This window comes from Rattus rattus, chromosome 9 (genome assembly GCF_011064425.1).
Source record: "Rattus rattus isolate New Zealand chromosome 9, Rrattus_CSIRO_v1, whole genome shotgun sequence".
NCBI classification, from domain to species: Eukaryota; Metazoa; Chordata; class Mammalia; order Rodentia; family Muridae; genus Rattus; species Rattus rattus.
Genome location: NC_046162.1, coordinates 50862719 through 50927510, shown reverse-complemented (window position 1 = coordinate 50927510; position 64792 = coordinate 50862719). Strand labels below are relative to the sequence as shown.

At 48.9% G+C, this 64792-nt stretch overlaps 4 protein-coding genes across 4 annotated transcripts; 2 read left to right on the top strand and 2 right to left on the bottom strand.

Annotated features, from left to right (window-relative positions):
• Nucleotides 1-9006: 9006 nt before the first annotated feature.
• Lrrc59 (leucine rich repeat containing 59) lies at nucleotides 9007-23448 on the top strand. The gene is made up of 7 exons (XM_032912251.1): nucleotides 9007-9376; nucleotides 11145-11204; nucleotides 13566-13724; nucleotides 13944-14048; nucleotides 16910-16982; nucleotides 19878-20051; nucleotides 21525-23448. The coding sequence occupies exons 1-7, from the start codon at nucleotides 9272-9274 to the stop codon at nucleotides 21770-21772; spliced, it is 924 nt and encodes a 307-aa protein (XP_032768142.1). The 5' UTR covers nucleotides 9007-9271; the 3' UTR covers nucleotides 21773-23448.
• Eme1 (essential meiotic structure-specific endonuclease 1) lies at nucleotides 23162-29675 on the bottom strand. Its single transcript, XM_032912253.1, has 8 exons — nucleotides 28856-29675; nucleotides 28646-28773; nucleotides 26495-26581; nucleotides 26296-26414; nucleotides 25976-26096; nucleotides 25650-25765; nucleotides 24094-24283; nucleotides 23162-23858 (listed from the first exon to the last, which is right to left on the bottom strand). The coding sequence occupies exons 1-8, from the start codon at nucleotides 29625-29627 to the stop codon at nucleotides 23682-23684; spliced, it is 1710 nt and encodes a 569-aa protein (XP_032768144.1). The 5' UTR covers nucleotides 29628-29675; the 3' UTR covers nucleotides 23162-23681.
• Nucleotides 29676-32183: 2508 nt separating this feature from the next.
• Nucleotides 32184-37968, top strand: Mrpl27 (mitochondrial ribosomal protein L27). The gene is made up of 4 exons (XM_032913623.1): nucleotides 32184-32263; nucleotides 34838-34963; nucleotides 35322-35389; nucleotides 37536-37968. Exons 1-4 carry the CDS (start codon nucleotides 32221-32223, stop codon nucleotides 37740-37742), a joined length of 444 nt encoding a protein of 147 aa, XP_032769514.1. The 5' UTR covers nucleotides 32184-32220; the 3' UTR covers nucleotides 37743-37968.
• Nucleotides 37969-42726: 4758 nt separating this feature from the next.
• Xylt2 (xylosyltransferase 2) lies at nucleotides 42727-56449 on the bottom strand. The gene is made up of 11 exons (XM_032912734.1): nucleotides 56235-56449; nucleotides 49393-49885; nucleotides 48992-49167; nucleotides 48517-48719; nucleotides 47655-47735; nucleotides 47249-47465; nucleotides 46985-47161; nucleotides 46496-46758; nucleotides 46020-46215; nucleotides 45148-45481; nucleotides 42727-43813 (listed from the first exon to the last, which is right to left on the bottom strand). Exons 1-11 carry the CDS (start codon nucleotides 56367-56369, stop codon nucleotides 43491-43493), a joined length of 2598 nt encoding a protein of 865 aa, XP_032768625.1. The 5' UTR covers nucleotides 56370-56449; the 3' UTR covers nucleotides 42727-43490.
• Nucleotides 56450-64792: the final 8343 nt, after the last annotated feature.

The window sequence follows — 64792 nt, the reverse complement described above, 5'->3', positions numbered from 1 at the left end:
GAGCTGATTCCTCGATGGCCCAGGTACTCTCTGGTCACTTGGCTCTAGCTGCCTTTTCCATTTCAGTTTTCCATACCCAACTTCCCTAGGCCTCTCTTAGAAGGACATGAGGCTATATGGAGAGGTCCCCATATAATTAAAGATATTGTCTGCCTCTCAGGATCCTTACTTAACTTTATTACTATCATTTTGGTATTTTGAAACAGGATCTAGCGATGTGCTTTTTAAAATTTTAGGACAGGGCAGAGCCTCATGTAACCCAGATTGGCTTTGAGTTCACCACGTATCTGCCTACCAAGTGCAAAGATTACAGACATGTGCTCTTATGCCCAGCTTCCTTTACATGTTGTTTAAAATTAAATTAATTCGGGCTGGAGAGATGAATCCCCGCTTAAGCACTGACTGCTCTTCCAGTTCAAATCCCAGCAACCACATGGTGGCTCTCAACCATCTGTAATGAGATCTGATGCCCTCTTCTGAGGAAAGTGACAGTGTATTTATATATAATAAAAATAAATAAATCCTTATAAAAAATTAAGTAGGGGTTTGGGATTTAGCTCAGTGGTAGAGCGCTTGCCTAGGAAGCGCAAGGCCCTGGGTTCGGTCCCCAGCTCCGGAAAAAAAAAGAACCAAAAAAAAAAATTAAGTAATTCATTTTTGTGTGCATTGGTGTGTTGCCTGCATGTGTGTCTGTGAGAGGCTGTCAGGTCCCTTGGAACTAGAGTTACAGAGAGTTGTGAGCCACCAGAGCTCTTAGCCACTGAGCCATCTCTCCAGCTCTTCTTGATGATTAGTTCTCGTGAAATTCAAACCAACAACTCATGAAGTAATTTTAAAAATACTTCTAAGAAGCTGGGCAGTGAGGGGTCACACCTTTAATCCTGGCACTTGGGAGTCAGGAGCAGGCAAATCCCTGTGAGTTCCAGGCTAGCCTGGTCTACAGAGAGAGTTCCAAGACAGTCAGCTCTTCACAGAGAAACCCTGTCTTAAAGAAAAACCAAACCAAACCAAAACTGAAACCAAATAAATTCGAAATAGCCAGAAACTGGAAACAACCTAGATGTTCCTCAACCAAGGAACAGATAAAGAAAATACACATTTTTACACAACGGAATAGTACTCAGCTAGTGAAACCAAGGACATCAACAAATTTGCAGGCAAATGGATGGAACTAGAAAATGTCATTCTGAGTGAGGTAACCCAGACCCAGAAAGACACTCATGGTATGCATTCACTTCTAAGTGGACATTAGCCATAAATTACAAGATAATCATGCTACAATCCACAGACCCAAAGAAGCTAAGTAACCAAGAGGGCCCAAGAGAGGGTGTTTGAATCTCACCCCGAAAGAGAAATATAATAGACATCACAGGTGGATGGAGGGAGGGAATTGAGTGGGAGAGGGGGTGGGGGAGAATGGGGGTGAGGATCAGGTGTGGGGAGACAGGGGTTGGGAGGGAAAAAGCTGGGAGAGAATGGAGATTGATGGGGGGACATCTCTGGGATATAGGAAGCTCCTGGGAGTCTATGGGGGTGACGCTAGCTGAGGTGCCTAGCAACTGGGGGATATGGAGTCTGAAGAGGCCACCTTCTGTAGTTAGGTAGGACTTCCAATGGCGAGAGGAGGACATCAACCCACCTAGAAAACTCTCAATCCTTTCTCCTGCCTACAAGATGTGCAGGGATAAAGATAGAGCAGAGATTGAGGGAATGGCCAGCCAATGACTGGCCCAACCTGAGACCTTCCCTATGGGAGAGAGCCAACCCCTGACACTATTAATGATACTCTGCTATACTTGTGGACAGGAGCCTAACATAACTGTCTCCTGAGAGGCCTCACCGAGCAGCTGATGGAGGTAGAGGCAGAGAGCCACAGCCAAATACCAGGCAGAGTCCAGGAAGTCTTGTGGAAGAGTGGGGAGGGGGAGGATTAAGGGAACCAACCAGAGGGTTCAAGGATACGACAAGAAGACCTATAGAGTCAACTAACCTGAGCCCTTTGGGGCTCACAGAGACTGAACCAACAACCAAAGAACATGCAGAGGCTGGACATAGGCCCCCTACACGTATATAGCTGAGGCGCAGCTTGGTCTTCATGTGGGTCCTCTAATAATTGGAGTGGGTGAGTGCTGTCTCTGACTCTGTGGCCTGCCTTTGGATCCCTTTCCCCTAGCTGGACCGCCTTGTCTGGCCTCAGAGGGAGAGGATGCTCTTAGTCCTGTTTTAACTTGATGTACTAGGAGTAGGGAGTGGAGGGTGGGAGATGTTGGTACCCATCTCTGAGGAGATGGGGAGGGGGATGAAGGTGGTACTGGGAGGGGGGGCTTTGATCTGTGTGTAAAATAAATATAAATAAGTTTTTTTAAAAGAAAATAAATAAATCTAATAATATAATCTAAATCCATTCAAATAGATGCATGCTGGGGAATGACTGTTAAAAAAAATTCAAGTTCTTTTTTTTTTTTTTGGAGCTGAGGAAAAAATTCAAGTTCTTACTGCAGCCCTTTTGTAGAAGGATAAACAGAAGCTTTGAGGAGTGCAGTGACATATCAAGGTGACCTTAGAGCTTAGTATAGTGCTGGCTTGAAGTCCTAGCGTCCTGTCCATCCTGATCTTTGCCTTCTCGTGTGGGACACCATTTCTGGGGAACCATGAGCAAACATCTTTTTGCTCCAGATAAGGAACCAACGACAGACTGAAATATGGACATCGCCGAAGTCCACCCCGGTGAGCCATGAGTTTTATTGGGGTTACTTATAGAATCATGGGTGAAAGGTTGGTTACAGAAACAGAGATGACTCACAGACAGCTGCACCCCAAGAGCACACCCCAACATGGATGGCACCTCACAAAAGCTGGGGCCCTGGAGCACACTGCACAGCCTGCAGGCAGCATAGTAGATATGATATCTGCTTTTTTCCTGCCCATGCACCCCTCCCTGTCTGTAAAGTCTTAATACCCAGGTCAACTTTTGCTCTAGCTTCCAGAAATAAGACAGAACGTATAACTCTTTGCCTTTTTGTGTCTGATTTATTTCAGTTAACATTATGTTTTCGACTAGAGTTTCTTCCTGGTGGTTCAATTGGTCTGAGCTACTGTCCAGATGCTGGTCTGGTCTCTACTTCTTCCTGGCTGTGCAGTAGGTCTCTGCTTCTGGGCAGTTCAGCTTGTCTGACTGAGAGCATCTCTCAGCCAGCGTTACTGCTTATGTTCCCTCGGAGAAGGAGGGACCGACTGAATCCGGTTAGTTTTAGAGACCTCCTGAAGGATGGACTTGCTTTCTGAACATAAAGGGCTTCCCTGCAGGATGGGGTGATCATCTCTCTCAGCCCACCCCCCAGCCCCCTTAGAATACCCCACACCTCCACAGGCTTTCCTAGGGGATAGGAGGTTGTAATCTAGAAACGGCTACACCACAGCTTCTCAAGGGCTGCTGGGACCTGTGTTTTCTGGCAGTACCCCAAACAACCTGGAACACACAGGAGTGAGTGTACAAGATGACATTTGGCTGTGGCAGGGAGGTCAGCACCAGGCCAGTCTTTTGTTCCCAAGGGAAATGCTGTCAACACATGATAGGTTTATTGTCTCCCATGCTGCCTGTCCCAGACTTAAGGGATTTAAAGCAGCCTCCTTGAAGAAAGTGCCTGCTGCCAGTCCTTCTCTGCTACCCAATTCCCTGGGTCACACCTCTAAGGGTTTTCATCATACATAGTCCTCGAAACCCAACACACCACCCTGCCACATCCTCCGAGGTCCTGATTTCACCTCTTCCTCAAGCTCTTCCTCTTACCAGGCTGGTGGGAGCCCCTTATCTTAGAATGAACTCCCTCCCTTGACTGGATTTAAACAGTTGAGACCTCCAAGTCTCAATTCCCTCTCTTGTAACGCTCAGATAATATTAAGAAGCTTGAGTTAAAAAGGAACAGTAGATGACCAAGAATGTAGTTTGGTAATATAGTGCTTGCCTGGTTTCCATCTTCCATACCTAAAGAGTGTGTGTGTGTGTGAGAGAGGGGGGGGATTTTAATGCATCAATATGGCTTCTCTGATCACATCCAAAGACAGTGTGCAGTGTGTGATCCGGCTAGAATGCAGATGTGCCCTCAGTACACACCTTTACGGTAAAATTAGTTTGTAGAAGGAAGGAGCCACGTTTGAGAGTGACATCTAATCGAGGGGCACACAAAGTGATGGATTAGAGAAAGGTTTGACAGAGTGTGTCGGCGATAGGACACTCCCAACTCTCATGAGAACAGCACAGGAAAGCAAAGCTATTTAAGAGCAGTCCAGGGAGAGAGAGAGAGTGAACTGGGAATCAGAAGAGTGGAGTCCATGAGGTTCAGTGCGGGTCAACAGAGGCAAGAGAAGCCAGAGATAAGAAAGAGCCAGATGATTGGAATAAGTGGCCAGAGTTAGTTCGAGGCCAAGCAAAGCAATTCGGGTGAGAAGCTGAGAGGAGCCAGATTGGATCAGCCAATCAGAGCTCAGAAAGATCTAGAGAGGGTGAGCTTATTCAGCAGGAAGTCTTAGAGGCCTGGGTTAGCACATGGAGGCTGGAAGCTGAAGCCCTCACGGTCTGGGCTTGCAGAAGATTACCCTGGAGGTTCGAAGATTCCAGGTCTAGGCCTAGGATAGCCAGATAGAAATGCTTTGGGCTCAGCCCAGGCTGTATTTGTAAAGCTTTCGTACAGCTCTCGTCTCATCACTTCATCTGAGGAAATAGAAGCAACTTTTACTTTTACTTTTACTTTTACTTGTGTGGGTGTGTGTGTCACAGGGGCGTGACGCGGTGGACTTGTGGAGATCAGAGGACATCTCTGTGGAGTCAGCGACTTTCTTCAGTCTTTACATGTAATCCTGGGACCAAACTCAGACGGTCAGGCTTGGGCAGCAAGTGCCTTTTCCTGCTGAGCACCTCCTCGGCCCTGAATATAACAGGACCACACACATACAAACACATACCACCCTACACATGCACACAGAGGGCTGGCTTCAAACTTCCTATGCAGCCAAAGATCAGCCTGCACTACCTGTCCAATGACTTGGAACCTTGATTGGTATAAACTGTCTGGTGGTTTGAGTAAGAATGGCTCTTATAGTCATGCTTAGTTAGCATGGAGTGGCACTATTTGAAAGGATTAAAGAAACAGGAGGTGTGGCCTTGTTGGGAGTAATTGTGACTCTGTTGTGTCACTGGCTTTGAGGTTTCAAAAGCCTGTGCCAGGCCAATGTGCGCTCTCCCTATCTCCCTCCCTCCCCTCTCTCTCCCTCTGGCTCCCACCACCACCATCCCCACCCCCACCCCCTCCACCCCACCTCCTGCCTCCCTGCCGATGATGAATCAGGATGTCTCAGACACTGCTCCAGCTCAAGCATGCCACCATACTCCTGGCCACGACGATAATGGACTAAGCCCCTGAAACTGTAAGCGAGCCCTCAATGAAATGCTCCCCTTTATGAGTCGCCTTGGTCATGGTTTCTCTTCACAGCAACGGAACAGTGACTAAGACAACCTACATATGCACCTCTTTCCCAAAAATGCATTTAGCCACCTGGGACCCCACTTGCTAACTATACACTCCTCTCCAAACAAAGCAGTTGGGTTACTCCAATCTGCAGGCTCCCTAGTAACCCTTAGTGCTTCCTGTGTGTGGCCAAGCACATTCTGAGGGAAATAGGCTAATCCAGGCTAGACTGGTTCTGAGTGCATTCACACTAAGGCTAACTGTCTCTTCAAATTTACGGGTGATCCCCTACTTACCATCTTATGCCTGTACATAATCTGGCATGCATTTGACTCAACGCACGCGCACCATGAAAAGAGACAGGTCTTAGCTAAGCTTTTACTGCTGTGAAGAGACACCATGACCACGGCAACTCTTAGAAAGGCAAACATTTAACTGGGGCTGGCTTAGAGTTCAGCGGTTTAGTCCATTGTCACCTGACAGGAATCGTGGTGGCAATGCAGGCAGAAGTGGTGCTAGAGAAGGAGTTGAGAGTTCTACATTTTGATCTGCAAGCAACAGAGGGAGACTGTGCACCACACTGGGAGTAGCTTGAGCATAGGAGACCTTAAAGACTGCCCCCCCTCGATGACACATTTCCTCCTACAAGGCCACACTTCCAAATAGTGTCACCTCCTATGGGCCAAACGTTCCAACACATGAGTCTATGGGGCCATACCTATTCAAACCACCACATTCCACTCCCTGGCCCTCATAGGCTTGTAGCCATCACATAATACAAAATGCATCAAGTCCAACTTCAAAAGTCCCCATAGTCTATCACAGCCTCAACAATTTTTAAAGGTCCAAAGTTTCTTCTAAGATTTGTGCAATCTCTTAACTGCAACTCCCTAGGGGGGAAAAAAAGACGGACCACATACTTACAATATACATTGGCACAGGACATGTATTACTGTTCCAAAACATAGAGAAGGATCATAGTGAGGGAACTCTGGGCCAAAGCAAGGCTGAAAGCCAGCTGAACAAACTCCTTTCTCCGGATCTCCATGTCAGATGTCAAATGCCTTTCAGATCTCCAAGTCTTTTCAGCTTTGTTGAGTGCAACATATTGCTTTCTCTTGGGCTGGTCCCACCTCTGCTAGTGGCTCTCCTTAGCAGGTATCTCAAAAACTCTTGCATCTGCAACATCTTAGTGCCTTCAAGACAATCTAGGCTTCTCTGGGCCTCCATGCAGGGACATCCCTGCCAGATGCCTGTCCTTAACAGCTGTCCTTAGTCTCAGGGGTGGGGGTTAGGGAGTGAGGGTAGGGGTGGGAGGTGGGGATTCCATAACTCCAAAAGAGGGATAGAAGTCATTCATGATGGCTCCCTTTCACAATTATTGGTCTTTCACAACTTCTTCCAGCCCATGTCTCGGGCTCTTTTTGTAACATAAGCTGATACAACTCATCTTTAGTTACAGAGAATCTCCTCTAGATTGGGTTGCCCATTTGAAATAATTTGTGGTTTGCTCCTTTCCCATTTCCTACCAGAGTGTGAGGAGGAAGAAGCCATGACACCTTGCCATGCCCTCGGCTCACTTGACTGGGCACGTGCCGGCCAGGACTTTACTCCTACAATGCTTGTGACACTCATGGCCATAGCTACCAATTCTTCCTCGGTTCTCATGCAAGTGGAAAAACCATATATGTGCCAGCGCCTTTCACAGGGAGCTCACTGGAAGGAGGCCAGGTTCTTTAATTAGAGAGTGTCTCAAAGCCACTCTCTACACCCAGGAGAGGGGACACAGATTATGGAGGGACTCTGTATAAAGACGAAGGGGGAATAAAGAGAAGTCATGGTGTCTACCTCAAGGCAAAGCCGAAAGAATGCATCATCCTAAGGAAAGCTTCCCAAATCTTTGGAAGATTCAGCTTCATCCTACCTTTCTCTTCAAGGAGGATGCTCTTTGGGGGTGGGGCCTGTTTAATAGATTTGTTTGTTTTATGATTTATGTTGTATATATAAGTACACTGTATCTGTCATCAGACACACCAGAAGAGGGCATTGGACCTCATTACAGATGGTTGTGAGCCATCATGTGGTTGCTGGGATTTGAACTCAGGACCTCTGGAAGTACTCTTAACCGCTGAGCCATCTCTCTAGCCCAAGTTTAATAGATTTCCATTTTATCCTTCCCCCTCTATTGCAGGTGATTGTGGAGAGCTCCACTTTCATTCTACTGGACTTCCTTCTTTTTTTTTTTTTTTTCTTTTTTTTTGGAGCTGGGGACCGAACCCAGGGCCTTGCGCTTGCTAGGCAAGCACTCTACCACTGAGCTAAATCCCCAACCCCTTGGACTTCCTTCTTGACTGTATCTTTAATCAATAGCAAAAATTTGACCCAGACCTTAGCAAATGGCATATTATAATTTATGGGAATACTTCCTAGCCTCCAGTTCAAACTGGAGTATGGAGAGAGAGGAACCCCTAAATGGCAGGTTCTGTACATGCTAATTATGTGTGTGGACTGTAAACTTTTTTGGGGGGGGGATAGGAGTAATAGGATGAGATAAGAGAAGCAGGACTTTAAGTCAAAATAGTCCGTGTGTGTGGCTGAGGACAGATGATTTTCTTCCCAGAGATGACTCAGCAGAAGGCGCGTGTCACTCAAGCATGAAGACCAAGGCTTGGGTCCCCGGAAACCTGGCGGGTATGCATGCTCTCAGCTCTTCTCCCAGGATGTGGGAAGCAGATCAGGGAAGACAACCAGTGTCAACTTAGGGCCTACATGTTCACACACACGCGCCTGCACAGACACCACACACATCTATAGATACCCACCCCTGCACAAAAAAGGGGCAAAATGAGATTTGTAGTGGTAAAAATGCTTCATCCATTTAACAGAAACTTGCTTTTCATTTTTAAATTATGTATGTATGTATGTGTGTATGTATGTATGTATTTAGTGTGTGTATGTATACACACACATGTGCATGCCAGGGCGCAAGAATCAGGGGATCAGGGGACAACTTGAGGGAGTCAGTTATCTTTTACTCTGTGGGTCCAAGGGATTGGCAGTCTTGGTGGGAGGCACATTTACCAGATGAGCCATCTTGCCGGCTGGCCCTTCATTTTCTGAAGACAGGTTCTTGCTATATAGCCCTGGATGGCCTGGAACTCATTATGTCGACCAGGCTGGCCTCTAACTGGTGGGGATCCTTCTGCCTCTGCTGAGATTACAGAGGTGGAGGACGGCTGGAGGCTGAAGCAGAAGAGGAAAGAGGTAGTTTAACAGTAACCGGATTTAGAAGAGAACTAGGAGAAATTTTGGAGGACACCCTCAGAGTTGGCTCCTAATCCAGAAGATAGTGATGATCTCATGACGGATGCAAACCCAATTCATGTAAAGTGCAATTTCAGTCTTTTCTGCTCCAGATGCCTCTGGACTGCCACGTCTAGCAACTCAACTCCTCCCAGCAGAGGTGGCGTTCCACAACTGCAGTTCGCCAGCCTGGACGGCAGAGGGCGCGCCGGCACACGCTCGGGCCTCTCTGGCCTGGCCTATCTCAGTGGTCGCGGAAGGTGACGTGGACACGGAAGTGGTCGTCGTCGCGGCGGCACCGGTGGGAGCGGGGCCCTGGACTTGGAGTGCGGCGGGCAAGCGGACGGGCGGCGGAGGCCTCTCAGCGGCGGCGGCGGCGGCGGCGACTTAAGGCGCAGGCGTGGTCCGTTGGGTGCGAATCCGCTGAGCCCACGAGCGGCCTCTTAGCCCTCTCCCCTGCCCGTCGGAAACCGGGAGCAGGGACCCGCTTAGCCGGCGTCATCATGACCAAGACCGGTAGCAAGGGCGGGAACCTCCGCGACAAGCTGGACGGCAATGAGCTGGACCTGAGTCTCAGCGACCTGAATGAGGTCCCCGTCAAGGAGCTGGTCAGTACTATCCCACGAGCCCCGGGAGCCCACCTACTCCTGACGCCGGCCCCACGCAGACAGGCCCCCTTTCCTAAGCCTCAGTTTCTCGATCTTTCAAAACTAGGTCTCTAGGGAGGCTGCGGTCGGTCCTAGTGTTCTTATTGCGATGTACACGTGTCACTTTGGCACAGTTCCAGAAGATAGGGTAGCTCTACCTATCCGATCCTGGGCTTTTTAGTGGCCAGTAATGAATTTACCCTTGTTTTGGAAGCTCTCGCAACGTCCAGCTTCGTGCTGGGCCTTAAAGTGGAAACCCGCGAGAAGGGTTGCTGAATGTGTTTGAGGATGAATGAATGACCTGGTCCCGGGAAGTAGGCCTCCAGATAAACCTGGGTGTGGCGCCGAACCCAGCTTTTTCTAAGAAGCCTGCAATCCCAGCTTGGAGGTGGCCCTCCTTGAAGAAAGTGAAATCACTCTCTAGGACTGGCAAGGTCTCGTCCCAACTGCACTGTAACTGTTGGGAATCGCGCCCCACCCTCCCTTCCCCTCCACCCCCAATCCCATTTGGAAGCCTGAGGCCCTAGGGACATCATACACCTCATTTGTTGCCAACATGAACTATATCCTCTATCAGTGCTTACTCAACTCTGTGCTCCCTAGCTCTAAGTTTCATGGTAGCTTCACTTTGGATGACCTACACTTTCCTTATTGCTGTTAAGGGATTATATTTGCCCTTGGCATCTGGCCTAATCCCCATGACTCTCCCCCCACCCCCCTTTGTGGCTGTGTAGTATGGTGGTTTGAGTGGCGTGTCCAGTTCATATCCCAGCTCCGTTGCTCAATAACTGAATGCCCTTGGCAAGTTAACTAACCAACCTTTGTGTCTAGATTTCCTCATTTATAAGATGGTGTTAATGGTTCCAGTTTCATACACTTTAGGAGTATTAAAATCATAATGCAAATACTTGGAAGGTAGCAAATAGAAATAGCGGTCGTTCTTCCCCCCCTATGGGATCCAGAACTTCTTTGTGGTCAGACTTATCTCTGAGATGCGGACAGCCTAGCATCCTTGACTGCATGTCCACCCTTTTTCTCCAGAAGACGGCCAAATTTACTTGAGCCTGGCCCAAGGAAAGTGATCTGGAACCATTTCTTCCAGGCATGTGGTCATTATAGTGATGTCTGTTCTTAGGGCAAAGGGTCTGCTCTGCATAACCTTTGTAGTCCTGGACACCACTGAGAAACAGAGACAGGCTATGAGGGCCTTGCTCCCACACTAGTGTTCTCTAGCCAGAGACCTCCCCAGAGGAGGCACTCAGTCCCCACACGTGTTGCTGGACAGAGACCTGAACGAATGAGCAAATAAAACTGAGCGCTTTATTAGACCCAGTTCCTGCCCTGAAACCAAATAAAGGGCACTAGAGAAAGCTTCAAGTGCTCTGGGGGGTTTTGAGGGACACTGTATAGTCAAACCCCTCCTTTTCCAGTCTCTCCTAGATCATAGTCGGCTGGCTTTTTTTCTTTTTATCCCTAAGAACATTATACTTTCATGCTTTTTTTTTCCTCCTCCAGGTCTTACTATGAATCAGAAGCTAGATTTGACTTGATATCCTCTTGCCTTCTGAATCCTGGGGCCACAGGCATGTCCCGCCCGGCCTTTCCCCCATATTGTTTTCAGAGGCCTGTGCTAATCGTGAGAACATCCTCTGGAAAATGCTTCATTAGCAGATGTCATTGAATCATTCCAGGTGTTGGTTTGACCTGTTTTTCTCATCTCTCTTTCTAGGCTGCACTTCCAAAGGCCACCGTATTGGATCTGTCCTGCAATAAACTGAGCACTCTTCCGGTAAGAATGGCATGTTGCACTAGGTTCTGGAACCCTGAATGTCCTTCCTGTGACTGGGGCTAGGCGGGGCATAAAGTGTAATTTCAGGATAGGACTACAGGGTCCAGCTGAATCCGAGGATATCGGTGGGGAGAGGTGGAGGAGGGTGGCGTGCCTCAGAAGTCTGTTCTTTAGAACAGCAGGAGAGTTCAGTATGCTGGCTGAATCACTTAACTGGCCTCCCCTTTTTTCTGCGTTATTTTAGTCTTTTGACTAAAGTAGTTTACTTCTCTTGCGTAAGGGAGATAAAGACCACTGTGTCAGTTTGCTCTACATTCTGTGGGAAGGTGATTCCCCCATCTCTTGCATGTTTTGTGCCCAGGTCTTAGGTAGCCCAGGCTGGCCTTGAAATCCCTCATCTTCCTGCTTCAACCTCTCAAGTGTTAGAACTGTAGGTGTGTACTGCGATGCCCAGTATGTGTTTTGGGTTGTTTGGGGTGATGGTGGTGGTTGTTTGTTCGTTTTGCTTTGACATCATATAAACTATGGCCCAAACTATAGCAGTCCTCTTGTGTTAGCTTCCCAGGACCTAGAATTTCAGGCCTGAGTCACCATACTGGGTCCCACATATCTTTCAATGAGGAACAAGAAAGACTGTAGTTTAATGGGACTATCCTGCCTTTATCCCCCTAAACAAGAACTCGAATTAATTGAAAATTTTCTCTTGTTTTGGAGCACACCCAATGTCTGTCAAGTCCTTTTGTTGTTTTGGAATCTCTTCTTTCTTCAGGATAGAAAATGATGTGTCATTATAACATATAATTGTACCCTGCTCATATGCTACCTCCCCTCCTCCCCATCCATCCTCTAGCAGAACTTCTCCCAGCCCTCGTTTTCCCTGGAGACAGGGTTTCACTGTGTTCCCCTGGCTGGCCTCGGCCTCCTGAGTGCTGTGGTTATGGGTGTGATAGAACCCAGCTGTTAGTTCACCTGTGAGGGCATTGGATGCCTTCAGCCTCTGGTCCTCTCCTGGGTAAAGACCACCCTCCTCAGTAGCGTGTTCCTTCGCTATCAGGCCTTTTCGTGCTGTCAGTGGGCCTCTTGCCCTGTACTATGGCCAGCCTTTTCTTGCTGGATTCCAGGGTAACCTCCTGTTGGACTCAGTCTCAGGGGTGGAGTTCAGAAGTTAGCAGTTTCTTCATTGGCTCATTAATCCATCCCTCTCAGGGTTCTCCTGGGCTTCTCTTATTGTCAACAGCATCGTCTTCCCACAGCTCATTAAAAATGGTTTCTGTTCCAGGAGGCATTCTGTGGCTAATTAAAGAAGGTAACATTTCCTCACAGCTCCACACCTGCTGTCCACTGTGCCCAACAGTCACTCAGCTCCTTAAGTGCACTTTTCAATCTGTGTCTGTTCTGTTGCCTGTTCTAACGACTGTCCTTTCACTGTGAAGCACAGACCATCCGGTGTTTGAGTCCCCACAGTGCACGAACAGTTCCTCATTAGCTGGGTGGTGCTGTCACTGTCAGATGGGTGCTAGCAAAGGTCAGGGATGTTCTCTTCTGTGCCAAGAATGATCCGTCTGAGTAGATCGGTCCTAACACTCACTGAGCACCTGTGAAGTACTGACTTAGTGCTCACGTACTGGCCCTTTTTTTTTTTTTTTTTTTTATATATATAAACAGATATGTATTTTTCCTTTCTTTTGGAGAATATTGAGGGTAGAAAGTGACCCTAGGGCCTCATGGTTAAGCCATGCAGTTTTTGTGTGTATGGAGCTAGGAATTGAACTCTTGGCTTTGTGCATGCTGGGCAGTCACTCCACCACTGGGCTCCACCCGCCCTGGTGTTTGAGATGAAGTTCTGTTATTCTGACTGGACCAGCCTGCCAAGTAGCTAGGAGTACAAGTGTGTACCACTACGTCCACTGAGAAATCTTACAAGAAATGAAGGCAGGACACTGTGGGAGACAGGAAGGGCCCCGCATCCCTGCAGTGGCAGTGTGGAACATGAGCTCAAGTTCGAACAAGAGAAGATGGGACAATTTTTTTTTTTTTAAATAAATATAACAGCTCAGACTGTCCTGGAACTCCCTCTGTAGGCCAGACTGGCCCAGAACTCACAGAGATCTGCCTGCCTCTGCCTCCTGGGTGGGTTGTATGCATTTCTAATGATGATTTTCTGCTAAGCTATTTTACAAGCTTGTCTTGGTGAATACTACCAGGAATAGCAAGCGTTCTCTTCATTGACATTTGAAGAAAGATAGCTGGCAAGAGGTGCAGTTGGGATTTACATACATGTACCCTTGACTTGGGGGTTGCTTCCCCTTTATACCAAAGTCTGTGAACCCTGGGCCTAAGTTTCCTTTCTCTGGGTCCTAGTCGGATTTCTGTGGCCTCACGCACCTGGTAAAGCTGGACCTCAGCAAGAACAAGCTGCAGCAGCTGCCCGCAGACTTTGGCCGCCTGGTTAACCTTCAGCATTTGGATCTCCTCAACAACAGGCTGGTCACCCTGCCTGTCAGCTTTGCTCAGCTCAAGGTAATATTCGCCTGGAGTTGCACAGCCAAGTATGGTCAAGGGCTCAGGGCCTATGGGAGTATAACTTTGGGCAGGGGAGGGAACCAGAATTGCCACCTTGTTGGTCTTGCCTCAGCTGTTCTTAGGTAGAACACAGTTTTCTTCTAGCACCGTCTGTTCTCTCTTGAGGGACTATGTGTAAACTTAGGCTTAGCCAGCCTCTGTTTCCCATCCCTGCAGAATCTGAAGTGGCTGGATCTGAAGGACAATCCCTTGGATCCTGTCCTGGCCAAGGTGGCAGGTGATTGCTTGGATGAGAAGCAATGTAAGCAGTGTGCAAACAAGGTAAGTGCGACTCCCAGGGGTCTCCCTCACGCTCTCCCCTGGGACTTACCTCTCCCTCTTCTTGTTTATTCTCCCAGGGTACCCACAGCTCCAGGTCCGGGTGAGATGAGCTTGACAGGGAGAGGTCTGCGTTGCTGTGCTACTTAGTGTTTATTATTATTTAGAAAGATCTGTGTATGTGTGTCTGCATGAGTTTGTGTGTACCATACACACGTTGGTGCTCACAGAGGCTGTAAGAGGGCATTGGACCTAGAGTTACAAGCAGCTGCTGTGTGCTGGGAGCTGAACCCAGCTCCTCTGGAAGAGCAGTCGGTGCTCTTGACTGCTGAGCCATTGTTTCACTAGGACAAGAGGGTTAAAAGCTATGACCTTTTGATGTAGTAATTTGGCCAGCAAAAATGTTAAGACTGAAGGTCAGTAAGACGGATCAATGGATAAAGGCGCTTACCATCAAGCCTGACGACCTGAGTCCCAGCCTGAAGGAAGGAACTGACTCCTCAGAGTTGTCTGCTGACCTCCACATGCATACCAACTTGGCCCATTCCCCTCTTCTCTCCTCCCCTCACAAAATAAACAAAGCTTTTCAAAATGGGCTAAGAGACTAGAGAAGGGATGAGATGCTGAGCAGTTAGTAGATGCTGTATTCTCAGAACACCCAAGTTTGAGTTTCAGCACCCACATTGGCTGCTCAAGGGAGGTTTGCTATGAGGCCTCCTCAGGCATGTATGCTCACACACATGCACACATAATTAAATCTCTTTAAAAAGGGGTTCAGGTTTAGAAGTGTATAGCGAAGAACCAAAGGCATTTATGTAAGACAGACCTTTCTGGTAACAGTTGCCTTGATGGTGCCCGAGTAGCACTGCGCCCTCAGTAACTCCCAGCCCGGCACTGGAACAGATTGCTGCTTCAGCTAAGCACCAAGTGGCTTACTGGACTATGTCTGGGCTATGGGAACAAGGCAGATTAGCTTTACTACAGTTAGTTAATGTGTGTGAGGGGTCTCCTGTGTGAAGCTCAGAAGAATGGCCTTCCCCCTTATCTAATCAGAGCTTATATAATCTCACTATCAGTGCTCTTTGTCATAAGTCACCAAACTCAAGGTGACATGGCCAAGCAGGCAACATAGGAAGCCAAGGCTCACACAGCTCTGAAATCCTGTGTGAAAACTTGGCATTGATGAGCAGTCTCGGTTTTGAAGGTCGTTAGGTGGTCGCTACTTCCTCTGCCCTACGTACTTCACACATGTATCTTAGTCTTGATGACCCTGGGAAGTGGGCATTTCCCTTTTCCAACTGTGAAGCCTCAGTGTGTGCTCATTTATCTCTCCATTCAGGAGATAACGGGGGTTGTCTGGAACTGATCTGTCCAGAGGGGACTGTGGTGGAATACTTGCCTAATGTGCACGAAGCTCTGGGTTTGAGATCTCTAGGACAGCATAAAGCCAGGTTTGGTGGTACAAGGCCACAATCCCAGCACTGACAATGAGAAGGATCAGAAATCCAAAGCCCCTCTCGGCTGCTTTGAACCACAATGTGTTTGAAGACAGCCTAGTCTCCACTGATACCCATTGATATCCCATAGCTTATGGCTACAGAGATGGTTTGCATTTAGTGCAAAGGTCCCTTCTGATCATGCATTCCTTCCAGACATGTTCCAGGTAGCACTGTGCATTGCGGATGTGGTCACTGAAGTCACAGTCCTTGGCACAGCTGCCTGGAGCTGCTGGCTCTCCTCACCATTATGTCCGCACATCCTTCAGTGCTTGCAGTTCCTTGTTGGGTAGCCATTTTTATAAGTTGGATTCCCTTGAGAGGTTCTGGCAGCTTCAAGTTCTGAGTTAGTAGTTTGTGACTTCAAACCAAGCTGTGGGAGAGGGTTTTGTAGGCTGACTGTTGAGCCCCTCTTCTGATGAGTGTGTGCTTGAAGTTTCCAAGACATGAGTTATGCTTGACTACTGTCCTGAAGGTCAGGTCCTGGTGCTGTCTTACTTCTGAACAGTTCACGTTTCCCTTTATTCACACAGTGAAGATGGTGTTTCAGCAGCAGTGTGCCCGTCATGCTGCGCCTATGCTGAGTGGACAGCGAAGCAAATGTTGTTATCTCTGGCTTCCAGATCAGGAAATTGGCTTGGAGAGTTGGATGGCTTGCTGAGATTACAGTATGATAGAGTTTGGGTTGCCAGTGACTCTGAGTTACATCCATGGAACACCAGCTTCTAAGGATGTGTTTAACATATAGAAGCTCTGTGAAAACAAAGAGAAAAGATAAAAGGATTCTGGCTCCTCTGTGTCTACAGTGAGAGGATTTGTGACTTTGGGTTAGGAGTCATTCATGAGTTTAGCCTGAGAGTTTGGGGCATTGGGTGCTGACTACAAGTGTTTGGGCCTTTCTCTTTGACCTGTCGTCTGCTCAGAGGGCCTCTGCTCAGATCTCAGTTGTACTACTTTCTGCTGTGTGTCCTGGGTACAACAGTCTGTCTTGATTTTCCTCCTTTGGAAGTAGAAACCTGGTCAGTGCCACCAACCAGTCACACCTAGCCACTTACCTATGAACAAAATAGTTCCTGCTTTTGAAGAACTGTACGGCTGATGTGAGTGACAGAAATTTCCAGATTCTGGTTGGTGGTGTCTTGCAGGAAGCTTTTTTTTGACAATTTTAATGAACTGGACCCATGTGACCCATCAAAGAAGGTTGTAATTTCATATACAAAGATAGGATTATCTCCATTGGCTCTGTCCGGGCTTCAGGGCCCATGGTAGTCTGGAGTCCTGATAGGAACTTTCTCTTTTTGAGACCTGAGCAAACATGAGCTGTGAAGACTGCTACCTGAGTAGCTCAGAGCCTCTTTTCTCCTGCAGGTGTTACAGCACATGAAGGCCGTGCAGGCAGATCAGGAACGAGAGCGGCAGCGCCGGCTGGAAGTGGAGCGAGGTGGGTGGCCCTCCTGCTAGTCATCTTTCCTGCCCCTAATCAGCCAGCAGGAGCAGGATCTATAACAGGGTGCTGGAGAGCAGGGTGGTGGAGCAAAGGCAGTAGAGTGGCCTCCACCTGTTATCTGACGACTTTCTCCATCCAGGCTTCTCCACAGACAAGCAACTGCTTTTCATGCCTCTGCTCTGAGGTGGCCATCTTCTGATAGTAAAAGAGGCAGTTTTCAACATGGCTGGAACCAGATGTGGGCACCTACCTATAGCCCCAGTACTTGGCAGGCTGAGTAGGAAGATCTCTGAATTTAAGAGTAGCCTGGGCTATAAAACAAGACCCTCATCTCAGAAAACAAAAATAAAAATAAAGAACCAACCAGTCAAAAACCCATATAAATCCCCACAAACAAAACAAATCACTAAAGTAGACCCATCTCCCCCTTCAACCCCCTCAGTAGGAAACCTTCCCTATAGTAGGAAACCACCATCCCTGGAGTTTCCAGGCCTGAAGCAGGACAGATAGCCATGATTTTTTCTGCCGTTCTGTTAGCTAGTCCTCTAAGGTTCTTCGCCATTCTGGGGAGCCACAGTGCCCTCTGGCTTGTCTTCATGGTTATCTCATCTCTATAGCTCGGGATCTTTTGGAAATGGTCTGTTTAAAGTTCTTTCTTGGCTTTCCATTGACTTGAGGATGACATCCCAAGCTAGTGAGGGGGCCAGCGGCCTTCTGTGACCAAGGCCAGCCCCACCTCCCCTGACCCTCACAGACAAGCATAGCATTAAATTAGCCATGTACATCTTTCTTTGGCACACAGACTACAACTCAGGAGACGCTTTGCTGGGACATACCCACTACAGTTCCAGAACAGCCAGGCTAAGTAGAGAAACCCTGTCTCAAAACCAAACCAAACCACACCAAACCAAACCAAAACCAAAGAACCCAACTCCAACAGCAATAACAAAAAAGACCATGAAGTTAGGGTGGGGATTAGAAGGTGAAAGCAGACCTGGGAGATGTCAGGAGGGATTGAGGTGAATATGATCAAAATATTTTTTGTGAAATTCTCAAAGAATTAATAAAAAATAGTATTGAGATGTAGCCCTGACTAGAACTCACTATATATGCCAGGCTGGCCTCAAACTTACAGAGATCTGCCTGCTTCTGTCTCTGAAATGCTGGGATTAAAGTTATATGCCACCATTATATTAAAAAAAAATATTATTTTTCCAAAGAAAGCAAACACAGACTGGAGCAATGGCTCAGTGATTATGAGCACTGGCTGCCCTTCTGGAGGAACTGAGCTCCATATCCAGCACTACAGCCATCCAGCTCCAGGGACCTGACACCTCTCTGGCTTCCATAGGCATTGCATGTACACAGCGCACACACGCATGCACACAAAACACCTTGTACATAAACCATGTACATTAACCTTTTTTTTTTTTTTTCTTTTTTCTTTTTTTCGGAGCTGGGGACCGAACCCAGGGCCTTGCGCTCGCTAGACAAGCGCTCTACCGCTGAGCTAAATCCCCAACCCTGTACATTAACCTTTAAAGAGATAAGAAAGCAAACAATGCAGCCATTAGAATTTGCTCCGCCTTCTCCCCTCTGCACCTTGGCACTCAGTAACCTTGAGTGACTGGCTGGCTTTTAAGCTGTAGTAGGAGAAAGGACATGTCCATTATTGACTCCAGGCAGTCCCTGAGCTCACCATGCCTGAGTTTCAACTCTCTTTGGTAGATTCATGGTTGCAATGGCAGGACAGCTGACTCCTGTGTCCACTCCTTGCCAGCACCAGGTCCCTGGAGGCCAGGTTGTCTGCTCAGAAAGTGGGAAGCTCCTGTCTTACTGGTGCCACTTTTCAGCTCTATTTGGATTTCCCTAGGTTCTCAAGCCCTAAAATGACATTTCATCACCACTTTGTGGGATTCTGACTTTGTAAACATGTTTTTCAGACTTATAAATGACTAATTTGAAAATGCATTTTTAGAACCCAGTAATTTGGCAGTTGGATACTTCATGTAAACACACATGAGCTTAAAGCCAACCCTAGCAAATCTAGTGTTAAGTAGAATCTTCCTGACTTAAGTTGGTGTGACTTTTTAGAAAGACACTGTACTGACTGAAACCTGACATGAGCTTACCTCACCATCCTCCTGTTCCACGTTTATCCCATATTATCAGTACCTCTGATAATATATTCCTTTATGACTAAGTTCTAGAAGATTCTGCCTTCTGTATACTTTTGTTCTTTTTTTCAGGGAACAAGAGATGTTCTCCTGTCTCCTGTCATAACTCCCAGGGTTATGATCCCTACCTTCAGTCTTTTAATTAGTTACTGTGTGTACCAATAGTATACGTGGTGGAGGTAAGAGGACAGCTTGCAGGAGACTGTTCCCTCCTATATGGGACCTACAAATAAAACTTAGGTCACCGGGCTTGAGGGCAGGTGACTTTCCCCACTTATTGATCTTGCCAGCCCACCCATACCTTTCTTAGGTTTTCCCTAGAAGTCTCTTAAGAAGCTTCAGCAAACCTGGCGTGAAACATTGTTTTTTAAGGGAAACTTACTTGGCCTAAACTGGCCAAGTACTCACTGTGTACCTGAGGTTAGCCTGGAACAAGTAATTCTGTCTCAGCTTCCTGAGTACTGAAGTATATTTTTCATACCGATTTTCCCTATATAGCCCAAAGTACCCTAAAATTCATAATCTCCCACACACATGACCAGCAACTTCCACCGTAAGTGCTAGGATTGTAGACCCGAGCTGCAGTACCCACCAGTTTCTGTGGGATTCATGTGTAAAGGAGAAGGCAGATGGATCCGCACTTTAACCACTCAGGCAGACAAGCTGCTGGTGTGTGTGTGTGAGGAGTCACATTTTGCATATTTTGTTGTAGAGGCAGAGAAGAAACGTGAGGCCAAGCAGCAAGCTAAGGAAGCAAAGGAGCGCGAGCTGAGGAAGCGGGAGAAGGCGGAGGAGAAGGAGCGTCGGCGAAAGGAGTATGATGCTCAGAAAGCTTCCAAGCGGGAGCAAGAGAAGAAGCCTAAGAAGGAAACAAATCAGGCCCCAAGTAAGTTTGCTTTCCAGTTCCAGGGTGCAGCAGGGGTGGAGTGGTGGGGTCTGTGTCTCTGTGGCTATTCTTTGCCTTGAGCAAGTGACTGATGTCACCGCTGCTTGTTTGTTGAAGATGGGGGCGGGGTTAGATCTGCTTGGTTGTTCAAGATGGGGAAGGGGTATTTCTGCTTGCTTGTTCAAGATGGAGGTTTGACCTGTTTGGCAGCAGGTGAAGAATAAATGAGAGAACCCTCATAGCTCTTGCCTAAAGTGGGCATGGCAGTACTAGTGAGTGAGAGGCAGGAAGACCACTGCATTCAAGGCCAGCTTGATCTACAGATTAGATTCCAGGACAGCTGTGGAGGCCCTCTTTCTAAAACAAAACCCAGTTCCCTTTGTCTTTTCAACCTAAAAACTCAAGTTTTTTTTTTTCCTTCATTGTAAATGTAATGTGGGAAGCTGGGCATGTTGACATACTTGTAACCTTGAAGTAGAGACAGGAGGGGTAAATTTGAGGCTAGACTCTGTGCTGCAGTGAGAACCTGTCTCAAAAAGAAAAAAAAAGAGGAGAGGGAAATTAAAGTATGTTCATCACACGAGACAGACAGACAGAAACACACACACACACACACACACACACACACACACACACACACAGAAATCTTGGAAAACAGTCAACACCTATGACTGTCCTTGTCATTGGTAGTAGTTGCATTTATATTGTGTGTCTTTACCTGAGTTTGTTTTTTGAGAAAAGGTCTCGAACCGTAGCCTAGGCTAGCTTTTGAGTTTGTGAACCTCTTGCCTGAGCCTCCAGAGTGTTGGGATTATAGGTTTGAGCTACCACAACTGGCAGGTCTTTTCTTTTTTAGAGACTTGCATTGTTTTGCCGAAGACTTTGTATATACATTCACCCCTCAAACCCCCTTTAGAGCCCAGACTATGTTCCTGTGTTGCTTCAGGCTCCCAAATGTTAGGATTACAGACCTGGGCCACCATGCCTAGTTTATACATATTATAGAATAGTGACATTTGTGATATTAGTAATTTGGACCCATCTCCATAAGTGGGTGGCAATCTATCCCTTTGGGACACCCCTGATAACCATCTTCTGTGATGCTGAAGACCCCAGATCATCTCCGTTACCAAAGAGAATGGAAGACCCCAAAGACTGAGCTACAGGATCAAAGCAGAATGAAGCCCCCTTTTTCCAAACATAGTTTCTTTATGTATCCCTGGTTGTCCTGAAACTCACTTTGTAGACCAGGCTGGCCTTGAACTCGGAGATATACTTACCTCTGGGCATGTGTCCAGCTAGAATCCCATTTTCAAATGTAGTCCTTAGAGACCTTAGGGAAGACTGTGTTTCTGCCTCTAAATAGGAAGGGATTTAGCTCTCATTTAGCTGCTCAGGGATTGAGAACAAAGTGGATCTGCATAGACTGATGTAGAACTGCTCTCCATAAATTGACTTATTCTGTCCCTTCAGAATCGAAGTCTGGCTCTCGCCCTCGCAAGCCACCACCCCGAAAACACAATCGCTCCTGGGCTGTGCTGAAGGGGTTGTTGCTGCTGCTGCTGCTGTGTGTAGCAGGAGGGCTGGTTGTATGCCGGGTGACAGGGCTGCAACAGCAGCCCCTCTGCACCAGCGTGAACGCCATCTACGACAATGCCGTCCAGGGCCTGCGCCATCATGAGATCCTCCAGTGGGTCCTCCAGACCGACTCCCAGCAGTGAGCTCATCCTCAGCACCGCTGCCTCCCAGCCTTGGAGCTTGGATTCCTATGGAATTGGGTTCTGCTGGACACAACTTCTTTTTAGCGTCAGACCTACCTGCCATCATCAAATGGCTGCTGAGTGGTACTTGAGATCTCCCCTTTGTAGGACTTCTCTGTTCCTTAGTCAGGGTTCCCTGGTGGAATGAGGAGAAATGGAGAGGGGGGAGGAAGAGTTACCTGCATGCCTAAAGGAATAGGCTTAGGGGTGGGGAGAGAGAAGGCATAGGCTTTTCTAGTTATGCAAAGCTGTGTAAGGCAAGGTTCCTTTCTACTAAATGGTCAGCTGTCACTACATTTATACTTTTGTATGTCACAAACCCTTTCTTTCATTCCTCCCTGGGTAACCAGGACAGATTGGAGGGCAGTGTGTTACTGGGACTAGGGGACTAGGAATACTTGGGTAAATTCAGCCTAAGCTGGGAGGGTAAAGTAATACATTTCCTTAAAGATCTCAGACAGTCAAGCATTTTAGCAATGTCCAAAATGTCTGGCTATGAACACATGTTCACTGCCATTGGTCCAGTGTAACACTTTGAGGCAGGAGGTGCCGTCCATGACTTACTTGCCTACAGTGTTCAAGCTAGTCCAAGGCACAACCCAGCTTTCACTCCAGTTTTCTTCCTTTTCTTTATGTCATTTGGCCTCCTTTATAATACTCAAGGGGATGAACTCACACCAGAGTTGTCTTAGCTAAAGTGAATCTTTCATAATAGACGGTCTTACCACCCACAAATAGATCTCATACCATCAGGGTCCTGGGAAACTAATCCTGTGGAATTTTGCCTCAGCTTAAATGGCTTCCACAAAATGGCAGCAGGCTGGGCTCCTTGCCTCCCTTTTAGAGCATTAACTCCCTGATGGCCTGGAAGCACAGGGGCAGATCTCTGCAGCGGCACTGTGACTGTCCTACTAGCACTTGGTATGATGAAATACCTCAAAGGCAACCTAGAAACTTGATCTCACAGAAGCAGGTGCAGAGTTGCTTCTGGACCTGTAACAGAAGGGAAGGAATAGAACAGTGGGAGCCAAAGGGAAACAAAGTCACACGGTGGCGCTGCAAGTGATACATAAGTAAACATTAGCACAAACCAGGGCAGCAGCACCCACCTCCCTGCTGCTACCAGAAAGCATTCTCCCCGCTTCCCCGTCTCTTCACAACAGCTGCAGGAAGGGATCGGAAACCTGTCTCGGTGCTTATTTGCTAAAACTCCCAACTGCAAGCTCTCCCTAGAGGAGCAGGACCTGTCGGAGTTCAGACAGTGTAGCCCCAGTGGCCCATGTGCTTAGGTCAGCCACTCAAGACTGTCCTGACACGGGAAGAAAGGCCTTTGTTTTTCCCTCCCCCAGATAGTTCTGCCGTGTAGGTCCACACCTTACTCAGAATCACTACACATTCCTTTAGTCTTCCTCCAAGCTCCAGAGCCATCGGTACAAATGCTTTATTGAGACAAAATACATACTACATATGGTGACATCATGAAAACAGAAGTCAGCCTCATAGATCCCTGGCTGGTTGAGGCAGCTCAGTGGCTGGGCGTAGTCAAGCCAACCCGCAGGCAAGAGTTCACTCTGACTTCGAGATTTGATGCTTATTCTTTGGATTTCTACAATTATTAAATCCGTGTCTGAGTGGTCTGCCTTTCTCCTTTGTGCTGTGAGGGTCACTGGGACGGGGTAGGGTGGCTGTCCATGGCATCTTGCTTGCTGGGAGAGAAGCAGTAATTGCTGGTGGAGGTAGATTAGAGTGTCTCAGCCTTCTGTTCCCAGAGATGGGAGACTTGCTCCCTAATTGCACTAGGAGGTACTTCTGACCCCTCTGCTGTCAGGCGCCACGGTTGGGGAAGCTTCCATCCTGTTGCTATGGGATATCAGTCAACACTGTCTAAGATGAGATCTGGTTGCACTGTGGTCATTTGAAGGTAGATCCGCCTGGATAATTCTGGCCCAACACGGCGGGAGGTGGCTGTCACACCTTCCCCACGTCGCACCTGTATGTTAGCCAGCAAATTCTGGCGTTCTTGTTCAGAAAAACACCGCTGATAAGCCTGGAAGTGATAAATGACCTCTTAATATCATCCCACCCATCCATGGCCATCCCTTGGTTAGGATGGGAGATGAAAGATAGAAGAAAGATACAGGATAGGAGGGTAGCAAGGTTAAGTCGAGGCAGGAGAACTTTTCTCAGGCCAGCCAACCCACACTGTTGACCTATGTTCTTGGCCCCTCAATAAAACTTCCCCCAAGGGTGCTTGGAGAGCTGGGTCACCGAGAGCAGCATACCTGCACCAAGAGCTGTGGAGAAGGATAGGCATCCACAATAGCGCTGGCCATTTCTGAGCTGACTCGGTTCAGCTGCTGAATCTGCCGCCTCCAGATCAGTGCAAGTCCTCTACCAGCATGGTCCACTTTCACCCCTCCAGCCCAGTCTTTCTCCAGGAAGAAGGAGAAGCTGCCTTGATCCCGGAGTTTCCTGCAAGGGCACCACGGGGGACCTGAATTTCTCTCTCCTACTTATTTGTCCCTTTAACTGGGAACTAAAATGTTCTGCAGTAACCTGGGGATTGACTTAGTGTTACATTGGGCCAGTTTGAGTCTCTGTTCTCAAGCACAGTTTTTAGTTTCAGGTTCCATTTAAAATTGCATTTAGTGGAGCTGGGGAGATGATGGCTCAGCAGTTAAGGGCCCGTCTGCTCTTCTAGAGTACCAGATTCCATTCCAGCACTCACTACCGCCTGACTCCATTTCCAGAGGATCCAATGCCCTTTTCTGCCCTCAGGCACTGCACACACATTGTGCACAGACACACGCAGGCAAAACACCTAAACACATGAAAAGAAAATAAAGTTGCATCTGGGGCCTGAGGGCAGAAGTGAGTGGGTAAGGTGCTTGCTGCATCTCTAACACTAGCCCTACTGTGAGATGGGTGTGGAGACAACCCCTGGAAGCTCAGGCAAATCATTCCTACCTGTGCAGTGGCAAAGGAGTCCCTGCGTCCTCCGCTAAGGACCTGCACTCAGGGTTACTGTCTGACTCACAGATATGCGTACACATGCAAAAAAGTTAAATCAGTCCCTTCATCTAGTCCTTTTTATTAGAGAAGGTATCAATGTCATTGTGTGTGTGTGTCTGTCTGTCTGTCTGTGTGTCCCTGTTAAGATGGTGTTGTACTGCCTAGAAGTAGGCATGGGAGACTGGGTATTAGACAATTTGGAATCAATTTCAGATTCTTGCTTGCTGGGAGCTTAAAACAACTCAATCTCAGGTCTTAGTTCCCTTGATATAAAATAAAGCACTTGGACAGGTTTCCTCTGAGGTCCCTTAGTTTTCAGTTCTGACTAGGTTCACTTGAGGTTTAGTTCTGACTAGGTTCACTCGAGATTTGACCTGGTAACAGCATCAACTTATAGAATATACTTGCATCTGAGTTAAAGAGAATATTTTTATAAAGGGCTGGAATTGAGGCCTTTTTTAAACTTTCATTTTAATGTTACGTATATGAATGTTTGCCTCCATATATGTGTGTGTATCACTTCTGACCTCACAGGCCAGCAGAGGGTGTTAAATCCCTTAAAAATGGCGTCACAGACAGTTGTGAACCACCATGTGGGTGCTGGGAACAGTGAGTCCTATGCAAGAGCAGCAAGCGTTCTTAGCCACTGAGCCATCTCTCCAGCCCCCTACATTTGAGGCTCTAAATCTCCAGCATAAGATTGGCTTCTGCCTCAAAAGACACTGGGCTGGTGGCAGAGTTTTGGAGAAAGGCAATTTTCCGTGGCAGCAAGAACCAAGGGAAAAGCAAGACCTGGTGTGGAGAGGGGACTTGGCAGGTCACTCACTTGAAGGGCACTTCAGCCACAGCCTTTGTAAATGCACAGGCGAAGTCGGCCAGCTCTCCCCAGCTCTGCACGATCCGAGCCTGGGCTTCTGTATATAGCTGCAGATCCACCAATGCCTAGAAACCCAAAGGCAACAGTGGACTGGAAGAGTGGAGGGACTGTTGGAAGTTGTCTTGATGTTCACTGAAGCTACACTCAACCTCTGGGCTCCAATGATCCCGCTTCTTACTCAGTCCGAGGCAGACAGTGCTAGTGAGCCTTCTATCCAGTCTGGGCTGGAGACCTACCTAGATACCCAGTGAGCACTCACCTGAGGAAGTTCTTACCTCTTCCATGTCTACCCTGGACACCATGAGCCTTGTGCTGGACTCTCGTCTCTGCTGATGCTTCTCTTTGGCCCTTTTATTTGCCATTCCTGATTTCCTTCTCTTCGGGGGATTCTGAGCCCTAAGCGCACAGGGGGAAATCAGAAGGATAGCCCTAAACCGAGCCCAGGCAGAAGTATTGCAGGACAATTGACCAGCATATCTCACGGCTTGTCAGGGACACCACTTTGCAGAACGCCTTGTAGCCAGGGCGAATTATCTCTCCTTGAGAAACCATGAGCTGTCCCTTTAGGTCCTCAATCTTTAGGGCATATCCATACCTGAGGCATTTCTCCTGGTCCACAATCACCAGTGACAATGCTTTCCCTGTCCTTGCTGTGACATCAGTTACAAAGCCCCGAAGTGTCTCCTTCCCTTTCTCAGTGCTGCCAGGATTTCCCTGCATGAAGTGGCAGAAGGGGCATTAACACTGTCGCCTCGGGTAGAGGCTGGCACCATCCCATGCCTGACCTCGCACACCTGCTTTGAGTTGTAGACCATGGACATGAAGACCTCTTTGAGGACCAACACCAGGATTGTTGGCTCTTCCACCCAGTCATCTCCGTCCTGCCAAGACCAGAACACAGCAGAGCAAGACCAGCAGGCGTGATTCCTGTGGGTGGGCTGTGTCTTCTGCGAGAATGACTATGTAATATCCTTCTTGAATGAAGTCATGGTGGCAAGAAAAACCACCTGTGATCCTAGCCCTCACCACTCACTGCATCTCAGAGCAGACTAGGAACAGGAAGGGCAAGTTAACTCAGTGGCTAAAAGTACTTTCCACATAAAATGGTGACCAGAGTTTAACACCTGGACCTCACATAAAGGTGGAAGGAGAAACCACAAACTTGTCCACTGATCTATACACAACTGTGATACTTTTCTTTTTTAAAAGCTGGGAGTGGTGGCACACACTTTTAATCTAGCTTTTAGGAGGCACAGGTAGGTGGATATCTGTAAATTCAAGGCCAGCCTGGTCTAAATGGTGAGTTCCAGTGAAGCCAGAGCTACATAGAGCCCCATCTCATTAAATAAGTAAATAATAAAATTAAAAATAAGAACAAGAGGGGTTGGGAATTTAGCTCAGTGGTAGAGCGCTTGCTAGGCCCTGGGTTCGGTCCCCAGCTCCGAAAAAAAAAAAAGAAGAACAAGAATGGATTACCAGGCACTCGGGAGGCAGAGGCAGGTGGTTCTGAGTTTGAGTCCAGCCAGGGTTACATAGAGAGACCCTGTCTTAGATTTAAAAAACAACACCCCCCCCCAAACAAACAGGAAGAAAGAAAAAAAAGAGAAAGAAAGGGAAAAGAAAGAAAAGAAAAAAGAATGGTGTTGGGTATAGGTTTGCCTAGCATACATGAGGCCCTGGGATCTGTCCCAAACAAGGGGAAAAAGATACAAAGAAAACTGTCAGAGTGAAGGCTCAGTTAAAGCCAGCCAGCATGCTTTCAGGGCCAAGCACCCCATAGCAACAGAGTTCTGAGGAGTTACTGGGAGCAAGACTTGTGCAGTTTTCTTATGGTCCCTACAACCCTACACAAGACTAACACAGCAGGGTGCAGGTGGAGGAGCTCTGGGGTCAAGTTCCACCAGTAACCCTGAACCAAGTCCCTTTCTATCCCTGTGAAGTGCGGAGATTCCAGCCTTCAGGACAGCTGTGACAGGAATGTGACAGAATGTGTGATGTCTTCATAGATAAACTGCTATATGAATATAAGAGGGTTTGCTGTTTGTTTTTGAGACAGGGTCTTACTACGAAGTGAGATCACTAGTCTGATCTCTATATAAACCACATTGGTTTACATAGACTCACAGCAATCCGCCTGCTTCTGCCTGCAAAGTGCTGGGATTAAAGGCATGTGCCACTATGCCCAGCCATAGTGTGGGTGACTGTCCTGTTATTAAGAAAGTTAAGAGAGTCAGAAAACATCTCAATGCTTCATTTCTAAACTCTTGAGTGGTAGAGTAGCTGGATTCACAGGAGGAGGAATGGAGGAACAATTAGTAAAGTAATATAGGGAACTCAGGCTGGAGGCTGAATATATGCTGTGAGCCTACTAGATGCTGGGGCCAGATTGCCTCATTTAGGCCCTCCAGCGGGGGAAAGGGATGCTACCAGTTTCCTCATTCTGCAACGGGCAACTGAAGCACACAGACACGTGACAAAGGGCACAGTCCAGCAGTCAAGCCTTGGGCAGGGATTCAAACACAGCTGCTCTCACCCCAAAGCCCAATCAAGAGAACTAGGGACTTCACACTCATTCTCTTCCCGTCCCATTCCATTTAGGCTATGTCTAAACATTACTTGAGCCCCAGACCCTTGGGCTCTCAGCTAGGAACCTGTGTGGTAAACTGGAGAGAAAGAAAATGAACTCAGAGTGCTTATATTTTCCAGGATTTTCCGTAACTGTGTGACTTGGTGTTCAATATACCTACATCACTCTAGGATGGCCCAAAGCTTCTCTAAAGTTGACCTCGTCTGTACTCTTCTTCTGGATTCTGCTACCCACATCCCTCCAGACTTGGGGACAGTAACAGCTATGCCACTGACTCTCAACCAGGGGCAAGGCAGCAGTTTATCCTGCAGTGCTAACGGGTGAAGGGGAAGAAGACCCTTCAGCCGGACGCTCGTACCTCTTCCAGCTCTGTCTTCCTCCTCCAAGTGATACTTTGAGGTACGACCTGAGCTTCAATCACACAGCTGCACTCCATGGCCTGCAGCGCTCCCAGGAGCTGGCCCCCACCTTCCATCTGTAAAAGGACTGCAATAGATAGGAAAGGACTGGTCACAGAGGAGTCCAGGACAGACATCTGGGCTCAGGGGAAACTGGAATCTGGGAGGACCTGGATCCAGCACCACCACGATGTGCTTCAGGCATTCCTCTGGCCTCTGGGCTCTGAGCCTGTTGACCATCTCTGCCTTCTTTTTCCTTTCCTGCTGCCTTGGGGTGTTTTCCTTCCTGCTTGCCTGTCTTGGCCGCCAGCATCCCTGAGGGCCTCTGCTCTGGGCTGTCTGAATGTGCTTGGTTCTCTTCTTGGGTAGAGGGAGGTCAGGATTTGTTTTGGTGACTGCCAACTCCCTGCCTGTAGCCTGGTAGGCAGGAAGTTGATGGCACTGATTGTCTAAGAGGGAGTCTTTGTCATTTGCTGGACTCTTCTCTAGGGCACTGTGGAGAGGAACATCAGGAATCTTTGGACACGGTTGCCTTTTCCAGTCACATGGTGCACTTGCATTTTTTTGGTGATCAGAACCCGTTTTAAGTGGGGATCGAGAGCGCTCAGGGCTCAGCTGTTTGTTCCTCAAAAGCTTCCATGTGATCCTCTCAGCCAGAGAGACCAATCCATCTTCATCCTCACTGCTACTGCTCAGCACTCTGACTGGCCCTGCTTGTGTGGGAGCTTCCGCTGCACTGGGGACACATGGTGGGTCTTTTAAACCTGGTGATGGAGGACAGGAGGCCTCAATATCTGAGGTGACAACAACAATGTTCTTCTCTCTCTGAGGTGGATTGCTGTCCGTTGAAGCTGGTTCCTTCTTCAGAAAGGCGAATGTGGGCAGTTCCTCAGAGTCACTCTCCGTGGACAGCAGAGAGAGGGATAACCTTCTTAGCGCCATCAACCCATTAGAGCTGTCAACTTAATGGCCTAAAGGAAAGATGAGGCATACATGAGACTATTCACGCTGGTCCACTAGACATGCTGGCAAAGACAAGCCTTATGAAGATAAATGTGCTCAGAGAATCAGAGAAATAGGACATGCTCCAACACATTCAATCTGGGACTCAAAATGGCCACACCGATACACTAATAGGATCTCTCCTTCAAAACCTTTCCAGGTCATGGAGAGTTATAATCAAAATGGTTACTGTTGGAAAACTTTAATGGGAATCCTAACAAAAACCCATTACTCTCTCTTTGCTGATCCCTGCATTTGACAGAGCTTTCTGTTTTGTCTTTTTGAGAGTTTCTTGTAGCTCAGGTTGGCTTTGAACTCACGCAGCTGAGGATGAGTGTGAGCTCCAGATCCCTCTGCCTTGCACTGACACGCGCTGGAATCACAAGTGTGCACAGGGGGCTGGAGAGATGGCTCAGCGGTTAAGAGCACCCGGCTGCTCTTCCAGAGGTCATGAGTTCAATTCCCAGCAACCACATGGTGGCTCACAACCATCTGTAATGGGATCCGATGCCCTCTTCTGGTGTGTCTGAAGACAGCTACAGTGTACTTATATATAATGATAAATAAATAAATCTTTAAAAACAAGTGTGCACAATAATTTTTGATTTAACATGGTGATCATTAAAAAAAAATTAAAATATTTGTATATGTGTGGGCATATACATGCCCCAGTCTAGATGTGGCAATCAGAGGATTACTTTCAGGGAGTCGGTCCTTTCCTTCCATGGTGTGAGTCCTGGGGATTGAATCCAGGTCATCAGGCTTGGCAGCAAGCACTTTTACCACTTGGGTCATAGCTCACTGCCCCCCACCCCAACATGGAGATCTTTCTAAACCAAAAACAAACATAAGAAACAAAACCCATGCCGGTGCTGGAGAGCCAGCTTAGCAGTTGAGTTTATACTGCTCTTAGAGAGGTCCGGGTGCAGTTCCCAGCATTCACCCTGGATACTTCTCACAACTGACTGTAATCCCAGCTCCAGGAGATCCAACACCTTCCTCTGGCCTCCACATCAATATAAAAATAAAAATAAATGAAATTTTAAAATAAATAAAAACATAGGTAAATAAGATGGCCTGGTGAGCAAAGATGCATGGATTTCAATTCCTAGAACCTACACTGTGGAATGCATGCCTGTGCACACACCCATGTGCACACATGTGCTCACACAGGCCAAAAAAAAAAAAAAAAAACCCAAAAAACAAAACAAAAAACAAAGCAAAACAGAAAAACCCCAAGCCCTTACAACTCACATAAATAGAGTATACTACTTAAAATTGTACTCTAGGAGTTGGGAGTAGCAATGGCAGAGTGCTTGCTTAGCATGTGTAGAGCCATGTGTGGGTTTTAATCCCAGCATGACAAATAACAGATAAATAAATCATTCATTCAGACTAATGGGGCTAGGCATATTTGTGTTGTGTAATCATTACCATCATCTTATTCCAGAATGTCTCCAGCACCACAAAAAGAAATCCGATATGATTTGGGCATGCTGGTGCATAACTGCAATCCCATCTTTTGGGAGGCAGATAGAGGAGGTATTTTGAGTTCAGGACCAGCCTACATGATACAGTCAGACTTCTCAAAAGCAAAAGTAATTCTATAACCATTTAAAACTTTTTTAAAAAAAATTTAAAAATTAAAAAAAAGTTCTTTCCCTCTCCCAGTGCCTACAAACAAAACAAGATCCATTGTCTCTACGGGCTTACGTACTTTACTTCACAAAAGCACACAGTAGGGTTGGGGATTTAGCTCAGTGGTAGCGCTTGCCTAAAGCGCAAGGCCCTAGGTTAGGTCCCAGCTCCGAGAAAAAAAAAAAAAAAAAAAAAAAAAAAAAAAAAAAAAAGCACACAGTATGAGCCTTCGGTGACTGGTGTCTTTCACCGTCATGCTTTCAAGGTCCTTCTGTGGCCATACTATGCACCAGTACTGCCTCGTTTTTAATAGCTGAATAATATTCACATTTATTGCTTGATAGACAGTTACCGTGCTTTTTTTTTTTCTTGGCTATTGTGAATAATGCTGCTACAAATATTCACATACAAATATTCTGAATAACTATGTTTTCACAGTTCTCTTGTGTGTGCACTGAAGTTACTGGGTTACACGCAAGAGTCATTCATTCAACAAATAATTAGTGACTGTAGGTTGTGAATGCTTGCAGCCTTCCTGGATCTCAGTTTAGCATAATACAAATAACTTAGGTTTGTAATTAAATGAATTAAATGAAATTGTGCTTATACAACCAGTTTGGCATAGAATCTGGCTGAGCATCACCCTGGTCCCTCCCTAGGGACTTTCGTTTGGTTCCTGGAGTGGTACAAATGTCCGTGCCGGCCACACGCCTCGACTCTGAGGCCCACGATTCTTTGCAAAAGTCTCTGGAGGTCCCAGCCATAAACCCTGAGAGATCTGCACTCACCTGTTAATTGCTCCCGCCACTCTTTGAATTGTACGCAAGACCCGGAAGTAGATCTATCCCGGTAGCGGAAACAGACTTCCCAGCCTGGAAGTGAATGTGAAGCAAACATGGCGTCGGCGGCGGCGCTTACGCTGAGGACGCGGGCAGCAGGTAGCTCAGCACTGTGGCTGTTGCGGGGCGAAACACCAGGGAGTCCTGGAGATGGAAACCGGAGCCCGTGTGAATTCTACATACAGGGAAGGAGTGTGGAACTCGGGACTCGTGGAGGCGGACTGTCTCCGGTCACGTGACACGTGGTGGGCGGTGCTGTGCAGAGGGTGGTAGTTGAGAATGAATGCCTGTTGGTGGATAGTTATTCCAGATACCTTGTGCCCCTGGGTTTATGTGGATCCCTTCGTATATGAAGAAGACTAAGTTCAAAAAATTTAGTCGAGTCATTCAGCAGATATTCAGGACTTGGCTTTTTTTTTTCCTATCCTCACTTTTGAGACAGGTTCTCACTGTGAAGTTTGCCGTCTTCGTGCTGGTATTTTAGGTCTGATGAGACCCTGTTAGCATAAACATGATTTCTAACGCCTTGTAAGTTCAGCCAGTAAACATGTGAGTAATTTAGTTGTAATCGTAAATAGTGTTGTGAAGAGTCTTAGATTAGGGCATCAAGGATGGCTCTTCAAGAGATAACAATTAAGACCTAAAAGAGACAGACCCAACCAACCCCGTGGAGACAGAAGGCAAGAAAGTGACTTGATCCAGTTTTACACTTTGAGGAGCAAACCAAGAGGAGGCAGGCTGAGCAAAGAAATAAATGAGAATGAAACCTGGTGGGACCGGGAATGCTGGTGCCTGCAATCCCTGCACTTAGGAGTCTGAGGCAGGAGGATTGCATCAGGTCCAAAGCCAGCCTGGGTCACAGTCTCAAAAGCTATAAATAAATAAAATAACCTACATGGAAAACCATCTGGAACACTTGCTGTAGGATGATTTGGCCAAGATATTAGTGGTGATGGTAGAGGGCTTGGAGGGTAGTGGGTGAAAATGACATCCGTTTGTTCTGAAGATAGATTCCACAAGTCTTACTGGTCTGTAAAATGAGAGAAGTAATCTGTAGATTCTTGTTTTTCACAAAAGCAGGCATTTATGAATGAAATAATGTAGACAAAACATTATTTCAAAACATCAGTCACCAGTAAGTCGGTGAATGAAGCCAGGAAGTGCATGCCTGTAACCTCAGGTTATATGTGAGGTAGAGGCCAGAGGATTGCAAGTTTAAGGCCTACAGGAGAGGGGTACAGGAGAGGGGGAGGGGATTAGGGTTAGGAAAATTCTATTCCATTGCTGGACATTGAACATATCTCTGTAAGCTCTTTTTTGATGATGTTTGTTTGTTTGTAGACACTGTTTCACTGTGTAGCCCTGGCTGTCCTAGAACTCATTCTGTAGACCAGACTGGTTGTGATCTCATAGAGATCTGCCTGCCTCTGCCTCCCAAGTGCTGGGATCAAAGGCTTGAATGTGCTGCTATGCCCAGCCTGGCCTGCTCTGAGTTCCTATCGCTAGTCTTGTATCCCAGAAACTTTCTGTTTTCATGGGAATTTGAGAGACCAAGGTAATCAATACTGTGAATGTATGCCCCAAACACCCATAAAGCCTCTCTAACTGTGCTGATACTAGACCCCAAGATCCTATATCTATACCTAGAAACTTAAAACAGACAGCCAACTGCCCATGTTAGTCTGAATTTTATTTTATGTGTATGAATGTTTTGCCTGTGTGTATATATGCAAACCACATGGTACCAGCAGAGGTAAGAAAAGGCCTTGGGTCCCCTGAAACTGGAGTTAGAGATGGCTGGGAACCACTACAAAAGCGCTAGAAACTGAACTGAGGTCCTCTGCAAGCAGTCACTGCTGCTAACCTCTGAGCCACCTCTCCGGCCCCATTAGTATGCATTTAAGATAATGTTCTTTCAAAAGTATTTTTATTTAATTTTTGAGAATTTGATTTCATGTATACAGTGTATTTTGATCATCTCTACTCCCTTGAACGCCTCCCACATTATTAATCCTTTTAAGGTAAATGTTGAGTCCTTTGTGGTGATGAGTGGAGAGGTCAGATTAATGCTAATCTTAGGCAACATCTCTGCTTATGGGCTCTGGGAAGAAAAGACTGTTCTGGAATGGCCAGTAGCTTGCAGGAGCCACCCTCTGACGGGCTGCCCTTCTGGTGCAGTTTTCTGGTGTTCAGGGGGTGAGTGGATAGCTAAGAGTGAGACTGAAGGAGAAGCCCTGCACGTTTCGTGGTCTGGCCCTTCCCTTGGGCAGGAGAGTGAATCTTTGAAGGAGGCAGCTGTCTAGTGTCCACGTCATCTGTTTCTGTGCTGTTTCTGCTCAGCTGGACTGAATGTGTCAGGAGCCAGAGCACAAGCTGTTTTCTCCCCCTATTTATGTTCACTGTCTGCTCTCCCTGATACACACATCACCACCAGTCACAACCCCCCACCCCCGTACCCTGCTTACCTCTGGACCAATTCCCCCTGGAATTGCGGCCTGCCCAGGCATTCCCTCAACACCACATTCTTAGCGTTTCTGTTCCTTTCACACATCCTTCATTTTTCTCATCTCCCTTGCTACTTCTCGGCTTAGCAAATGGTCCATAGAGGCAAAGAAAGCACATCGAATTTGGGAGCCTCTCTGAACAGTGTCTCTGCCTTCTCTGTGTTGACAGCCCTGCTGAGTCCCACAGCACCTACAGCACTTGCTGTCAGATCCGCATCCAAGAAGACAGGTGGCAGTTCTAAGAACCTTGGTGGCAAATCACGAGGCAAACACTATGGCATCAAGAAAATGGAAGGTGAGGGTGGGCCTTCAATTCTGTTTTCCTACAGTGCTGCCCTGCTCTTAGAAGAGCCAAAATGCTACTCGGGTGCCTCGCTGACCCGCATCTCTGCCCTTCACTGTAGCACTTGTCCCCACATTAAAGGGTAGGTGAGCTCTGGGGAGGAGCAGGGGCCTTAGTGAGTTGCAGTTTCTTAGGCAATGCAACTGAAAAAGCGTCTGCTGGATGGGGCCCTGTATGTAGGACCATCTTAGAGGTCCACCCAGGAGCAGGCTTGGGGGTTGGTGGGGCCGTGGGCTGCCGTAACTTCTCAGCACTTTGCTGGGCTTCTGTGATTATGTCACGGAGTCCGCTCACTGGACTTCTCTTTCAGGTCAGTACGTTCATGCCGGCAACATCCTTGGCACTCAGCGGCAGTTCAGATGGCACCCAGGCGCCCATGTGAGTTGCTCCGTGCTCTCTCCCCATTTCTTGTCTTTCCTAGGCAACCTCTTCATGTGCATGTCTTGTGTCCTCAGCCTGTCCCTTTGAGGCAGATGTCATCTCTGTTTTATGGTTGAAAGGCCAGAGGCTCAGAGAGGAGTGGCCCCCAGTTAAAGCTGAGATTGCCTACCATCAGATAGCGTGCCCTGGGTCTCATTTTTCTCTTCCATAGGAAATGAAAGAAAGTTAAATAAATGACATATGAGCACTTGCAGCTGCCCGAGGACCTAGAAATAATATGGTTTAGATACGGTTACCTTCTGAAAGGGCTGTACTTCTACAGGTACATGTGTCTTCAGGGTTTTTTTTAATCAATTTATAATTTTAATAGACATTTCCCCCTTTATGACTCTAAAGGAAGAAATATTTCTATTCAACCAGAATCAGATTCAGTGAATACTTTTCCTTCCTTAAAAACAACATCAAAAGAGCCTGGTGGGGCGCACCTTTACTCCCAGCACTTGGGGAGGCAGAGGCAGGCAGATCTCTGAACAACCTGGTCTACAGAGCAAGTTTCAGGACAGCCAGGGCTACACAGAGAAACCCTATCTCAAAAGACCAATAGAAAGAAAGGAAGGAAAGAAGGAAGGAAGGAAAGAAAGAAAAAATCAAAGGGGCTCAGAGACAGCTCAGCAGTTAAGAGCCCTGGGTTTAATTCCTAGCACTCACATCCTGATTCACAGCCATCTGTAACTCCAGTTCTAGGGATCTGACGCCCTCTCCTGTCTTTGATGGCAGCAAACATGCAAGTGGTGCAGACATGCATTCAGGCCAAACCTATGTACATAAAATTAAAATCATAGACACCAAAGACAAGCAGAGTGGTGCATGCCTTTCAACCCAGCACTCAAAAGTCAGAGGCGGGCAGGCAAATATCTGAGTTCAAGGCCAGCCAGAACTACATAATAAGACATTCCCCTCAACATGCAACACCCCCTGGGGGGGGGGGACTGGACGTGAATTCTTTACTAAAACATTGACAGTGGAGGCCGATTTGGCTAAGTATGCTCCAAGTTCTTCATGATGCTTAAGATGGCCCTATGAAGTAGTGAGTTTATTCCCAATTTGCAGACACCGGAAAGTAACTCGCCTAAATCACAGAGTATTTAGCAGTGCTAGAATCTGAGCCATGCTATTATTTTGTTGTTTGTTTAGGGTTTCATTATGTTCCCCTTGCTGGCTTTGAACCCTCCATCCTCCTGCCACAGCATCCTGAGTGCCAGGATGACAGTGATGTGCCACCACTGCTGGCTTCAAACTCGTGCTTTTAATCCAGAGAGACACCAAACAGTACAGGACTGGTTGTGCAAGACTGCCACACAGTATTGTTTGTTGGTTTGTTTGTTCGTTGGTTTTAGAGACAAGGTGTCTCTGTGTACCTCTGGCTGGCCTGGAACTTTCATGTCCCAAGCTGGTCTTAAAATTGTAGTGATCGCCTTTCCGAGTCCTGGCAAACGTTGCAGGCACGTACCATGACACATAGCTTGCTTGCCTTCTCTCTAAAAAAAAAAGAGTGTTGGGTTGTTCCGGAGCTGGTGTTACTGGCAGTTGTGAGCTGCCATGTGGATGTTGGGAACCCAACTTCGAGTCGTCTGTAAGAGCAGCAAGTTTTTCTAGCCACTGAGTCATCTCTCCTTGCCCTCAAGTTTTGACAAGCATCTAATTTCAAGTTGTAAAAGAACAAAAAGTATAAGCAATTTTAAAAGTATTTATTTAAATACTTAAAAAGTATTAAAACACTTAACTATATTATCATTGAAAAATAGGGCAGGAAATATATCTAGCTAATGCACAGAGAAATGAGTTCTCTGTGTAAACTATGAAACAGGACTTAACTCAGAACTTAACTGTGAGTAGGCACTGTGTCTAAGTGTTCTTGGCATCATTATTAACAGTCTAGGATTCTTTTCATTTCCCTCCCCTCTGAAGGAGTTGGTGAAGGAACAGAGGCGAGGAAGTGCCAAGCAGTGGAAAAGAGAAACCTGAGAGGGACCTCTCAGAGCCTGCCCTTCTGCTCCAGGTTTACTCTGAAGGAGAAATCTGGCGTAAGGCCTAGGGACAGACCACTTGTCTTCTTCCAGCTGACCAGGTCTGTGTGTTGCAGGTGGGACTGGGGAAGAACAAGTGCCTGTATGCCCTGGAGGAGGGGATAGTTCGCTACACGAAAGAAGTCTACGTGCCCAATCCCAAAAACTCGGAGGCTGTGAATCTGGTCACTAGTCTGCCCAAGGGTGCTGTGCTCTACAAGACTTTTGTCCACGTGGTTCCTGCCAAACCCGAGGGAACCTTCAAACTGGTAGACATGCTTTGAAGTCCTGTTGAGACCATCGGATGGCGGGCGACCGGAGCCCAGGTCACAGGAGCAAGTGATGATGGAAGTCAAGGGTCAGGGTGAGGACAAGGTCTCCACAGAAGAGGCCTATTGGATGGGGACTCTGCAGGAGCCTTTGTGCTGTGGCTGCTGGAAACCTCTTGGTAGCTCTGGCATGAGCGTCAATAAAGCTGCAGGAATCCTGAGTCTGCCCTTTCAGAGCAAACCCTGATGGGGCTTCTTATTTCTCTGATTCCCAGTTATGTTTGTTCATATGCACAGAAGGAAAAGAAGAGACCTAACAGAGCAAGGAACTGAGGAAGAGACCTTGTTTTACGATTTTATTAGCACTGTCCCTTAGAGGGGCAAAGAGAGTTTATACTCTAGAGCAGTGGTTCTCATGTGCAGGTTACAACCCCTTTGGGAGTTGAATGACTCTTTTACAGGGATAGCCTAAGATGGTCAGGCATATCAGATAATTACATTATGATTTATACCAGTAGCAAAATTAGTTATGAAGTAGCAACAAAAATAATTTTATGGTTGGGGATCACTGGAACATGAGGAACAGTATTATAAGATCCCAGCATTAAGAAGGTTGAGAACCCTAGATAGTCACTGCTGCTTCCTCCTTGGGTCCCTGAGCTGTCCAGGGGCAGGGGCAGGGGCAGGGGCAGGGGAAGGGGCAGGGGCAGGGGCAGGGGCAGGGGCAGGGGCAGGACCCTGGAGGTGGGGGAGGAGAGGAAGCAACTGGCCATGTGGTTCACCTGCGGCCATAGATAAAGGGAACCAGCTCCAGAGATGGCTACAGTGTAGCTCTCTGCTACACTGCCTCTGCAGTGCAGAGCAAAGCTTGTGGGACAGTGGGCTCAGCCATGTGTCTCTTGCCTGGAAGACAAGGATCCTTCCCGTGCTGATGCCAGGTAGTGGCACGCAGCTTCTTCTAGCCCACTAAACATACCGAGCCCACATTATCTTCTGGTTCTTGATGTATTTCAAGCTAGAAACGGCAGCAAAGAGTCTGGTTTTGGGGTGCTTGTTGAGGGCCCAGGCAGGCCTCTCCTGTCAGCCCAGACCTCAGAGGTCTGGCTTCTAGAATAGAGACCAGGAAGGGAAGCACAACAGGTAGAACGGTCACTTTGGCAGCTGGAGATAGTGGTAGCGGCTGTAGTCCAGAGATGTTCTGGAGATCTGCTTTGACCTTGTTGTCTGATAGTTTCAGGAAATCCCAGACTCCCTACATCCTGCAGATCCTGGACACAGGTGGCCTGGGGTCTGGAGGGACTCACTTTGGTGTTGTGTATAAAGTTGCAGGTACTGAGGTCAGCTGGGCTAGAGGAGTAGGGGTGGGAAGCCAGTTATGCCTTCCTTAAGAGATTCAAGCTGTCATTTCCAGGTCACTTAAGAGATGGAAAGGGGGAGGGAGGCTGGAGAGATGGCTCAGTGGTTAAGAGCACTGACTGCTCTTCCAGAGGTCCTGAGTTCAATTCCCATTAACCACACGGTGGCTCACAACCATCTGTAATGAGATCTGATGCCCTCTTCTGGTGTGTTAGAAGACAGTGACATACATAAAATAAATCTTTAAATGGGGGGGGGGGGAGACGAGGGACACGATAGGTAGCTGCTTCCTGAGAGGTAAGCAAGCCATGGTGGGGTAGAAGTGCAGCAGTGTCCTTGAGGACTCAGCTTGGTGGCAGTTGAAAGAATTAGAGGGCAAAGGTTTTAGCCCTCTCTTCTCCCCCATTCCCATGTATACACATAGTCTTTACACTGCTGCTTCAGGGTCACCCATTGCCTGTCCCTTTTAGGCTTTCCTGACCTGGGGTCTGTCCACAGGGGCAAAGTGGGGCTCTCAAGTACCTAGGGGCTTGGTAGCCTTTTCCTTGTCCTACCCAATGGGCACTGAGCAGACACCTATAAGAGTGATATGGGAAAAACTGTGTTCTGCAGGGTACCCAAGGCCTAGAGGGCTGGATAGGCTGGATGGTTCAGGGCCCAAGCACTATGCAGTCAGCTGGGGAAATATGCCACTGTTGCTTTGTTCAACAGTTGGGCACACAAGCTGACTGTCACAGGGTTTACTGGTGCGTCCTGGGCAGCCTCATACAGGCTACCTCTGGGGACACCATTATGACCAAGAAAAGCAGAGGAAGCAGGAAGTCATGCACCACTGTTCCCCAGCTCCCCTTGCTCTTACTGATGGGTCTATCCAAGGTACCATGCTCCTGCTCCTGCAAGCTTCTGACAGCTTTCCCTCCACTGCGTTCTAGCCACATCAGACCCCTTGGCTGGCTGCAGGATGTTAGCACATACTTCATCCCCCAGTACGGGAGGCAGCACAGGGATCCTCATTTGCATGTCTGCTCTTTTCCCTCATGAACCTCTAGGCGGCCCACAGTACAGAGATGGGGAGGAGCTAAGCCTTAGGATCCAACGCAAGCCTGGGGAACAGGGTTAGCCTACAAGGGAGCAGAGTCCTAACACTTCATCCCACTGTCCATCTGTTCACTCCTGTTTCTATGTCCAGGCCCTCAGCATGTCTGGGAGCGCTTAGGTGAGGAAGAGAGTGTGTTCCTTTCTGGACACTGGCTCCATCTGCCCCTGTCAGCTCTGAGGGCCTTTGGAAGGTCAGTCTGAATAGCATTTTCTGTCCTCACCTCTCCATCCTCAGGTGCCCAGAGTTGGGAGTTGAGAGCCTAGGGCTGCAGCTCAAATTTATTTTGCTTCCTACATAGCTGCTGTGTGGTGCCTTGTCCCTGAGGAGAGGCCTGGCAGTGCTGGAGTTGCCCCCTCCTGTCCACAGAAACCGGCTCTGGCTTTCCTCCCTGGAGCTAGGGAGAGACATTTGTCTTCACTGAGGGTTCTCTGCAGTTTGTTTACCAATGGTGAGGGAGGGGCCTGGTCAGGATGCTATAAACTCTTCCTATTGTTGCTCTGAGCTGGAGGGAACCTGGGCTCAGCAGATCTCAAAGGCCCCTTCCCTAAGGAACAGCTGCCTCTGTTAGCCAGAAGATGGGGCCATTTGGTCAGCACCTATGCAAACAAACAAAAACAAAAACCAAGAGCAGCTGTAGCCCCAGTGCTAGGAGGCAGAGACAGAGGCTCCCTGAGGTTTTCAGGCTAGCCGGTTCAGCTTAAAAACTCACAACTCCATGTTCAATAAGAGATCTTAAAGGATAAGGCAAAAACTGATAAAATGGGATCCTGACATGGTCCTCTGGCCTTTGCATATGTGCACATTAGTGTGTGCACTCCCCCAACACATACATTAAATACGTACATTAAAAAACAAAATTCAGAACTCAGAACTACTGTGCTATGGGCTGGTTAACTGATCCTGGGTGTGGCCTCTAACTTGACAGCTTGATTTACTGCCTATAGTTTATCTGCTGAATCCAGTTGGTAATTTTCTGTACCTGACTTAAGAGTGGGTATTGGTAAATTAAAACAAAATGCTGGTGGTGGGGCACACCTAAATTCCAGCAGTTGGGAGGCAGAGGCAGTCAGGTCTCTTAAGTTTGAGGTCAACCTGGTCTACAGAGTGAGTTCCAGGACAGGGCTACACAGAAAAACGGTCTCAAAAAAACCTAAATCAATAAAACAAACAAACAAAAAAAACCCCCTCACAACCTGGAGAGCTAGCATCAAATATTCATTAAAGTGGGGGTCAGAGAAAGCAGCCATTTTCTCTGGACAAAACACCACTCTCTACTCCTACAAAACACTACTCCTTCCCTTAGCACTTCCTGACTGGCCAGCCATAACCTGTGAGAACAGCAGAGTAGAGTTACAGAATGGCTCTGGAGGCCTCCACCTTCTGAAGAGTGCCCCACCATCAGGAGCTTTGACCCTAGGGCTCATTGCCCAGCTCTCAGTCCAGACTTGCTACCTGAAGATTTTAAGTTCCACCCTCCAAGGCTGCAAACCACCCACCCTAGTGCTGTTTGTTGGTGGTCAGGAGTGCCCTCCCAGCAACTGGGAAAATGCTGCACCTTGGGCAGCAATCAGCCAACTTAACTCCCTGAGCTAAACTGAGCTTTGCCCAGTGTGGCAGCCAATGGCATGGTTTTAGAGGTCCAAGAAATCCTCAATCCTACTCCCACATTATGTAAGGCATGAAGAACTAATACTGAGTCCTTATAGTGGGAGAATCAGATGGGAAGGCAGAGAGCCTGAGAAAGGTAAGGCAGGAGAGTGACTTAGACACCATTCACTCAGGTACTAGGGCACTGACTCAATCCCTGCTCTGGTCACAAAGGGAAGGCTACAGAACTGACCGGTAGGCCATAACCACAACAACCTCTATTCCTGAGCAGGCTACAAAGGCAAGGCTTAGGTAGCAAGAAAGATGGCGATAGGCCTCGGTAATGCCTAAGGCCCCTAAGCTATCATTTTTTTGCAGTCTGGCCCAGTGGTGGCAGCAGAGTTCAAGGTGGGGCTTTTTAGAACTAACCACCACTAATGCTGGCCTGTTGGATAGCAACAAGGATTTTAAGCCTCCCAACCCCCAACCTACCCCCTTGCAGAAAGAGGGCTGTACTAGGAATCTCTCTGGCTTCTGGTTGGATTTTCAACAGTTACTGCTACAGGGACTGCTACTATTTCAAGCCTATCAGAACCTGCTGACTTCTAGAAATCCAGGGGTCAGCCATAGCTCCCTCACATACAGTAGAAAACATGGGACCTCGGGGACCTCAGTTCGCTGCCTAGTCTGTCAACTTGACCCAAGCCAGGATCATCTGGGAAGGTACCTCAGTTGAGAAAACGCCTCCACTAATGATTGTTGTGGGAGGGTCCCACAACATGAGCCTGGGGAGCAAGCCAAAAGCATTAACCATGGCCTGTGTTCAGTGCCTGCCTCCCAAGTCCCTGCCCTGGCCTCCCTTTATGATGGACCATAGGCTGTAAGATGTAAAGACCCTTTCCTGCTCGTGCTTTTAGTCACGGTTTTTATCATAACAGTAGAAAGCAAACGAGGACATTCAGCTTGGAGAGATAGAGATATATTTCCTCTGTTGCATATTTCAGACTTCACACTGAGCTTCAGGCACAACGCGACTCTTCTGAGCGCTCTGACAGTCTTCCTGTGCTGCCAGTGGGGCTCCCTCCTCCAGTGGGGAAACTTCATGGATCTCAGCAGGGCCTGATGTCGTCCATTTCCTAGGAAAGCCTGACAGACAGCCCCACCACTGTTCTAGGGCTCCCTGGCTACCAGAGGAGAGGCTGTCTCACTAAAGTCCAGCTCCACAGTAGCCCCCCTAGATCACCTGTCCTCCGGGCCTCAGAGCCTGGGAGGCCCCTGGGCCTCTTAAGAGCCTCAGCTGTGAGCAGCTCAGGCCCAGGCTGGGGACGGAGGCTCTGGAGGGTGAGGCAGACCATGCCTCCCCAGAGCAGTAGCAGATACTCTCCGTGGTGCTCCCCATGGCCATGGCCTACATCCTGGGGCTCTGAGCCCTATTGCACATCTTCCTCCCTCTGCCACTCATTTTAATTATTAAAAAAGTATAAACTAGCGAGGAGCAGAGGAAGAGCCTCCTCATGGTTCCGGTGGACCACTGGTCTCTTGTAGATCCGTCAGCAGTAGGGAGTACTGCACCCACCTTCCCTGCCCTCAGTATAGGGTCCTGATGGCTCAAATGGGCATACTGCCTGGGCCTCTGGTTCTGGTCTGTGGGAGAGACGTCCCTTCATTGTCTGTAAGGTGCAATTCCCCGGCTCCTCCGGGTTGTGCTGGCTGGGGTCCTGCTACCTGAGTCGCCCGTCAGCTTTGACAGGCCCCAGCTCTGACTTGGGGTCAGGAGACAGAGAGCTCCAGCTGGTCAGTCTGCAGAGCTCCAGGGAGGGACAAGAAGAAGGCCCTACGGCACACAATCCTGCAACAGACCAGAAACTGCTCAGTTCCCCATCCGTCCAGGCCTCAAGTGCAGGACCCGTGAGCTCTGTGTGCCGCCGGGCAGCCTCCTCCACGGCCTCTGGCTGAGGCAGATTCAGGATGCCACTTAGACCCTGGAAACTCTGTTCCATGTATTCGTTGTGGGGTGGTCCCGCATGCAGCCAGCTGGCATCATCTAGGGGTACAGAACAAGCAGTTAAGTGTGTCCCTCAGTCCCATGGGGACCAGTCTATAGGAGTCAGGGCTGGGCATAGCTGGGCATAGCAGTTCCCACCCTAACTTCACCATGGGTTCTCATCGCACAGAGCTGACTATGGCTAATCCAAGGAATTTTCTGTGCCTATAAAATCACCAGTTGTATAAAACCCAAGCGGTAGCTGGCGTGGTGACTCACACCTGTAACTCTAACAAACTGGAGATGGTGGCAAGAGGATTGCCGAGAGTTCAAAGCTAGAATAGGCTAGACAGTGAGTCTTAGGTAGGTAACCTGGGCTCCACCGTAAGACGGTCTCAGTAAATAAGCAAGCAGAATTAGAAAGTATCATTCCTAAATTCCCAACTTCAGGATTTTTTTTAAGCTGAGCGAAGAACCCAGGCTAATTCCCCACCCTCACCCCCCAAACCTTAGAATTGTGGTGAACAAGGTACTTTAGAAAGTAAGGTACCCTCTGGTAGTGTCATCCACACCCCTTGACCTCTGGCAGCTCCCAGACCTCTTGGCAGCCTGTTCTCTACACTGGGCTGGCCAGCTCCACTCTATCCTTGCAGAATGTGCCAACCTTGTCCCTTGGCTTAGAATATGTGTGTGTGACCTTTGCCCTCTGCGGTCTAGTCCCAGGCCTGCCTGCGTCTGCTCAGACTAGCCAGACTGCTGTTTCCGTCATCCGATGGGGAAGTGGCTTGCCTGCCCTGCTCCTCATCCTTATCTCTTTGGGCTACTTCTGCTCTTCCCTACCTTCTTCCCCTACCATGATAGGGGTGCATGGGGAAAGGGACAGCTACCCATGGGACACCTCATCGTCACTCTTAGCCAGCACTTATCCCATCGAGGTAACCCCTGCAGGCATCTCCATGGCCGGTCGGTCCCCTTAGCCTCAGCCAGATCACCAGAGGGCCATGTGAATCTACATCCGGAGCTACGTGGGACGTGAGGGTCTCGAGGCCCCAGTCTGGCTCTGTTGTACTGAGAGCGTATGTAAGGAGACAGGACAGGATAAAGGACAAGATGCCTTAGAAGAATGCAGCACCCCTGGTCCCCAGTGAGACCTGGGCCTTTCCTGGTTTTGCTCAGTCACCCACGGGTCCCCATAGTTAGGCTGCCCTGACTTGACAAGTGCAAAGGCTGAGTGATGCCCCAAGTTCAAGGCCCAGTTATAGGGCAGAGCCACATTTCAAACTGTAGTTGGCCTCACTCCCAGGCTCCCCTCTCCCCTCTCAGCCCTGGCGTCAGCCCCCTGAAATACCCCGCTCTATTCAGGCCCGGGGCACTGTTGGGGCGCTCCTCCTTACCTTTCCTGAGAGGTAGTTTGCGGTTGAAGGTCAATGGCAGCACGAGGAAGCGGGTCTCACCCAGGGGCTCCCAGAACTGAAGCAATCGAACAGTCCAGGCTCCTGGCCGCAGTGGCAGGCTCAGTGGGGGCTTGTACTGCGTGACTTCAGTGTCCGCATCTACCGTGATGTCATAGGATGTGGCCACAACATAGGTGGGGTCAATCCAGACCACAGTGGCTGTGAGGTTGGGGCCCCGGGCCCAGCGCTGCATGGCCACAGGTTCATCCAGTGGTCCCAACAGGCCCCCAAAGTTCCGGAAGAGTCGTTCTTTGGGGTCCCACTCAGTGCCAACCTGTAGGGAGGGAGGTAGCTGGGCAGAAGCCGGGAGAAGTCCTTCTCTCTGCTCTGAGGCCGCCTCTCATGGGGTAACCTCGAGTCAGTCACTGCTCCTTTCAGGGCCTCAGTTTCCCTATCTTGGAACTGAAACGCCTCTCCCAGCTCTGAGGGTTAGTCCAGGCTGCCCCCTGAACTGTTCTGTAACGGTGGGGCCCATAAAGGCAGACCACCCCCCACAATGCCAGAACCTCTAGGAAAGGACACCCCAAGCTCAACTGGACTATCCAAGCCCCAGCAATCTTTGCACTTTAGATTAGAACTGACAGCTCCGTGCCTACTCCCTGTATATCGGGAAGGGCCCCTCGGTGTGTGCCCGCAAGGGTAGCAAAGGCGACATCGCCAAAGTTGCTGTTACTGGCAAAGCAGAGCCCAGAGAGCCCAGCCCATAAAGGTCTGATGGAGTCCTTACCCCTCCCTTGGTGTCTGTCCCTCTCTTCCCACTCCCTGCGTCTTGCTGGGGGTCAGGAGAAAGCAAGGGGGAGGACCTGTCCCACCTCCAGACTCTGGAGCCGGCTGGCCTGGTCACTGTGCCCCAACAGCTTCAGCAACCTCTGGGGCATCAGCCACATCTCAAGTGTCTCTGCTGGCCCCTGGGCTGAGGGCTGCACTGCCTGCGTCACCAGGTAGCCCTGGAAATGGTCGTCATAGAAATACAGGTGCACGCTGGACGGCAACCCCCTGGGCTCAAACCTAGAAAGGTTTCGGCAGGGAGAAATGGAGATACCATCAGCACACCCACTACCACCTGGAGTCCCAGGGAGGGGCGCTGGGGAGCCCCAGGCATTCCTTTGGCCCCAAGTCTCACACCCCACATGGTCCTGGCTCTAGCCTTCTTCACCCCCTAAAATTTTTTTTTCTGGCTTAGACTGAGAATTCACTCTGGGTAGGGGCTGTCTCTGATTTGCTCCCCCTCATTAAAGCACCATTCTCTAAGAGCCTATCATATGTCAGAAGAGGCGGGGAGTCTTACCTGCAGACTGCAGTGGCCAGTGGGGAAACAGCAGTGGCAGCATGACGCAGACTGATACGGGCAAAGGCTGTGTAAGCGGTGAGTAGGACATCGCTGAGTCCACTAGGGCCATCGGCCACGTCGTAGATGTTCTCCCAGTAGGCCTTGAGGGCTGGGGTGCCGGGTGGGTAGCTGCCATACAGGTGGAAGTCCAGAATTTCCAGGACTTCCTGGTTCACAGTCGACTCGAACTTCCGGGCAAAGAAGGTGGGTCTGGAGACTTGCTGGGGAGGATGAGGCAAAGAAGATAAAGGGCCCTGCAGACCCCAGAACACAGCAGAAGCTGCCCTTCTCAGCACCGTCTAGACTGGTCTCCTCGCCTTTGCCACCCGCTGCTGCTGCCCAGACACCAGGGGCTGCTCCAGGTAGGAACCCACCCTGCCTTTCTGACCCTGAAAGTTTGTGGGAAAACGGCTGGAGCGCAGGCTTCTTGGAGCCAATGGAGAGCACCTGAAGCCGCAGGAAGTCCTGTGGCTTGAAGTCGTTGGGGGAGCAGCCACACCAGTCCACGATGTGTTTGTACTGGCACTTGCAGCCCAGCTTCCGGTTCCAGTTGGTAACCCGCAGGTTGTTGTCCACTAGGCTCTCACAGGCCGGGCTGTTCTCCAGCACTGTGTGGAAGAAGGACTGCAGGTGGCAGGAGAGGGTGAAGGGTGAACCACGGGCTACTCAAGCAGTGCCCTCCCTGGCATCTGTGCCTCCCTGGTCACCTACCTCGGCTGGAAGCAACGTGTATGTATAGAACTGGCGAAGCTGGGCCACCAGAGGATCCTCTGTATACACCACATACTCCACAAAGCTGCGTGTCAGCACGAACCAGTCAGAGCCACCATCCACCACGATGCCTGCCGGGATCTGCCGTTCACCCAGGCGCCACATGTGGGAATCACACTCATGGAAAAGCCGGTCCAGGCCTTGCTTCTTGATGAACCTGAGGGAGGCAGAAAGGCCATGACGGAAGGTCCCACAGAATGGAGCCTGAGCCTTCTTTCTCCCTGGCAACCAGTATGCCTTCATCTATGGTTGGTTTAAGGGTTTTATAACCCAAGCTGGGGCCACCGGGTGCCCCTGTGTGGGAGGCACTGTGCGAGACACCAGAGCCTCGTTCCCCATCTCTCACCTGGAATTGTCTCGCCCGTGGGACTTGAGGAAATTCTTGTCCCGGTTCTTGGATAAGAACGCTACCAGCTCCTCATTCGTCCTGGTGAGGAGGGAAAGGGATGTGTACAGTAGGTGCTCAGGCCTGTCCCAGAGCAGATGCCCTCTAGCACGAATGACCTTCGCTTCTTAGACCTTCCTTTCATGCAGAAACTATTAGACCATGTGCCTGGCCCTTGTCGATGTTCTTGGGTGATGGTACCTGAGGGGCCCAAAGAAGATGCATTCTTCCACTACCTGTGCTACTGACCTACTACTCCAGCGTAAGCCTCTGGTTCTTCCTCCTCATTTCTACTGTTGTTGTTTTTTACTTTTTTTTTTTTTTTCTTTTTTCTTTCGGAGCTGGGGACAGAACCCAGGGCCTTGCGCTTGCTAGGCAAGCGCTCTACCGCTGAGCTAAATCCCCAATCCCTGCTTTCTTGTTACCTTTTTTTTTTCTTTGCTGTTGTTGTTTTTAATCATTTATTTTTATTTATGTGCATTGGTATTTTGCCTACATGTCTGTCTGGGTGAGGGTGTCAGATCCCCTGGAACTAGAGTTAGAGACAGTTATGAAATATCATGTGGGTGCTGGGAATTGAACTCAGGACCTCTGGAAGAGCAGCCAGTGCTCTTAACCACTGAGCCATCTCTCTAGCCCCCCTTATCCCCCAACCCATTTCTTTTTCCCAGTCATCAGACCACCCTTTACCAACTCATGCCTGAGGCCAAGAGACCATATCTGGGCTGTGGAGACCTTAGAATGACACTGACACTTGGCAGGCAGAATGGACCCACCAACCCAGATGTCACAGATGGGACTCCATTCCCACCCATCCTCACACCTGGTTGGATAGTCAGTAGCGCTCAGGTTGATGAAGAAGTCCCAGGTCCAGCCAGGAATCTCCAGAAGGTCCTTCATGCTCCGCAGGTACATCCTCAGAAGGCTAGCCCCACCCCAGATGGTGACCATGCGCCAAGGTGTTACCCGTACATTGTCGTAGTGCTGGGCCAGCTCTACCACCTCCCGGTACAGGTAGTTGGAACGCTAAGGGAGAAGGGATGCTCTGTAGATGGCTGGGCACCATGGTTACAGTCCCCCTTCCCCCCATGTAAGGGCTGAACACAGGAGACACAGAAGGGAGATACAAGTGGCAGGACTCCAGCCCCTGATAGGCCATGCCATCCTCTGCTTGACCATGCTGGACCTCATCCTGCCTTGCTCTAGGTATCTAGGCAACATTCTAGGCTACCTGCCTACAACCGTCAGAGTCTCTGCTCTGTCTACCCGGAGCCGTAGGTCTCCCCAGCTCACAGTACCTTGTCTACATGAATATAAAAGAAGTGCTCCTCGTGGTAGACGGCCTTCAGAAGCCGCTTCAGCTGACGCACAGCGCGGCCGTGAACCACCAGCATGTAGGCGATGCGTACCGGAGGGCCACTCACAGGCTGCTGGGCCCGGACCTCTTCCCACTGGATGCCAGGGCTCACCTTGCCTGAGGGGAGGACAGGGGCACTAAGTGAGAAGAAGAAAGGATCCTGCTTGCCTCCTAATAGGAGTCTAGACTCAGAGCCCAGTCCCAGCTCCTCCTCTGCCAACCGGTACATATAACACAGCTTTGGACAAGGAGGACCTTCCTTCCGGGAAAGGAGCATGAAGATCTGGGCCACATTACCTCCCATCCATTCCTGGAAAGGGCCTGAGTACCCTAGTCCCTTACCAGCCAGCTGGCAGTGCCGGGGCACAGACTTGGGCATTAGGTTCCCAGCTTGGTGCAGGCACACTACATTAGCGATCTCTTGTTGACAATGCTTGGTGCTGGCCCGGGCCAGTGCTGACAGTGCGTCCTTGCCCACAATCTCACACTTCGGAGTGAAGCTGTTATCCGTGGGCTGAGGGGCACCCTCCACACTCCCTGTGTCTCCATGTTGTGGGAAGCCGGCGGCACCTATCAGTGCTTCCCCGGCTGCTGCTCCACTCAGGTTCTGGCGGCCTGGTGCCTCTGGAGGTGGGGCAGGGGGCACCCGTCGGCTGGCTCTCTGCCGACTGGTTACTGCCCGCACCACCTTGGCCACAGGCACACCTGGGCTCTCGGCGCGGCCCCGCCACCGTCCGTGCCTTCTCCCAGCACTGCCCCTACGCCCCGCAGAGCTGTCGGTGTCCTTGGAACCCTCGCCAGGGTCTAGCGGCCGTGGCTTTCTCTGCCTTCCTTTCTGTAAAAGACAAGCAGATCACAGTCAGTCACCTCTTTCCCTAGCTCAAGTTCCATCTTGGCCAAGTTACCTTGAACTCTGGGAGCTCCTTTCTACCCTTTACCTAGAGAAGTCCGGCTCACTCAATAACTGCACAGAGACATGCCAGGGCCAGCTGGCTGAGGAAGCTCCTCCTCTCCATCTCACCCCATGGCACCTCACATGTCCCTCCAGATTTCAGACCACATGGCTCTGTACTTCGGTTCCCTGCTCCGGGCTCCTACCACTTTCTTGCTCACCATGTTTTAAAACACAGGGCTGTGCTTTCCCTAAGAGAAGAGTAGATGGACCTTGCAGAGGACCCAGGAGCACACTCGATGAAACCCAACCAAGCCTCCTACAAGGGGCTGGCTGGGAGGACACAGCATTAACCTCCACCTGCATTTATAGCATTTAGATGTTTGCACTAAAGCCTTTCATGTAAGAATACTGAGGCTACACCAGGGAAGCAGCTCAGGAGGAAGGAGTAGAAATGAAACCCGAGACCCTAATAATGGCTAGGTCTCCCAGGAAGCTGAGGCATGGTGTTTTGCTGAAAGTACCCTGAGAATAATAAGGGGAGAAGCTGGCAGAGGAAGTCTTCAGGCAAAAAGACAATCTGATAAGCTCAAAGAGGGGTAGGAGGCTCCACAGCTCCAGAAAGCAGATGTGTGGCCAACTCAATGGGCTCTCCTCACCAGGACTGCCTTGGTCAGGCATCACTACAGCAATCAATCCCTGGCTAGAAACCTGGGGTCTGGCTGTAGGTCCACAGCTGGGGGGCTGCCAACCTCTGCATGTGTGACAGTATCTCTCAACGGAACCCAGAAATCCTCCATGTTCCCTGCTGCCCCAAATGACCTGTCTAGCTCCTTACCCTCCTCCATATTCCCTGCTTAGCTCGAGTTCCCTGGTAGACAGTCATTTTGTTTGCCCCAAAGCGGGGTACACTGAGCTCTGAGACTCTGGATGTTCCTGAAGAAGGCAGTGAACTGAAAAGCCATGTCAGACCATCTCCTCGGGATATAACAGCATGAGTAGCTGGCACATGAGGGGACATGGGATTGATGCCTGTGCGTGTGAAGGGAAAGAGGCAAGGGGTGTTCTCTGAGTGCTCTGACCAGCTCTGCTACCTCACCGGCAGCCACTCACTGACCATCTGTGGGCATAGTCCCCCAGCTGTGAGAGCGGCAAGCCTCAAATGGGACATTGACTGTGAGACTGTAACCAGAGAGGCCACCTCCCTGGTTGCCCCTTTCCCTTTCGCCATCCCCTGTCACTGTGCTGCCTCTCTGCCAGAACTCTTGCCCTTGTTCTTCCTGCCAACACCAACAGACACAGGCCTTCCTCGAGTGATGCAACCTCTCTATACGCACCCTTCCTGCCTGGCTTGCAGAAGGTACCCGGGTCCGCCCCATCTGCTGGCACTCATCAGCCTCCTGCCTCCCAGGGCAGATGCTGGGGCCTGGCCTTACACTCCAGCCCCACACCCTGCTAGGTTCATCCAGTCTCACTTTCTGCACACTACCCCTCCATGATTCACAGCCCAGACTTACACTGCTGATCTGGAAAGCTCCCTTGCACCTTCAGGCATGGGACAAGCAACCTGCTGGCCATCCCTTGGGACCTTAAAGACTTCAGAACTCCAAGTGCAAAGGGCTACCACTACCCTTCCCACCCCTACCACTCCTCCAGTCTTCACATCTCAGTAAATGGCAACCTTTTGTTGACTCAAGCCAAACGCACTGGGATTCTGATTTTTCCTTCGGAGGAGACAGGTGGCCCTGAGAAGAAGAGCCCATAAGCGCTCCACTACTGAGCCCCAGCCTGCAGCCAACTTCTCCTTATACTCCACATCCAAGCCATGATAAATACACGAAAATACAGAGTTCCACTCTCTCCCCACTGCCCTCAGCCTGGATCCCCTGACGCCCTTGGCTTTTATGTTCTTGTCCCTTTCCGTCTCTTCTCATCACAGCCACCAGAGTTCCTTTCAGAACGACTTTAAATACCTCGTTTATTGTTATTTTATGTTCATGCATGTTTTGCCTGCATGTATGTCTGTGCACCACATATGTACAATGCATAGCGGAGACCAGGAGCGGACATCAGATTCCCCTGGGACTGGAGATACACTCAGCTGTGAGCTGCCATTGTGGTTGCTGGGAATTGAACCCCAGACCTCTGGAAGCAGCCAGGTGTTCTTAACTGCTGAGCCATCTCTCCGACCCCTCCTTTTAGAACTTACATCCCCATGACCAGACCTAGCCAGTGGCCCCTCCTCTTAGGCCTCCTTCTCCACTCCCCATGGATCCCTTTGCCTCGTCTTTACCGTGTGGCCATGGCCTATGCGGTGCCTTTCCGCTCCATCTACATGCCTGGCTCAAGTTCAGAACTGGCTGTGCTTTCCCTCCTGGGACACCTCAAAGCTCATCCCTTGCCTCTTCAATTCTTTGCTCAGGTGGTGTTTCTCGGCAAGGCCTGCCCTGAAAACTCTGGCCCTTCCCCATCCTGTTTTACTTTCCCCACCGAAATATGATGCTCTTGGGCCAACAAGAAGGCCCAACAGGTAAATCCACCTACGGCCAAGTCTGACAACCTGCATTTGATCTCTAGGGCTCCCAACAAAGGAGAGAAATAACTCCCACAAACTACCCTCTGACCTCCATATGTATGCCAAGGCACAAGTGCACCCACACACATACATGTACACATACATGTACATATACACACACATAAAGCAACGATAAAAAATTCTCTTAAAAAATGTGATGGTCTCTTCCGCCATCCTAACATTATTGATTTCATGCCCTTTTGTCTGTCCCTCACATGGCTGTAAACAACCCCAGGGGGCTTAGTTAGTTTGCTCGAGTCCAGAAGTGTGTCACAAATAAACACTCAAGTTGACTAACTTCCAATGAATGACTGTTCCAATGAATGTCTTGGTGTAAGCATGGTGTTCACAAAGGTTGCCGTCCTTTTCATTATCCAAGGAAAATAGTCAACGTGAGGCTAAGATTCAGGCTGTCAAACATGGTGGACTCCCAGTGAGGTCCAGTGTTAGGCTCCCCCTGCCTTTTCCATAGGAACATGGGGGGAATGCGGGAGTCACCTTCAGTCAATAGCCCTATCCTTCTCCTCAGTACACAGGCTCCTTGTTCAGCACCCAGATGGCTCTCTGATGTCTTCTGAGGGTAGCCAATAAGAGTAGGGGTGTCCTTCCTTATCTGAGACACTGGAGAGTAGTCAGGAGACTCTGTTCCATGCCCATGTTGGGGAGGGCACCCTCGGCTGGCCAACCTACAGAGCAGTGGCATGTGACCCAGTCCACAGCAAGCGTAGGAAGACATTCCCAAGACTAGGAGGGTACTGATGGCAAAGAGGTTTGAGTTCTAGGGCTCAAAGCCTATACCAGTGTATCAGGAAGCTGGTCAGGACTGTAGGGCAAGAGGGCACAGAGCCAGGCTGGCTGTGGTGGGGCACAGGATGTGGGAGGGAATAGCCACGTTGGTGCCCCGCACTGCAGCAGGGAGCTGGCTGACCCTGAGAAGGACAATCCCAGAGGAGGCTAGGGACCAGACAGCAGCATTGAGGAAACAGAAAGGCCCTGATGGGCAGCCAGCCCCTTCCCCACAACCCCTCTCAGGAAGGTCCCAGAGCCTCAGGCTATGTCTCTTGACAGGCTGCCCTTAATGGCCTCTGAGATCAGGGTGGTCCTCTGGCTGGATGAATTCTAGCCTCAGAGGCCCCCTCCTCCCTGGCAAGGAAACACATAAAGTCCTCTGCCACTTTCTGAGTCTGAGAATCCTTGAATCCTCACTGAGCCATGAAGACAGTGAACACAAGAATTGCTTGCACACACACCCCGCCCCACCACCCCCACCCTGGACTTTTTAGATTGCATTCAAAACAATCGGTGAAAAGCTGTTTGAGAGAGCTCTGAATACCATCAAGTGGCTCTTTGGGGGTTAGTGATCATCGCAGGTATCCACTCTCACCCCTCCACAGGCCAAAGTGCTTTCCTTAAATGCACATTGGCTCCTGCTGGGGAGCTTTCCCACTGCACTTATAATAAAACCCGCTCAAGTCCCTTACTGTGGTCTCTTGACCATACAGGATGGAGGCATCGCTGGGGAGAGTGCCTCACCCTCTATCCCCAGCTCAGCCCACTCTCCTGAGAACCTTCTGCTCAAACACTCCTGCCCACCTCTTCCTGAAGGAAGCCTTTCCCAGCCTCCTGCTCTGAGCCGGCCCCCTTGTTATTCTAGCTTTCTTTCTCTGTCTGTCTCTCCCAGCAGACTGTCTGCCCTGTAGGCCAGGACCTCATCTCTTCTTTATTTCTGTATTCCCAATCCGAGCTCAGTGCCTGAAAGGCAAGAACTTAGCCGTGTGCTGACTGATTGACTGAATGAATGTATGTCCCAGGGTGCACGACCGTGCATGACCGTGCACGACCAAGACAATGTGTTATGCCCTGACAGCTTAGTGGGTATGGAGAATTCCTGCAAGTGTTCACAAGTACTGTTTCATCCGACAAAATCAGTGCTACTACTGCCCCAAAAGGGAGAGGTGACTGGAGGTGGTGAGCTTTATAACAGGGCCAGGCAGTAGGACAAGGCCTCGAAGAGAGTGGTCTCACTTGTGTGCGAACCTCCGCAAGCACTACACTGTGCTGCTTCACAACTGCACTCTGGTAAGGTGACTGACAGAACTCCACATTTTAGCCGCTAGGAACCTAGCTCCATTCCGGTCTAGGATTCCTTTCTCAGCTTCAGCCAGGTGTGTGTGTGTGTGTGTGTGTGTGTGTGTGTGTGTGTGTGTGTGTGTGTGTGTGTGTGTGTGTTTGGGTGTGGAAAGATTCCAAATTCTCTCCCCTCTCTTCAGCCAGATGGGTGGGGAAGACCCTAAATCCCCTCACCTCTCTCTGGTTCTTCACCCCTGGCTGTGGGCAGAGCAGCAGGGGCTCAACCCATTCAAACCACCAGCCACTGGGCCATGTACTTAGGAGAAGACTCAGATTCTCTGACTCGTTCTTCCCCAGAGTCCTCACCAGCCGATCCCTCACACAGACTGGAGTCAGAGGGCTCTTCTGTGGCCCACCCCAGCTGAGATGTCCCAGCTGCCCAAAGAACAAGCTCACTTCCTACATAAGTCACAGAGCCAACTTCTCCATGACGATCCTCAGCTCCCTTTGGAGTCATGGTCCCAAGTCTCTTCTCTCCCCACCCCCTCAGCATCTCCATTCTCCCCGACACTGGAAGAGCAGCTCTTCTCCTGGTCTCTACACCAAGACTTTGGGGCAAGTGAGGGAAGGGAAGGCTTCTTGGCTCCATGCCTTCACCCTACCAGGTAAAGCCCAAAGGATGTGACAAGAGAGCCTCTCTCCCAAAGCCTTGGAGAGACAGGGACAAGGGGGCCAAAAGCAAGAACCCCTGATCTCTGGCCACGGTTTAGGGCTTTGATTTGACTAATTCTCCCCACCTTTCCTGAACAGACTTAGACCCCACTGGACCCCTCCTAACCACACTACCAGGAGGGTGTGTCTGAGCCTGCAACTGAAAGCACCAGTGAAGAGAAAGAAAACCCCTGGGGTCAGGGTCTGGAGCTCACAGCTGCTCCTCCATTACCCCAGAGCCAGAGATGGCTCCCTCCTCCTTTGATGTCCTGAGGCCAACTCAACAGTTCACCTTCCATTCCCATCCCCTCCTGAAGATCCACTCGGGTTCTTCCTGGCTGAGAAAGCCACGCCTTGAGAACACTTCAGTTTTTTCCCTTGGGGTCACTCCTGTTCACTCTATTCCCTTGTATACACTTTGTCACAGGCCATAATTCCACCCCTTGAGCTCCACTTCACCACCAGTCGCTACTCCTCAGGCGCAGCTCAACAGGGATGCCCCGGGTCCCTCGGCCCCCACTCCTCCGCCCACAGCGCGTACACCCCCGCCCCCTCCCAACTTCAGAAAGTTTGGCCTGAGGCTCCCCACCTCCGAACAGGCTGGGGCCCAGTCGCTCCTCCCAGCCCCAATCCCCGAGCCTGACCTTCATCGTTCCCCGGGACGGAGACCACCCCACCATGTCCCGCTCTACCCTTCGCGCCCCCTAGTTCGCCGACCGCCTCGACCTCCGGGTCACGCACCGCTCCCTCACGCAGCCAGCCAGGCCCTCCAGTGAAGGGAGCGTTGGGGACCGGAGGCCGGGCTCCAGGAGGCTGCTTGTGCCTTGCACGCACGCGGCCCGTGTCCCACTTGCCTGGCCGGGGCCGCCCGCAGCCCCGCCAGGACCCCGCGCGCCCCCGCGCCCCGCCTGCCCGCCCGCACGGCCGTCGGAGCACCTCGCCCGGCTCGTCCTCCTCCAGGCCGCTGAAGCTCCACACCACCAGGCCCTGCAGCAGCAGGATGGCCAGCGCGGTGGCGATCGCCAGCTTGTAGCGCCGCACCAGCTTCTGCACCCGCGCGCTCGCCACCATCTTCCTGCCCGGGACGCGGGGCGCGCGTCCGGCCCTGCAAACCGGCCGCGGGCGTGCGCACAGGCGCGGGGCCCAGAGCCCCTCCACACTCCGCCCAGATGGGCGGGCGAAGGGCGGGGCCCTAGGCCCCACCCTCTCGTGGGCCGGGCGTGGGGCAGTGGGCGGTCCGGTCATTTCTGTCTCCAAGGTTTGAGTCTTGGTGCTCTGGGTCCTTTCCACACCTCCATGCGTGTCAGAGTGTGGGAGAACCACCTCCTAGTCGCAAAAGCATTGTCCCGGGGTGCGGAGGACCTGCGGCCTGACCGCTTTGGTATCGCAGGGCATGGGGGGAGGGGCACTCAGCTGGCCCCTACCCCTGGGAAATGCTAGCACTCTCAGGCGTGTGAGTACCACATGCCCTGCCTAAAACCTGAAGGCCACATCCCTGAAGACAAGGAATAGGCCCTTGACCGACTCTTCACAAAATTGACTTGCCACTCTGCCCCTCTCATCCAAAGCATCCTCAGGCCTCTGCTGAGTCGTGGTTCTCAACTTCTAGCTTCCGTCAGAATCTCCTGGAAGATGATTAAAAAAACAGCGCCAGTTCTCACTCCTGGAGTTTCGAACACCTGAGAATTAAAATTTTCAACAAGTTCCGCTGCTGCTACTGCTGCTGCTGCTGCTGCTGCTCTGGGACCATGTTTGGAGACCCACCAGACCTTAGCATATGCCATTCTCTCTCCTGTTAACCATCAATGACATCTTTGGTTGTGCCTCCCCAGCACAAGTTAAGCCTCTGGTGGTAATTTCTCCGCGAATGTGCCTTATTCGCTTTTGAAGCCTTGGCCCCCACCTTAAAGCTCAGGAACTCTTAGAGGGGTGGGGCGTTGAGAAAACCCACGCAGAGGACCATACTGCTTTCCGGCATGGTCAAGAGCAGTGTCCAGTAAGGACTAAACACACCCGGGGCCTCACCTGAACCCAACTTACCATGGCGGACAGCAGAAGGTGAAGGAAGAGGTGTCTGCCTGTGCGAGGTGACTAGAGGCAACAAAACCACGGAGGAAATGCTTCACATTTTCAGTAAACAAACAAGCAAGACCATCCACCCAGTTGTCTTGCTGTGCTACCCAGCCTGATCTGCTTCATGCTAGGACTTTCACCAACTTGGTAAAGTATTTATTGTCTACAGTAGCTTTTCATTCTTGACCCTCCCACCATTGCCTTCCAAGTGCAAACGAAGTTTGTCTTTGTTTGTTTGACGTAGCCTCTCGAGTATCGAAGGCTAGCCTTGGACTCAGAACATTACTGAGGATGACCTTGAACATCTGAACTACCCACCTCCCCTTCCAGAGTGCTAGGACTACAGGCCTAAGGGATCATAAAGGATTTATACAGCCATGGAATGGAAGGATGATAGGGTTGTAAAGATTTTTGGAAACACTGTAAAAGATGGCTCAGTGAGGATCAAAGTTCAATTCCCAGCACCCATGTTAAAAGCCTAGAGTGGTGGTATTTCGTTGTAAACCCAGCACTGGGGAGATAGATGGGTATATCTCTGGGGATCCCTGACTAGCCAGCCTGGAGTTCATCTTAAAATTATGAAGTAGTCAGCCCTTGAGAAACAGGCCTCTGGTCTGCATGTACAGCTGCCCATACAACCCCACCTCCATACACAGATACACAGAAAAAAAATCATATAAATTAAGTTGAAAAATTTTAAAACCATAATCAACAGGTCTAGGAAAAAAAGATTATATCAAAAGAAAAAGAAAGTCCAAAAAATTTAGAGACCAAACCAGGCATGGTGGTGAACGCCTTAAATATAACCCAGCACTTGGGAGGCAGAGGCAGGCAGATCTCTGAGTTAGAGGCCAGCCTGGTCTACAGAGTGAGTTCCAGGACAGCCAGAGCTACACAGAGAAACCCTGTCTCAAAAACAAAAACAAGAACAAAAACCAAAACAAAACAAAAAACAAACAAACAAAAACCAAACCCAACCAACCAAATAATCAAATTAGAGACAAGAGGCAGGATAGAACGGTTCCAGGGATGCCCAGAGGTGGTGGTGTAGTGACTCAATCATTTGATGACTAAACTCTGTAAACTTTCTTTAACCCTCTCCCAGTCTGGGCTTTGTTAAAAGGGGAAATTGTAAGCAATGTTTTCGGATGACACTTTGGGTACTTAGGAGAATTTAAAGCTTCAAGGATTTGGAAAAACATCAGTTGACATGCCAACAATTGATATGTTAATTAAATATCGACCTGTGTGTTCATTAAATCAGATCCTAGAGACTGCTACCTGCCGATACTTTTCCCCAGCGAGGAAAACAGCTTTCTTTCCCTTGATCATAGAAACAGTAGTCACAGGAGCTTTTTACTGTCAAAAGGAAGAATCACTTGCAACCCCCAAAGTAATTACCATTCAAATTATGCCATCCTGACTCTGTGAGCCTGCACACAGGGCTTAGTTTCTGTTGTATCTTTTCTGAAACAAGGTTTCATGAAACCCAGACTGACCTGCAACTATGTAGCCCAGGATAACCTTGAACATGATTCTTCTGACTCCACCTCCCAAGTGCCAGAATTAGAAATGTGCCGAATCACAGGCAGGTTCCCTTTTTTATCTTTTGAAGGAATTATTATCTTTATTGGGGGGCTATCATAAACATTTTCTGCATTTTGCTTTCTTTCTTTAACATAAATACATAAATATTCCCCTTAGTTGTGTAGAATAGGTTAACTAATTCACCTTTTTTTATTATTTTATTTATTTTTACAGTCTGAGACTCTAATTCAGGGCCTTATACCCAACATCTAGGGAAGGGCTGTACATCTGAGCTAGAGTTGGCCCTGCTTCATTTTTTTTTTAATGGCCTCATAATTGCCTAGCCCCTAGGGCATTATCTAGGTTCCCAGGTCTTGTCAGTGCTACAAGGCTATAATAAGCATGTTTCTGGTACTGTCCATATGTCGATGCTTTTATTTCTATGGTAGTTTCCCAGGAATAGGATTATTAGAGAAACCAGAAAAAAAAATTCCTAAATATCTCTATTAACAGGTTTGGGATGTAGCTTAGTGATACAGTACTTGCCCAGCACATTTAAGGCCTGGGTTCTATCTCCCAGGACTGAAAAGCATAGCATTTACATTTTGAGGGGTTGGATAAGATGGCTTAGTAGTTAAGGGTATTTGCTACTCTTGCAGAGGGCCAGTATTCAGTTTCTAGACTTCACAGGATGGTTTAAGACCATCTGTCACTCCAGCTCCAGGAGTATGATGCCCTCTTCTGGTCTCCTTGGGCAGTGCACACATGTGGCATAGTTTCCTACAGGTAAAACACTCATACACAAAAAATAAAAATAGAATTTAAAAGCAAGCAAACAAACAAAAACCCCAAAGGACAGTAAAAACATTTTTGTTGAACTATAGTCATACATGTAGAACTTTATACAAATCATGAGCATACAGCTTGATAAATATTATAAAGGGAACACATCCACATCCCTGTAACAGCTTTAGGTTATAAAACAGAACATTACCAGCACTATAGAGGCCCCTGCTAGTCTCATCCAAAGCCAAAGAATCCCAGGGGCGGGAGGGAGGGGGACAACTCCTGTACGTGTGTCTTAGACTGTGTTCCACTGCAGTGAAGAGACACCACAACCAAGGTGATCCTCCCCCCCCCCCCGGAGCTGGGGACCGAACCCAGGGCCTTGCACTTGCTAGGCAAGCGCTCTACCACTGAGCTAAATCCTCAACCCAAGGTGATCCTTATTTATATAAGAAAGCATTAAATTCAGGGCTCAAAATTCCAGAGTGTCACAGCAGGAAACAGACAGGCATGGTGCTGGAGCAGATGCTGAGAGCTTTACATCCTGATGAACAGGCAAGAAAGGGAGAGGGAGAGGGAGAGGGAGAGGGAGAGGGAGAGGGAGAGGGGGGGGGAAAGGAGAGGGAGGGAGGGAGGGAGAGGGGAGAGGGAGAGAGGAAAAGGAAGGAGAAGGGAGGGGAGAGGAGGGAGGGGAAGGGGAGGGAGAGGGGAGGGGGAGGGAGAGGGAAAAGGAAGGAGAAGGGAGGGGAGGGAGGGAGGAAGGGGAAGGGGAGGAGGGAGGGGAAGGGGAGGGAAGGGGGAGAGGAGGAGGGAAGGGGGAGGAGAGGAGAACGTTCTTATTTCAAACCACCAAAGTCTGTGAGCTTTGTCTGTTTTGAACCCCATCTGGATGGCATTAGGTATGTGCTTGTTTGTGTCTGGGGACGCATGCATGCCTCTATATTTTATCCATTGTGACTTCACTAGGGAAAGAGAGATTTGAAGTTCTGATACATGTTGCCAGATTGCTTGCCTAAAATGAAGTGACATTCACATTTTAACCGTGTCGGAGGGTATTATTTTCCTGTCTCCCCTCCAGCAGCAGGGGTTATGCTGTTTTTAATTTCAGCTGATCCGGTAGGTGAGAAATGACCTCATGGTTTTTGATTTTTTGTTTTTTTTTTTTTTTGTTTTTAATTTGCAGTTCTCTTCTGGACACTGTGGTTAATTGGTTCTGCCCCTCTTGGAACCGGTTATTTTTGGAATTACTTCATTCCTGTTGTATTGTCTTCTCATATTAACTTTTTCTGAGACAGGATGTCATGTGTCCCAGGCTGACTTCAAACTCACTATATATGGAGGATGACCCTGAACTTCTGGTTTTCCTGCCTCTGTCTAATTTATGAAGTCAAAGGTGTGTATCACCAGGCCCGTTTTGATTTAGTACCAAGATGGAGCCTGGGGCTTTGTGCATGCTAGGCAAGTGCTCTGCCCACTGAGCTACATTCCCAGTCCCTTTTCCTTATCATTTTAAGAGTTTGACCATTTAAATTTTATTTTCCCTTAAATTAGCCATTGTGCTTTGGTTTTCAAGTCCAGTCCAAAGGCTGCAGACAGTATTCTTCTGGTAATGGGGGAGGGGAACAGCATATAATAACATATATAAAGGTGCCATGTTGAAACCTATTACCTCTGTATTCTAAATAATAATAATAATAATAATAATAATAATAATAATAATAATAATAATAATAAATGAAACATTATTTTTGGTGCTCTGGATTGAACTCAAGCCTCAAGCACGCTAAGTACATGGTCTGCCACAAAGCTGCTTTCCCAGCCCTGATTTCTTTTTCCAACAGGGCCTGAATATCTGGCCTGTCATTCGCTATCCTGCTGCCTCAGCTTCCCTTCTGGCTGTTGGGATCATAAGCATACCCTCCTGCCCCTTTTGATTGCAATATAAATTGAATGATTTTGAGCATTTTTAAAGCATTTTGATTATTTTTTTATTATTCATTAATTTAGTACATGCATATGAAGGTCAGAGGTCAACCCTTGGGAGTGGACTCTCTCCTTTTACCGTAAAGGTTCTGGGGCTTGAACATAGGCTGGGCCATCAGCGTGGTGACAAGTGCCTTTACCTGCTAAGTCAATGAATGCACCAGCCCTGACTTCCGCTCATTTTAACTAGGGTTTTATCATCCATGTTTATAGTGGAGCTGTTCCCGAGGGTGCAGACTGGCGAGCTGTAAGGCGTGTTTGTGTGACAAGGTTTAGGGCATTGGGATTCAATTCCTAAAGAAGAGGTACTCTCCAGTCCCTTCACATTCCCAGTCATCTCAGAGACACCCATTATGTCACTTGCTGGCTTTTAATGACACTTGACTTTATCCCTCTGGTCTATGGTTTTCTTCTTTCATTTTTTTCCCTTAGGCAGAAAAACTTGAGATAATTTTACACTATAAGGCAGGTTGGCCTGGAGTTTCCTATGTAATCTAGGTTTTCCTTGAACTTGCCGCAATCCTCCTGCCTCAAAGTTCTTGGATTACAAGTATCGACTGCTATGCCTGACCACCTCACTTTCTGAAAAGTCTCTTTTAAGAATGCCAGGGATGGGGCTGGAGAGATGGCTCAGTGGTTAAGAGCACTGACTGCTCTTCCAGAGGTCCTGAGTTCAATTCCCAGCAACCACATGGTGGCTCACAACCATCTGTAAAGAGATCCGATGCCCTCTTCTGGTGTATCTAAAGACAGCTACAGTGTACTTATATATAATAAATGAATAAATAAATCTTAAAAAAAAAAAAGAATGCCAAGGATGTATGCATGCTGGGTAAGGACTCTACCATAGCTGTACACCAGTCCTCCTAGTTTTAATCTTTAGTAGATGTAAAGCTAGGATTAGACCCGTTTACAATACAAATCTGGGAGTAGTCTTTTCTGGGTGGTTACTTTTTTAAACAATTAATTTTGCATTACATTTTCTGCTTTATTTTATAGGTGTGTGTGCACATGTCCCACTGCATAAGGTCTGTTGTGTGTGTTGTGTCTGTTGGTTCTTTCCTTCCAACACCTGGGTCTCAGGAATAGAACTCGGGCCATCAGACTTGGCGGCAGTTTCCTTTAATCTGGTAGTTCTCAAGCTTCCTAATGCCGTGAGCCTTTAATTCAGTTCCTCATATTGTGGTGTGCCACCAACCATAAAATTAGTTTTGTTACTACTTCATAACTGTAATTTTGCTACTGTTACAAATCATAATGTAAATATCCAGTATTCAGGATATCTGATATCCTAAGGGTTTGTACCCCACAGGTTGAGAACCACTACTTTACCCACTGAGCTACCTCACCGTTCCTGCCTATTGGTTTTTAAGACAGGGTCTGATATAGCCCAGGCTGGCCTACAACTCACCACGTTGCCAAAGATGACCTTGAACTGATTCTCCTGCCTCCACTTCCTGAATGCTGGGATCACAGATAGGTGCCTGTGCCCCCAGACCATGGGATGCTGGGAACTGAGCCTGGAGCTCCTTCATGCATGGTAGGCAAGCATTCAAACAAACCGAGCTACATTCCCAGGCCTTTTGTTCTGAGGCTAAACCCCGGGCACCACACATTCTAACTCTCCAGTTTCTGTCACTGGGCTATATCTCCCGACCCTCACCCCACTCCTTTCTGTTCTTTTTGAAATAACTCATTTAACAATGGACATTGCCATTCCTTAAGTAGATGGGAACCCTTGCCAGTGCAAACACCTCGTCTGGGCACTGTGTTGGGATCTAATCTTCCCATCTATATTTCTGTCTCCCAGTTCTGGTTATTGTCAGTTCAGGATTTTGTGCCTCTCTTTTGGGATAGCACTGTAACTGATGAGTGTTTTTCTGCAGAAGATACGAACACCCCACTGCATCTCTGGTTTGTATTCTGCAGTTAGTTTGTTTGTACTGTTCTGAAAAATGAACAGACAGTATTCCTTTAGCCAGCGAGAACCTATGTGGGTATTTTAGCCTTCAGTTTGGTCCTCTGAGTCTCTCTCTATATATCTATATCTATATCTATATCTATATCTATCTATCTATCTATCTATCTATCTATCTATCTATCTATCTATCTATCTATCTATCTGTGTGTATCTTTCCCTGCCTCCATCCCTCCTTCACCCTTTCTCTGAATTGTCCAGCCAGGTATAGTGGCTCATGCCTGAAATGGCAGCACTCAGAGGCTGAAGCAGGAGGATCTCTGTGAGTTTAAGGCTAGCTTTGGCTATATAGTGAGTTCCAAACCAGCTTGCACTACAGAGTGAGACCCTGTCTAAAAATATACAAAAGTAACAAATGAAATGAATAGATATACCTTTGGTGGGTAGATGCAGTTGACAGGAGGCTGTAACCAGGACGCTGGAGTGGAACATGCTGTGCCTGTAAGCCATTGCATCACCAGTCAGTGTAAGAAGCTGATCTGTAATAACAAGTTCCCCCACGGGCATTCTCTTCAATGATCAGCCTGCTAAGCCCATACATGTCGGTTACTGGGACTAGCAGAGTTGAAGTCTCCGGACTTAATGTTTCAAAACCTAGCGTCCTCCAGCTAGTATGTTTCAGTTTCGAAACACTGAAACTTTGTCTCAAAATGACTTAAATATTAAAGAGGGAAAAGCTGGGGATTCACATCTCTCACGCACCCTCAGCACCAGCTATTTTTCCTGTTGCTGTGATAAGCCACCTGACAAGAAGCAACTTCAGTGACGAAGGGTTTCTCTCTGCTTACAGTTCGTGGGGACACTGTCTTGGCAAGAAGGAATGGTAGGAGGAGCTGAGACGGCGGGGGCGTTATGTCCAGTCAGGAAACAGAGAGCAGGAAATGCAGGTGGTCGGCTCCATTTTATTCAGTCTAGAACCCCAGCTTCGGGCATGGCGCCACCCACATTCAGGGTGGATCTTTCCTGCTTTGTAAAACCTTCCTGGAAATGCTTTCATGCACACACATGCAGAGTCCTGTTTACCTTATGATTCTAAAGAACTTCACAGTGACAAGGAAGATTAACACTCTTCGTGCTACTAAACATGTAACAATGGGAGAGAAAGTTTCCAAGGTATGAATGACAACAAACCAGCAGATGAACGCCT

Bases quoted from the DNA above. Each gene is read 5' to 3' on its own strand.
- Lrrc59 (XM_032912251.1), top strand. From the start codon at position 9,272: ATGACCAAGACCGGTAGCAAGGGCGGGAACCTCCGCGACAAGCTGGAC. The intron at 11,205-13,565 runs GTAAGAATGGCA...TCTGGGTCCTAG, and splicing joins ATAAACTGAGCACTCTTCCG to TCGGATTTCTGTGGCCTCAC. The intron at 20,052-21,524 runs GTAAGTTTGCTT...CTGTCCCTTCAG, and splicing joins GGAAACAAATCAGGCCCCAA to AATCGAAGTCTGGCTCTCGC.
- Eme1 (XM_032912253.1), bottom strand. From the start codon at position 29,627: ATGGCGCTAAGAAGGTTATCCCTCTCTCTGCTGTCCACGGAGAGTGAC. The intron at 26,582-28,645 runs GTACGAGCGTCC...TGGTCTTGGCAG, and splicing joins GGAAGACAGAGCTGGAAGAG to GACGGAGATGACTGGGTGGA. The intron at 23,859-24,093 runs GTATGCTGCTCT...TATCACTTCCAG, and splicing joins CTCCACAGCTCTTGGTGCAG to GCTTATCAGCGGTGTTTTTC.
- Mrpl27 (XM_032913623.1), top strand. From the start codon at position 32,221: ATGGCGTCGGCGGCGGCGCTTACGCTGAGGACGCGGGCAGCAG. The intron at 32,264-34,837 runs GTAGCTCAGCAC...CTGTGTTGACAG, and splicing joins GCTGAGGACGCGGGCAGCAG to CCCTGCTGAGTCCCACAGCA. The intron at 35,390-37,535 runs GTGAGTTGCTCC...TGTGTGTTGCAG, and splicing joins GATGGCACCCAGGCGCCCAT to GTGGGACTGGGGAAGAACAA.
- Xylt2 (XM_032912734.1), bottom strand. From the start codon at position 56,369: ATGGTGGCGAGCGCGCGGGTGCAGAAGCTGGTGCGGCGCTACAAGCTG. The intron at 49,886-56,234 runs GTGCTCCGACGG...TGTCTTTTACAG, and splicing joins AGGAGGACGAGCCGGGCGAG to AAAGGAAGGCAGAGAAAGCC. The intron at 47,466-47,654 runs GTGAGAGATGGG...TGCCTCCCTCAG, and splicing joins CACGGGCGAGACAATTCCAG to GTTCATCAAGAAGCAAGGCC.